Source organism: Ictalurus punctatus, chromosome 15 (genome assembly GCF_001660625.3).
Source record: "Ictalurus punctatus breed USDA103 chromosome 15, Coco_2.0, whole genome shotgun sequence".
NCBI lineage: Eukaryota > Metazoa > Chordata > Actinopteri > Siluriformes > Ictaluridae > Ictalurus > Ictalurus punctatus.
The window spans coordinates 21506651-21578739 of NC_030430.2; the positions used below are offsets into that span (position 1 = coordinate 21506651).

General features: G+C 39.5%; 3 protein-coding genes across 5 annotated transcripts; 2 read left to right on the forward strand and 1 right to left on the reverse strand.

Annotated features, from left to right (window-relative positions):
• Positions 1 to 380: 380 nt before the first annotated feature.
• On the forward strand, positions 381 to 4565 carry LOC108276474 (uncharacterized). 2 transcript variants are annotated; one of them, XM_017488175.3, is made up of 7 exons: positions 383 to 1453; positions 1543 to 1845; positions 1994 to 2320; positions 2488 to 2580; positions 2923 to 3024; positions 3215 to 3252; positions 3588 to 4565. In XM_017488175.3, exons 1-7 carry the CDS (start codon positions 1414 to 1416, stop codon positions 3651 to 3653), a joined length of 969 nt encoding a protein of 322 aa, XP_017343664.2. In that variant the 5' UTR covers positions 383 to 1413; the 3' UTR covers positions 3654 to 4565. The 2 variants fall into 2 exon arrangements, with proteins under 2 accessions (XP_017343665.2, XP_017343664.2); XM_017488176.3 differs by lacking the exon at positions 3215 to 3252 and having other exon boundaries at positions 381 to 1453.
• A 5573-nt stretch (positions 4566 to 10138) lies between these two features.
• On the forward strand, positions 10139 to 13838 carry LOC108276475 (uncharacterized). Its single transcript, XM_017488177.3, has 7 exons — positions 10139 to 10302; positions 10415 to 10717; positions 10864 to 11193; positions 11365 to 11424; positions 11712 to 11823; positions 12002 to 12039; positions 12772 to 13838. Exons 1-6 carry the CDS (start codon positions 10263 to 10265, stop codon positions 12033 to 12035), a joined length of 879 nt encoding a protein of 292 aa, XP_017343666.1. The 5' UTR covers positions 10139 to 10262; the 3' UTR covers positions 12036 to 12039; positions 12772 to 13838.
• A 10661-nt stretch (positions 13839 to 24499) lies between these two features.
• LOC108275563 (hormonally up-regulated neu tumor-associated kinase homolog A) lies at positions 24500 to 37075 on the reverse strand. 2 transcript variants are annotated; one of them, XM_017486460.3, is made up of 10 exons: positions 36466 to 37075; positions 32894 to 33186; positions 31992 to 32047; positions 31422 to 31560; positions 30761 to 30888; positions 28216 to 28351; positions 27483 to 27660; positions 26551 to 26634; positions 25469 to 25676; positions 24500 to 25329 (listed from the first exon to the last, which is right to left on the reverse strand). In XM_017486460.3, exons 1-10 carry the CDS (start codon positions 36688 to 36690, stop codon positions 24569 to 24571), a joined length of 2208 nt encoding a protein of 735 aa, XP_017341949.1. In that variant the 5' UTR covers positions 36691 to 37075; the 3' UTR covers positions 24500 to 24568. The 2 variants fall into 2 exon arrangements, with proteins under 2 accessions (XP_017341949.1, XP_017341948.1); XM_017486459.3 differs by having other exon boundaries at positions 25469 to 25679.
• Positions 37076 to 72089: the final 35014 nt, after the last annotated feature.

A 72089-nucleotide genomic window follows, 5' to 3' on the forward strand; every position in this document is an offset into this window, starting at 1 on the left:
TGGGAATTAGCATAATAGAGAGACTAGTCAGGGTAGGCGTGAGTAAACAAATACGTTTTAAGCCTATGTGTTTTTGCCTGCATGCGTTTTTGCCTGCATCATGTTGAGCAGGCCAGAGATATGTTGCATGATGTAAGATGGGAAGAAATGCTCACGCTGAATTTACAGATATCATTCAGGCTCTGAATAACATGACTGTTGAATAAGTAACTTAGCTCTCATACCCATATTAGGAGACGTATTCTTGTTCAAACCGCTTGCTGCTCGCTGCCTGTGCAAACTGCAAAATTGAGCTCGGGTTGTGTGGACTGTTACGCAGGGGGTGAGGGGAGAGAAATAGAGAACTGGATAAAGGAATGGTCAGAGGTGTGGAGATGAGTAATGAGAAGATTGTGTGTGCTGCGATTACGTGTGAGGATGAGGTTGAGCTGTGAATATTATTAATTATTAATTATGAATTACTAATAATATTTCGAATCATTTTCACGAGCACTAAACTTTACAAGCAGTGTGTAATTTAGAGTTGTGCCTCTATAGATTAACTGTAATGTGATTTTACACTAAATCCTTTTTACAAGTGAGAGAAAAATGAACACCAGATTTTACTCCCACCAACAGTGACGTCCTACTGAGTGATATAATCACAGACAGCATTCCAGAGTTTAAAGGAAATCAGGGAAATAACACTAACCTTGTGGTTCTTTCCTTCCTCTAATTTCCATATCATTCTTTATTAAATAAAAAATAAAATACAATTTAATATAATAATAATAATAATAATAATAATAATAATAATAATAATAATAAAACCAGGCAGATCTTAGTGTTTAAGAGTGTCACTGCAGTGAGTGCTCATAAACCTCTGGACATTAACTTACATAACAAACAAAGGTATCTACAAAGACCTGAGCTGCCCTACCAGGGAAGTGCTAGCTCAGCGGTTAAGACGGTGGAATTCTGATGGGAAGGTTGAGAGTTCAAATCCCAGCACTGCCAAACTGCCACACTGCCACTGTTGGGCGCTTGAGCAAAGCGCTTAGCCCTCAACTGCTCAGCTGTATAAGTGAGATAATTGTAAGTCACTCTGGATAACGGCGTCTGCCAAATGCTGCAATGTAATGTAATGTAACTGAAAAAACAACCAAAAAAAGGGGCAAAAAGTGAACATATACATCAACTTAACAAAGTAAACAGTATGTCTGAAAGAACTCTGGGAGGTGCTCATGCAGATCTGCATCACTGACGGATACAGCACTGTGAGAAAAGAGGAAATGACAGACTTGATAAAGCTGAAAGACAGCAGACTGCAAATAGAAATGAGAATCAGTAGGACTTTCCTCCTTGAGACAGACAGAGCACATTTCAATAGACGTAAAGGAGTAGAAGTGACGTGACGCTGAATTTCATTCCACGATGAAGATCCTCCTCATCTTCATCCTCTGCCTTCTCTCAGGTCAGATATTCTCCTAACTTATTCTCCTTTAGTAACTGCATGTGATGAGTGAACTATATAAATGAGTGAGATTTTCTGTTGATTGACAGGTCCAGTAGACTGCTCCGATGTGACTGGTTACTCAGGAGGAAGTGTCCTTATGATATCTAACATCAACTGGTACACAAGCAATAGTAAATATATTTGTAAGGTGAAAGGAAACGACTGCATCGATATAATACGTGCTGAGACCAAACGCCACCAAACACAAGAAGGAAGATTTAAATTGTATTCAAACACAGATAACTTATTCCTGGTACTGATCAGAAAGCTGAAGCCACAGGATGCTGGAACATACAGATTTGGATTGGAGAATCAGAGCAACGCCACTGTGAACCTAAAAGTTGTTAATGGTGATTAAATATTTAACCTTGTTGTGCTAGTAATAGCTATGAAATATTTTTTAGCATGTACACAAAGTCAAAACAATAATAAGGTATTACACATCTATAAAGCTGATCAACTGTCATTTATTTATTGTCCTGTTTGTATAACTGACAGATTCTTGTTGTGCTGGGACAAAATTAAAGACCGCTTTTGTTGGGCAGAATATCACCACCACATGTAGCTATCCAGGGGAGTATGAGAGTAACATCAAGTATGTCCTCAAACTGGATGACGACATGAATATTGAACGAGTTCTCGATACTGAGACAAAACTTCAGAACGGAAGATTCTCCATTTCTGATGACAAAAGTGCTAAAGTTCTCAGAATGAACCTCAGCGATGTGAGAGAAGCTGATGGAGTATTTTATATTTTTGGAGTGTGGAAAGATGGGTCAGTCAGATATTACTCCTACTTTACAGAGATTCAGCTGCATGTAACAGGTGAAACTTTTATTTTTGTCATTTTGAAAATAAATGTCTAGACAATTAATTCTCACTAGAACTACACCTGTGTGTACAGACAGTATTAGACTTTTATCTCAGTCATGGACCTTTTTAAAAGTTAATGTGTCCAAGATTTGTGCAATTTTATATTTTATACACAATAGGATTGAGCACGAGCATTCAACCAACAACAACAACAGGCACCGACATGACGACCTCAGCAGCACTGACAGAAACTGCATCTGCAGTGTGTTTCAGTAAGAACTCACTCTCTATACATAACTCATTCTTTCATTCTGTGTTCATGTATAAAGTGTTACAGGCAGAGGAGTTCGGTAGCAGGATGTTGCAGGTTCTACTGTCCTTTTCTGCAACTTTACATCATTAGACCAGCACAGAGACATACAAAAAGGACCAGGAACAGACCAGCAGCTCTACTGCACACACACACACACACACACACACACACACACACACACACACACACACACACACACACACACACACACACTACAGAATATGTGTTTATGGTCATGTATGAAGATGGTGTGTTTGTTCTGTTCCTGGTTGGTCTGTATTGTCTCTGTTTCTGTCTCCAGGTTCCTCTGCCATCATCATCGGTGTGTGTGTCTGTGTGGCTCTGCTGCTGATTGGAGGATTTGCACTGATGATCTACAAACTGAGACACAAGAGAACACAAGGTACATTTCACACACACACACACACACACACACACACGCACACACACACACACACGCACACACACAGACACGCACGCACGCAGACACACACACACAGACACGCACGCACGCAGACGCACACACACACACACACACACACACACACACTCAGAGTGATTGAGATTGGTATGTCTTTTGTGTACAATTACAGATTATACACCTTCATCCAAGAGTAAAGACAATAAACCAGTGAGTAATTGTGTCCATGTCCGTGTGTGTGTGTGTGTGTGTGTGTGTGTGTGTGAGAGAGAGAGAGAGAGAGAGAGAGAGAGAGAGAGAGAGAGAGAGAGAGAGAGAGAGAGAGAGAGAGTCTGCTCACGTTACTGTGTAGCATTATTTATTACTTGTTTATATATATAAGAATATGATATAATTCTATAATGTAATCTACTGAAAGAGAATTATAGTGAATGTAATTAGGGAAATCTCATTCATATCAAACACATGATCATGTTAAACTGAACACTGAATGCAATACTGTGAGAGGATTAGAGTGACAATTATCTTTATCTTTCTGCTTTCAGGTTACTTCTGATCATAACACCGATTCAGCTCATTTGTACGAAAATTTCAGAATGAGCTCAATATGAATCTGCACCAGGACACAAACCAATCAGACTGTTGAGCTGTTATTCTTACTGTTCTGAGCTGCCTCGTAGTGCCTCAACTCCCAATGCTGTAGTGTCTCTCTTCACCTCTTTATAGGACTGAAACCTAAAAAACAATGCTGATCCTAAATCCATGCCAGTTTGATCAGGTGCAGTTTCTGGAGGACTGCTAGCCAGTTTCTCTCTCTCTCTCTCTCTCTCTCTCTCTCTCTCTCTCTCTGTCTCTCTGTCTCTCTGTCTTTCTCTCTCTCTCTGTCTTTCTCTCTCTTTTTCTCTCTCTCTCTATCGCTCTCTCTCTCTCTCTCTCTGTCTCTCTGTCTCTCTGTCTTTCTCTCTCTCTCTCTGTCTTTCTCTCTCTTTTTCTCCCTCTCTCTATCGCTCTCTCGTTCTCTGTCTTTCTCTCTCTTTCTCTCTCCCTTGCTCTCTTTCTCTCTCTCTATCGCTCTGTCTCTCTCTCTCTATCGCTCCCTTTGTTTCTTGTAGTTTTTACATTTGTTTAGTTAAAGATAAAGTGATGATTGTGAGCAATTATAATATTATAATAATATTATTATTATTATTATTATTATTATTATTATTATTGTTGTTGTTATTATTATTATTGTTGTAATGATTACTTAATTAATTGTTTCTTAAGTAGTTATCCATTTTATATCATGACATTACTGTGCTTTATTCTGATCTGTTATAGGAGTTACTTTATTACAGTTTAAATATGAACCCATTTAGTGCTGAGATCTCGTTCAACACATCGTACGCTCTGTTTCGATTACGCTGTTGAGGCTTAAGAAGGAGAGCTATATTCCAAATAACTGTCTATATCTAATTGTGTATTTCTGTTATATGTCAGTGAAATTCTCTATATCAATAAAAACACACTTCCTGTCCTTTAAACACAGCATTCATTTTTCTCAGCACTGTAAGTGGAGCCTGTCCCTTCTTATTTGATCTAAATACCTTGTTTTATCTAAAGAGAACATTTCTTCAAATGAAAACTATTTTTATACTGTATAGAAGAGCTTTGGGGTCAGGGACTGATTTGTGAAAAACAGTTGTTTCTTGGCCTTAATTAAAAAATGCTGATTTATCTTATATATTTATTTTTACCAGTAAAGGGGTTGAAACTGAAACACTAACATCCTCTCGTGCTGAAAAGGAAAACAAGGTGTGTAAATGTCTATAGGAGTTCCAGTTTACATGAACATGATATGAGCAGTTTACATGAACATGATTTGAGCAGAGCATAAGGACAGCTAAACACATACAATGATAACTTAGTTGTACCTCCACTTAGCTTACGACTCCAAACTAGCCTAGTCTCCTGTTAGATAGGCAAAAAGTTTGATATTTTATCAGTCTGTTAGTGCTAACAGTGATAACACCCGATAACACTAATAGTGATAACACCCAAGGCAAGTTTTATGATAAATACAATGTCCAATCTTTTGTCCAATTTTCACATTTTTTAAGCCCACATTTTAATTAGCCCTCAGATGCAAGAAATTTTTTTTGCATGAAAACAGTTTATTTGGAAGTACTGTATACATTTATAAAGGTTTTTTGATGGAAAAGAATCTGATCCTTGATTCCCCAGTTTTGTGACCGTGTTCAGCAGTTGTAGCATAGCCCCTTTCTTTATTCATTTTTCTATGTTTTTATGATTGTTTTCAATAAAGAAATGAAGTCTTCGAACCACGTGTCTACTGTGATTTCTCTATGGAAGTAAAGGGTCACAGCAGTATCTCTGAGTAATATGAAGACATAATAGCAAAATAAATCTGTCAAAATCTAGGTTCACCTCTGCCTAAGAATTATGTTAAAATATATATGGATCAGCCATGATCATCTCAAACCTTATGCTATTTATTACAGTAGACGTAGACATCTGTATGTGCTGAAATTTCACAGTTTCTTATGGAGTGGGATGAATAAATACAAGAGATCGATGTATTTCTTTGCCAGAAACAAATAAGTTTATGCCAACAACCTCGGATAACTTCTGAATGAGCCAGGACATTAATGTGTTTAATACTGTATGAAGCAACACAACCCAGCTAAAGTAGGTGGGCTTTAGCTGAACATGGTGGCTGACTATGAATATTCATTCCTATATGAAATGACTGACCTGAACCTTGATAAAATGTAGAAGCTGTTTTGCTTTTATCATCATTTTTGTAATAAAAATGAAAAACTAGAAGAAAAGAACAAGTTAATAGTTTCAGTTTTGGATGACTGGCAGCAACTTTAAAGTTAGAAACTATGCTGACCATAGGCTTTTAGTAAATTTTGCAATAAAATATCATTATCCATAGTCATGGGAATTCTGCTTCCTTTCAGTATATCAGATCTGTTGGGTCAGCTCTTTCACCTCCCAGAGAGTTCAGTAGCAATTTAAGCTTTTTTCCCCCCTTCAAAACCCATAGCAGTAACATGACCTTTGTCATTCCTTGTATTTGGTCTCTTTTGAACCTTCAAATGATTGAACAATTATTTGATCTGGATGATCAAAATGCTGCAGCTTCACCAGAAGTAAGATGCTTGAAGAATCAGGAGACCAAGAGCCAGGGTATAGTCAAAGAGATGGTTTATTATGTGTAGAAAGACAGCCTGGGCACATTGTTTCATAGTCTAAACATAAGTTGGATGCAGTTGGCTTTTATACTCATATGTACGTGGAAACAACATACCCAAGGCTAATGAGGAAAACATAAGAGAAAAACATGACAGAAAAACACAAGACAAAAGATCAAACAAAAACATAATCAAGGACAGAACCCCACAAACATCATGAGACTATGAGTAACCAAAAAAAAAAAATCAGATTGAACAGATCTTAAATGAGTGAATCATTGAAAATAAAAAAAATATTTCACACATCATAAAATTGAAAGGGTTAATGTCTTTAGAATTCATGGTGGTCAAGCTAACGGTGTCCCTCCATCCAGCCATCCATTTTCTGTACCGCTTATCCTACACAGGGTCACGGAGGAGCCTGGGGCCTATCCCAGGTATCTTGGGGCACAACGCAGGGGACACCCATTCACACACTACAGACAATTTAGAAATACCAATCAGCCTACATGGCATGTCTTTGGCCTGGGGGAGGAAACCGAAGTACACAGAGGAAACCCCAGAAGCATTTTTTAAAGTATCTACCTCTTAATTTAACTAGCATGCAATTTATTCTTACTACAGCAGATAGTTCATGTGTAGTGTGTCTCTTTTGTTGTGAGCACTTCACTTTGCATTTTTATTTTCAGATAAAAGTGTTACGTAATGGACTCGAACAGGAAGCAAGTGCAGGTTCAAGTCCAAACACAAAGTCGATAAACATGAGCAGAGATACGTGGTCCGAAGCATGAAGCGAGATTCAAGGCATGAAACCAAAACAGGTGTAAGAATCCGGCTAGATCCTCACGGGTTTCTCAGGAAAGTTAATATAACTCAGCCGGACACAACGTGAAAGTGCTGTTCTTCTTTTATTACACTGAAGGATACCATAGGCTTACGCATGGTTACAGGTCGGTCATTAGAAGAGGATTAACCGAGTAAAACATCCCAAAAATGGTACCTTAACATGAGACTGTGTGTCAGTACTCGATGTGGAGGTCACAGAGAGAGAGAGAGAGAGAGAGAAAGAGACAGAGGGCAGGGTGGCGACCACGCCCCTTGACCCCACATGACATCATCATAGCCGATCATTACACAGGACACGAGAGCAAGACCGCTTAGCATGAAGGTGGCAAACACATACATGTGGTCTATCATTTAACTAGAACCGGGGCAGGCAACATGAAACTAGAACAGGACATGGAAATGCTACCGTTTAGCACAATTACTCATTTACACATTTAACTAGAACCGAGGCATGAAACATGAAACTAGAACAGGGTATGGAAACACTACCGAGTGGCACATTTACACATTTACACATTTAATACTGCGCGAAGTGTGCAGCAACGCGAGGGGTTTAAATAACAAATGCAATTTACCTTAAACTCCAACAGCTGGTAACAATTAATATACACCCTCGAACAACAACCAATGACTAAACAAGGAGGAGGCAAAACAGAAACAAACGCACGTGTCCATTGTAAACAAAGTCTCCATGGTTCCTCGCTCTGGTTCGTGCACGCATGCGCCCTCTGGCTCTCCGTGCACGTCGCCACCGCACCGCCATCTGCTGGCGAGATCGTGATAAAAAGCACTTTATAGTGGTGTTTAGGGTTTTTTTTTATAGACGTATATTTCACTCTTCTTTATATATGTTTTACTGAAATATTGATTACATCTGCTGCATGAAATAATAGCCTAAAACCTGTGAGTGGATGAATTCCCCTGACGTCATTATAAGTTACATTTATGTAGTTTCCTTTCATATATACCAGTTGTTCACTTTTTTTAGGATTACAGATTTGCAATAATTTCTGCAATATATTATATAATATTACAGATTGGGTGGAAGAGTTTGCTATACAAAAATTAGAAAACAAACATAAATATAAATATTAAAAAAAAACAAAAATATTCTCACCATGGGGTCTTTTGCTGGAAAAGTATTCTGAAACATTCAAGATACAATATATGTCTATGCTTGTTCACTTCTCTTTATTTCTTTCTCAAGACCATCTTTTCTGTGTCACTCATTACTAGTTATTTATTTATTTGCCAATCTGCCTCTTTCTCTCTCTCTCTCTCTTTGTGAAGTTTTGCCTTTCTCCTTTCAGGAACAAAATCCAGGATTCAGAATCCTGTAGCACCTTTGTACGCCTGCACTTAGAGACATTCATTGATTTGAGAGCTTGATAGATACAACTTTATTGTCATTGCACAGTACAGGCGCTCAGCAACGAAATGCAGTGTAGCATCTACCAGAAGTGCAAATAGCAACATTGTGCAGATTTAACAAAGTGCAGGTTTGAGCATGTTATAAACCATTAAAATAAAGTATCTTTGGGATCAGAAAATAGACACAGAGTCAAAGGTCATTAGTGTATTATTATAAAGATAAAAACATTTCTTGGTTTGATTGATGCACAAACCCACATTGCACTCCTTCTTGGTGATGCATAGCATCTTGAGGTTAGTTTTCCACTACATTGGATCTGCATTACTGCTCTGGTCACTTTCACTGCCTCTTCTCCGGCTGTTCATAACTACCCTGAACTTCCTCATAATCTTGACCAATGAACTCACTTTCACTACATTTTTACATTTACAGATTTTGGCAGACACCCTTTTCCAGAGTGATTTACAAACATTCCCATCAATAAACACATCCTCAATGGTTCACTAGGTCAGGCACTGAGAGTATCATCAGTTTAAAACTCTGTTATGGAGGTTACTACATTATGGAACTCACACAAGACAATGACACTGTTATAAGGGCTGGTACAGAAGAGACTGTAGGAAAAGGAAAAGCAATAAGTAGAGGATTAATTTATTTTATTACCTTAAACAGGTTCAAATATTTAGGGCTGAGATGGGCAAAGGTGGTCAATGTATTACCTCAGCAGTTTGACTATTTTCTTTCTTGCTTGCTTTTCTTTCTTTAAGCAACAGGGACAACACTCTTTAATAATCAGTATTTATTATTAAATATGACCGAAACTCAGTGGTTCACTAAAGCGCTGAATATGCTTTCTGCACTTCTTCCTCTAAATCTGCTGACATTTTTATAGTAGACAAAGGCAGCTGGTAGGCCAGGACACTTCAGTTAGGCATAATGTTTGCTTGAAATTTTTCAACATATAAATTAAAGCTGCAAAAAGAAGCCAAATATGCTAAACCTTGCCATTTTTTCCCCAAACAGCTACAATTTGAAAATTCTGTTGAGATTTTTCCAATCAAAACACATTCCTACAGTGTTTTACAAACTTATGTAAAGAAAAATGTTTTGCTGTGGGTAGTGTTGCCGTCTCACAGCTCCATGGTTCCTGGTTCAATCCTGAGTGTGTGTTACTCTTTGTGTGGAGCCTCTGTGCATGTTCCAGTGGATTTCCTTGGGATTTTCTTCCCAAAAACATGCCGACAGTTGAATTACCTATGCTAAATTGCTCCTAGGTGTGAATGAGTCTGTGAAAGTGTGTGTATGGTGCTCTGAGATGGACTGGTATACCATTCAGGGTATTCCTGCCTCACACACAGTGTTCAGAGGATAAGCTCAGGATCCACCACAACCCTAACCGGCAGAGCCTACTGAAACTCAATTGTTTACTGAAAATGAATGAATTTTCAAATGAAATTCTCTTGCCCTGTCTCTTTCAGAAAGTAAAGAAACTCTCTAACCGTTCCAAACATACTGTTATGTAATTATCAAATAGATTCAAATATAAATCGATTTTTAATGACATGAACAGTATGTCAGTAAGTAACTTTGGATCAGTTTCATTCAGAGCTGAATCGCTGATGAATACAGCATCGTGACCAAACAGGAAATTACTTAACAAGACAGAATTATAAAAGCACAAAAGATATTGGCTCACAAAGTAGAAGCGAGGATCAGGAGAACGTTCCTCAGAAGGACAGACAGAGTGAATTTTAACTGAAACAAATGAGTAGAAGTGAAGTGAAGCTGACTTTCGTTCCAGGATGAAGATCCTCCTCCTTGTCACGCTCTACCTTTTCTCAGGTCAGATATTCTTCTTAAATAATTGCATGTGAAGTTATTTATCCACGATTGTGAGAATATTGAAAGCTCAGTGATGTTACAGACATGAGGGAGATTTTCTTTTGATTGACAGGTCCAGTAGACTGCACTGATGTGACTGGCTTCTCAGGAGGAAGCGTCATTATAATCTCTGATCTACAATGGAATTCAAACCATACTAAATATATTTGTAAAATGTCACAAACTGATTGCGTTGATATCATACGTTTCCACAGCCAAAGTATCCATGTTCAGTACAAAAGATTCTTGCTGTATAGAAACACAGGAGGTTCTTTCTTAGTGCTGATCAGAAAGCTGAAGCCACAGGATGCTGGAACGTACAGAATTGGAGTGGAAGATCAGAGCAACTCCACCGTGAACCTTAAAGTTCGTAATGGTACGGAAATATTTACCGTCATTCACATATTAAATCTGATACCTTTTTGCCCATCAAAGGCATTGTTAAAGCAGTAATATGGTATTAGAGATCTGTTGAGCTTATAAATTGTAATTTATTTGTTTTCTTGTTTGTATAATTAACAGATGCATCTTATGGGGCGCCAAAAATAATGAATGCTAATCTTGGGCAGAATATAACTATCACCTGTAACTATCCAGGGGAGTATGCAAAAAACAACAAGTATGTCATCACACTGGATGATGAGGCTTATGTCAAAGCCATTATTGACACTCAAACAATAGATGAGAACGGCAGATTCTCCATTTCTGATGACAGAAGTGCTAAAGTTCTCAGTGTGAGCCTCAGCGATGTGAAAGAAGCTGATGGAATATTTTATTTATTTGGAGTGTGGAATGGAGGAGGGTCAATCAGGTATTACTCCTACTTTGCAGAGATTCAGCTGCATGTAACAGGTGAAACTTTATATTTTTTTGTCATATTTAAACTCAATGTTGAAGAAGAACTGAAGAATTCTCACTCGCACAGACAGCATGAGCCTTGCCCCATCCATACAGTTTTTATGTTATACATTATAACAAGTAATATATTGTGGATTTTTGTTGTTTTTGTATTTTAAACAACAGGATCCTATACAACAGCATCACCAGCACCGCGAGAAAACCCATCTGGTGCAGTATATTCCAGTAAGAACTCACTAATTATACATAACTCTCTCTTTCATGCTGTATTCATGTTAAATGTGTACTGGATCAGTGTATTACAGTCAGAGGATCAGTGTGTTACAGTCAGGAAGGTTCTTGGTTTGTGCTAAGTTTGGTACCAGGATGCTGCAGGTTTGAAGATGGCATCATTTCACCAGCACAGAGACATTCAAAAACAGCAGGAACTACAGAATATGTGTTTATGGTTGTGTATGAAGATGATGTGTTTGGTCTGTTCCTGTTCTGCATTGTTTATGTTCTGTTTCCAGGTTCCTCTGCCATCATCGGTGTTTGTGTCTTTGTGGCTCTGCTGCTGATTGGAGGATTTGCACTGATGATCATCTACAAACTGAGACACAGGAGAACACATGGCAATACAAGGTAGTGTTAGTATAATCTTCTCTCTATATATAGTATACAATATATATATATATATATATATATATATATATATATATATATATATATATATATTTATATATATATATATATATATATATATATATACATATATATATATAAATATTTTAAATGGTGCCTCTTTTGTGTACGATTACAGTTTCAGCTCGTTTGTCCAAGAGGAAACAGAATAAACAAGTGAGTAATTGTGTCTCGTGTCAACATGTGCGAATGTTGGAATTTGTTATAAGTGCATTGCTGGTTTTTAGAGGATGAATACATAAGGAGTAAAAACTAGGAGACATTCTTTAATATGGAAATATTCAACAATGGCATGGTGCAATATTGCATGACATGAAGTGGAGTTACTGTTACCACCCTGAAGGTGATTATTTTCTGATAATATCATTAACATTAACGGTTCCCTGGTGGACAAGTGGCTAGTATGCGGCACTCTCATCGCCACGACCCAGGTTCGATTCCAGGTCAGGGAATAACCCCAGCCACTGGAGGGTTGGACGAGTCAGTGCACTCTCAGTGCCGGTCCCAAGCCCAGAAAATGGGGAGGTTTGCGTCGGGAAGGGCGTCAATCAACATGCTGACAGGTGATCCGTTTTGCCAACCCTGAAAAAATGGGAGCAGCCGAAAGAGGAAAAAAAACCTAGTAATGTTAATAAAATCCTAGAAATGGTAAATAAAATCTCACAGAAATCTTACAGCCAATCACATCGTTTTTTCATTTGTCTGAATCCTAAATGTATTCTTAGCCCTCATCCATGGTGAGGAAGTTCAATCTGTTCTGATCCTATGACTTCCCATTTGAGCTGTTGAACTCTGTTGTCTTTAATGATCTGAGCCGCCTCATAGTGGCCTGCTCTAACACCTGTAACTGTAACTTCTGTGGTGTGTCTGTGTTCACATTCTTTACAGGACTGTGACCTGCAAAACCGTACTGATCACAATCAGTGACAGTTTGGTAACATCTGCAGCTTCTGGAGGACTGATAACCATTCTTTATATAAGTGTTGTTTCTAATTTTATTTTTTTATCTGCTTTGCTAAATTGCTGTTATGAAATGGAAAGTTTGAGAAAGGTGCTATATAAATGAAACTTCTTGTTCTTCTTCTTCTGGCTAGGGTGTCTATGGAAGCCCATAGAACCGTCCGGTAAATGTTGTGAAATTTGGTACACTGATTGGGGAGGGTCTAAGAAACATCCTGCCCAAATTTGGGCCAAGTGCTTCCAATGTTCTAGCACTAACATCGGGTCAAATTTGGGCCTAATTTGGATGTTTATGGTCATCATTTTTTTTACTTGTGCGTGCAACATTTTAAAGTCCTGGATTCCCTGGGTCCAAATGAACGCATTTTCAGGACCATGACCTGAGGTTATGCAACAAGTTTATTACAGTCTAAATATGAACCTGCCTCTAACCTCCTCTGACCAAGATGATAATGGGGAATCTATTTAGTGCTGTAATCACATTTGACACATTGAACTTTTTCTGTTTCAATTATGTTGTTTATGGGGGTTTTTTTAAAAAGAAAAAAAAAGAAGAAAAGTACAGCAATATTCTAAACAATGAATAAATGATAATAAAAAATGTATATGTGATGATGACATGTGTGATGAAATTCTCTTTCACGTTCCTGTACTTTTTCTGTTTCAATTATGCTGTTTATCTCCACACACGGCAGAGGGAGGACTGTCTTCCTAAAACTATAAGTTCAATTTACTTGTATTAATCTTGCGTTAGGACAATCCTCAAATCACTGACATGAACATTATAAAAGATGTTCTAAGTGTATTGCTATGAAATCTAAAGAAATGTCAAAAGACAACCAAGCATGAACAAAACATGAGGGTTAAATAGAGAGCTGTCCTCAGACTGGAACATCCACTGTTTTCTACACACAAAGAAAAATAGGTTTATGTCCTGTTCTCAGGCCCGGATTGGCAGCCTGTGTGTTGTGACTGACTTGGCCTGCTTTTTCTTTCTTTCCTTCTTTCTTCTTGTGATGCCACCAACTGACTTCCTGCACTTCCTGTAAATTTAGTTTGGTCCATATAGTCAAACTTGATTGATTAATAAATCATGAGCCCACCAGACTTGCAATACTGTTGCTTATCATTCGCCTCATCTCTGTAAGCAGCATGAAACAGAAAGCAATGAAGATGCACTGAAGAATGGGTGAGCAGTGACTAGGTGGAGCTGAGTGAAAGGTCGCAAAAAAGCAAGTACGTAGCTAATGTTATCTAATTAGGCAGTATTGACCGCAATATCACTGTCTAGCAAATAAAACCACAACTACACTGCAAAAAAGCCATCTTAGCCATGAAAATACATTGAATATAGTTGAATGTATCTAATAATTATTATTATTATTATTATTATTATTATTATTATTATTATTATTATTATTATTATTATATAGATTACAATAGACCAAATATAAAATAATTAAACTTATTGGAACCCTTTTTCTTTCTTTCTTTCTTTCTTTCTTTTATTTATTTATTTATTTATTTTTAACAATAAAAAAAAAACATTTTTTAAATTCTACTGGCAGATAATTGTGCTTCAGTCTAGAAATAAAGACTTAAAATGTGCTCAATAATCTGCCAATATAACAAGACTATTTCAAGACAAAAATTAGGAAAAATTATCCACAAGGTTTAATAATTAATTTGGTTTGCTGTAATATGAGAGAAAATGCAAGATAATAATATATTCAAGATATTTTCACTTGCTGTCATCCTTTTTAGGCCATGTAGCTGCATAACTGACATTATTAAACTGTACAGCTAAACATTTTTTGTTGTTGTTGTTCTAATTCGTTCTAAAATCATTGAATATTTTTGAAGATTGTCACTAACAGGCCCGGACTAGCCATGGGGAGCACCGAGTGAATTCCCAGTGGCCTGAGGTTTTGTTTTTGTTATGTTACGGACTCGAAAAGGAAGCAAGTGGAGGTTCAAGTATTTATTCACAACCAAAGTCACCGTACATGAAACAAGGTCTAAACGTGAAATGAGAAACGAGGTCTAAACATTAAACTAGAACCGAGGCTTGAAACATGAAACTAGAACAGGACATGCTAACACTGCCGCTGAGCATCTAGGTAGCTAGCACATACATGGAGTCTGTACGTTTATTTCTCGAACTAAGGTCAAACACAAAACGAGGTCTAAACATTACCCTGGAATCGTGGCATGAGACGAGAACAGGACATGGAAACTTAACCGTGTCGACATCAATACACTCCGTTACTGCTTTACCCATTAGCACAATTAATACTGCGCGAAGTGCGCAGCAACACGTGGGGTTTAAATAGCAAATGTAATTTACCTTGAACGCTGACAGCTGGTAACAATTAATACACACCCTCGAAAAACAACCAATGACTAAACAAGGAGGAGACAGAACAGAAACAAATGCACGTGTTCATTGTAAACAAAGTCTCCATAGTTCATACGCAAACCACAAGCATGTGCTCACTCTGGTTCGTGCACGTGCGCGCCCTCTGGCTCTCCGTGCACATCGCCGCCGCAACGCCATCTGCAGGCGAGATCGTTACAGTTTTTTAAATTAACTAATGAATTTATTTATTTAATCGCTATTATTTTATATTATTGCTTGTCCGATGTACTCAAATGATCCTTTCCTAATTCTTCATTTCGATAATAAATCGATATTAAATCATGAATCTGTTAGTCTTGACTTGCAACGCTCCTCAGTTCCAGTGAAAGGTTTCGAACAGGTGTAAATGCACAGAGCGAGGATGGAGATGAAGTGGCCAGGTTCAATGCATAAAAAATACCCAAAGACCAAGATCTCGCCACTCAGACTCAGCGATGAGAAATTTACATATCGTTATGTTAAACTATTTACAAAATATACAATTAAATACAAAACGATGTACATTTCTGATTCTGACCTGTCATCTCCACAAACCTAATGCAGTAGACATAGGTGCAGTATGCATGTACTGAAATTTCACAACTTCTTATGTCGGAAAAGATGAGTTTTTATTTATTTATTTATTTTTTTATTGCTGGAAAATGTGACCAAGGATGAGGAACTATGCTGGCCATTGGCTTTTGATTGCAAGTTAAATGCTGTTAATATTCATAGTGACGGAGGTTACCGTTACTGTTTATTACAGTAAATGAAATATGTCAGTTCTTTCACTTCCCAAACGGTTCAGTAAAACTGGCATTAGGAGAGTGAAAAAGTGTGTTGCAGGCAGAAAAGAGCAGTGTTATGTTTATTTAGGGGGTTTTGTCCATGATTTCCAGCACAGAAGCTTCTCAGCAGAAATATTTCAGCTTAAATGAACATTCAAGCACACCCAAGCTCAGAAGGATGCTGTTCAGAAATAATGATTATTTAAAATACATGTATATTTCTTTGTTAATATGTACAGATTTGAACTGAAAGTAAACTTGTATTACAGCAACCTGAACAGCACAGCAGCCAGAGAGTCTCACCGTGGAGTAGCCGGAGAGCCTCACCGAGGAGCAGCCGGAGAACCACACTGAAAAGCAGCCAGAGAGACTTACCGAGGAGCAGCCGGAGAACCACACTGAAGAGCAGCCAGAGAGTCTCACCGTGGAGTAGCCGGAGAGCCTCACCGAGGAGTAGCCGGAGAGTCTCACCATGGAGTAGCCGGAGAGCCTCACCGAGGAACAGCAGGAGTGCCTCACCCAGGAGCAGCCGGAGAGCCTCACCGAGGAACAGCCGGAGAGTCTCACCGAGGAGTAGCCGGAGAGTCTCACTGTGGAGTAGCCAGAGAGCCTCACTGAGGAGCAGCCAGAGAGCCTTACCGAGGAGCAGCTGAAGAGCCTCAATTTCATTTTGTACCGGAACCTGGAAGTTAGCATCCCATTGGTTCCCTCGACAAAAACCCAATAGGATTTTCCCATAGGCTTTTGGATTATTGCAAAGAAATGAGCTCTGTTATCAACAAAGTTTACAATACTAACACGTTCTGACAGTAGAAGGAGCTCTAAGACCATACTTGTGTGCAGAAATTTCTACAGAATATGTAGATAATTCTGGTGCACATGTTTCATGTGTTTTTTGTGTGTAGAAAGTTATATGAAAATGCTGTCTATATATGCAGCCATAACTTTATGAAATATTTCATGAAGTACTTTTTTTTTTAGGAAGGCTTGGAACACTTGGGGCATTGACTAATCCATAGGGCATGATAAGGTATGCATAGTGTCCAAACCCAGTGAAGAAGGTAGACTTCCACTCATCCTCTTGGATCCTGATAAGACTATAAGCACAATTTTCAGGGAACATACCTTCATGAACCTGTTCTAATGCTAATGCTACCCATGGAGACGAATCATAATACTTCAGTGAGAGTGCACTGAGGTACCAAAATATGAGACCCCTCTCTTTCTTCTCCATAAATAGAAGCCTCTTGTGTTTGGATGAGCTGATATACCCCCAAATCCTTCTTGATATAATCTTTCATGGGTCTGGTCTTGTCAATTGAAAGGGATTAAATTCCACTATGTCGTAGACAGGTACTGGACATATATAGTGGGATAATTCAGATATTTGTGTTATGTTAAAAAACCTCTGCTAGATCTATATATGAAGCAGAAATCTTAATCTTTTCTTCTGTTCCTGGCAATTCTATCTGCGTTGTATAAAATGGCAGAGAGATTATAGCTATCATAACACTGCGGGCCCTATGAAATGAGTTTGCCAATCTCCCCAGGAGATTGTGGGATTGTGAGTGGATAACCAGGGAATGCCTTATACCACAGGGTTATTAGAAAACTCGGTAAGAAGAAATGTGTTGGTTTTACAGTGGAAAAGCCCTGGGTGCATATTTATGGGTACATTTGTACTGTAGCTTTCATTTTATGACCTCCAAGAGATTCTTTATGGGGACTAAAGAAATCTTCAGTTTAGCTACATTCTCATTTTTAGGCAGAATCAATGAAGGCTGGAAAATAGTGGGACTATGAGCAACATGACACATTTATAAAGTACTTTTATGAGTTTAAAGAGAGAGAATAATCGTGGTGCTCATCTGGATCGTGGGACTGTTCTGGGGTATTGACATTCAGATTGACCTTTTCCTCTGCAGTAGAAACAATGACCCTCTCTCCTTTGACTGGACTTCGTAGTTCACCTTACCTTACATGCATCATTTCACTCTCCATTGTTAGGTAATTGGTGTTAGGTAGGGAGACAGCACTGGTTCACGGTCATCAGGCATGAAGGATTATGTCTGTGAATTGGTTAAGAAAGAGCTAATTGACTTTACATGCCAGTTCCATTTGGAGGGTTTCTGTTAGAAACCAGAGGTCGGGAACCTTTTCAGCTGACAGAGCCATAAAAGCCAAAAAAAGTTATGATTTTTTCTTTAAGTAAACTGAACACTACTTATCATTGCTCATATGAATGTACTGCTTATCATTAGCTATATGATTGTTTTTATTTCTTTTAGCCATTTCACCTTTGTTAAAAAACTGAAAACAGACTGGCTATGTAGTTTTCAACCGATTTATGACTTAGTGACTTATTTATGACTTATTTGTTTGTGCATACATGACAAACAGGCATCGATTATGAATTATTTATTATTTTAAAATATGTAGAGTTTTAATTGAATTAACACACTAGCTTTTATTATTCATTTTAATTTCTTTTTTTCCTCCCGCCATTGAGACATAGGCAATCACTGAAAGAGCCATATATGGCTCGCAAGCCAAAGGTACCCGACCCCTGTGTTAGCCCATGATGGAAAGCCCATTATTTAATTGCAATGGCCCAGTCTAGTAGTCTTTAAGTAAGCGCCGACAGAACGAGCAATATCTTATCAGTGTCTCTGGAGTATAGAAAGGCAGAAAGCGAGCATTATGCCAGGAATCCGATTCATTTAATAGGGATCAATCATACATTTCAGGTGCTTGTGAGTGCTTACTTCTGGGTCAATTTGCCCTCTGTGATTAGTAACAATTTTTGGTTTTGCAGTGATGTTGTGTCTGCAGACCAAATCCAAATTAAACACAGCATAGTTTAAACACGGCAAAACAGTCATGGCAGATGAAGGATGGTCATATCTCAACACATAATTATGTATGTACATATCAGTATGTACAGTGTGTAGTGTGTAGCCCAGTAAGAAATTCTCTTAGACACGTATTTATATGTGTGCTAGTGTGGAATTTTGGGTACGAAAGGACGGTTGCACAAATGAACACCATTTTCAGGTTTTAGGTTTAGATTGTTTAGTGTGTGGTTGATCAGGAGCATCAAGTGGGTCCTCAGTGCCACCATGCTGTGCTACACGGGAGGGCTTGTTCAATAATACATCAGCCTTATTAGAAACCAGAGACTGCATGTTGGTTCAGTTATTTCCTGGGAAATGCGAGTCAAGGCGAAGTAATGACAGTCTTCTGCTATGTGCATCTTACGTTACAACCAGAGTAGGTGATTTCCCATTTACACTGAATTAACTTCTAAGACATGTTACCTGATTTGAGTAGAATGACTTAAAGTAGCTGAGAGGTGTTAAATGGTTTATATTGTTGTTGTTGGGTTGTTGTTTTTTTTTGTCCTTCGAATAGATTTTAGCTCCAAGAAGAGATCTCTTGGTGTCACTCCTACTTGACTTCATATTCTGAGCCTCATCTTTTATTTAAGACAGAATTTATGGCCTCTGCAGCATCAGCAACCTGTATACTATGTACAGCAGTATATAAAATTATTTATTATATTATACGGCAGGTTTTCAGTATTACCAGTACTTTGAAGGGCACCATGTGCACACACATTCACACACTCATTCACACATAGGCAATGCAGAGTGACCAAGCCACGTACCAGCATGTGCTTGGAAGGTGGGACGAAAGCAGAGAGGAAACACAGTGGAACTCCATTGACTCAAGCTGAAGATCTGGAGCTCTGCTGCTCTCTGCACAATCATGCCAGACATGTCTCCCAATAATCCCTGTGACTCAAAGGACCATATGAATGGCTTGATAACCAGGAAGTAGAACAATTCAGAAATGTAGCAAGTCAATTAAATAAGCTTTCAGTGGGGGCATTTCTTTGGTAGTCTGCATTCCAGGAATGAAATTTTATAATATTTCCTCTGGTTCTAGTTAATAAGAAATGTTTTACTTGTATAAGAATCAGTGTCAGAATCTACATTGCGCTAAATGACGCCCATGAAATGATTAATATGTAATCTTATGTGTTTGTTAAATTCCTTGAACGCCCTGAGGCAGGTACAGACATGCTCTGGTCACTATGTCAGAAAGTCAACAGATCTGAGAAAGACGGGTCAGAAACTAATGAATGAATATTTGAATCCTAGAACATGTCGGTGTGTCCAGACTAACATGTAATTATATCATTTTTGCTATTAGCTTTACTGTAGTTACCAAATAAATTATTAATTTGCTTAAATATGAGCCACGGATTAATAAAATAATGTGGTGTTAATTACTTTAATAGGCATTATTATTTACAACAAGCACTGCAAGTTCACAATAATCCCATATATAATTGCTGTGCCATCACCATTATTAATAGAAGATAATGATTGGATTCTGTTTTCCTAGATTTCATTGCAAAGTTGCTCTATGTCCAAGCAATAGTGACTCAGAAATTGAGGCTCTATTATATGGAAAAGTACGATTGTAGGCAGAACCCGGGGAACACACTGCAATGCCAATTTTCCAAGAGACCTGTGCCATTGGCCTATGATTCCATGATTGTGTGTAAGTTTCAGCATTAGGACATTTATTTAAATCATGGTACTCTATTAGCATCTCTCTGTGTTGCTCTGATGTTGCTTCATCTCTTGTCTTTTCTTTTGGCATGCGTTCTGTGTTTAATTCAATATAGAGGCCTATGGGATACCTTCATATTATTGGGTAGCACCTTATCAGTGTCTCAGGTTTATGGCATGTGATTAACATTTGCTCAAAAGAAGCAACATGTTTCCTTAGAGCATGATCCAACCTAAGAGTTGATGCATATAGTTGTTAGCAAATGGCCTATAGGTTTTAGAATCAGCAATAATTGCGAGGTGAAATATTAGACAGGTTAGCCAGTTCTACATGTGATCAGGTGTCTACAGTGAGGGTGAGAGAGAGAGAAAAAAGCATTTTAGAATGTTAACATACATGGTATACAATCTAAAAGTGTAAGCTGTCATGTAATGGATATAGAGACGGATGCAAATGCAGTAAACAAGGCTTGATGACGCACTGGCGGCAAAACACAGAAACAATACTTCGCACTTAACAAAGAAGCACGAGGGGTTTAAATACATAACAAAATCAAATTGGGAAACGAGAACAGCTGAGACATTTAGGAAATAGCCAATAACACAACAGGGGTGGAGAGAGGACAGAAACCAGAACAAAACACACATGTCAAAAGTAAACAAAGTAAACAAAAGTAAGCAATGTCAATGCTTCGGCACTTCAGCGAGTGGAAATCCGTGTCATAAGCATTATATTCTGCATGTTAGAGCTTCCCATTTATACTAACCATCAGTACATCGCGTAACCTACAAGAGAACACCCTTAGTGTTTTATACTCTGTCTATACTGTACTAAAAAGACAAAGTTATCAAGACAATTTAAGCAAAATTATGAATTCTATCAAGAAAGCCAGATGAATAATTAACATTACATGCCAAAATGATGTTGGGCTACCATCACTTTACTTGGCTTAGCCTACAGTTGTCATCCTTAATTATTTCATTATTACATTATCTAAACCAATTGGAGCTCCATTTGGTAGGGACTCCTGGTATGGCATTATACATTACATCAGAGATTTTGGGGGGGGTTCTGGACTGAGATTTGACATTTTAATGTACTTCAGGGACCCCCTCAAAACTCAGGGGCCAAGAAATTTCTTGCCTTGCCTGCACTGTGATGACACCACTGTACCAGTCTATTTGTTGTACCCTGATTTTAATTTTGTTTGCTGTCTATTAACTGTACAACCTTACAGAAGATACCACTAGTGTTTAAAGAGGGATTTGGGAGTACATTTTTCATGGGTGCCTAAATTGTGGAAACAGTAGTGTATATTTACCACAGCAATGGGCACAAACACTTTTGTATTCTTCTTTCATACTGCCCCGTGTTTACGGATCTTTCACTACACTTGCAATGGCGGTATTTTACAATCTGTATCTGCAAAATAGCTCCTGCCCAGTTAAATTCCTGTATACAACCAGTGCTTTCTGCTGTCAGCCAAAATCAGGCCTTTAGTCCCAGATATTAATATTAGTTTTTATGTATATTTATATGTTGACCTTGTTGAACATGTAAAAGAATAAAAGCAGATGCAGACATCTCAGTTTGGCTCAGCCTGTCACCAGCATTACACTACACACACACACACACACACACACACACACACACACACACACACACACACACACTCATGTGCCAGGTCCACTCAGCACAGTATCCAGTGGCACAACACACTTTCAATTATTCATAAACTTCTCATAGGCTGAAAAGAGCAAAAGATTCCTTTACCCGTCTATTATTTCCAGTGGAGTGCTATGAGCTCATGTGCAACACCCATCACAAAGCACACACACTCATGCAAACACACACCCACACATGCTGAACCCATGGTATGTGATTTCTTACTGTGCAAAGAATATCACTAAATCTTCTGTGGCATACTGTTTTAATCAGAACTATATGTTAATATAAATAGATAATAGAAATATATGATAATTTGACAGGAATCCTGTTCTGGAAACAGAAAGCTGGTGCTATATGAAAACAGTCAACAATAATTACAAAGAAATGTCCGTATATACATGCACATACATACACAGTAGGTGGTACTGGCATGAAATTTGTTGCATAGCCTCAGGTCACGATCCTGAGATTGCTTACCAAGTTTTGAATCCGTGCTCAAAGACGTTGCTGAGATACAGCCTCACTTCCTGTTTGGCAGCTTTGCTATCAGATTTGTTGGCCCAATACAGGAAAACCATTCAGAGTATTCAAAATTCTTTTGAAAACTTTTATGGGGCTCACTCGGAAGATGATGTGTACCAAATTTGGTGATGATGGGAATAAATTTGTAGGAGCAGTAGCACTTCGGACCCTGTCCAGGGTGTACCCTGCCTTGTGCCCGATGCTCCCTGGGATAGGCTCCAGGTTTCCCCATGACCCTGAAAAGGAGAAAGCAGTATAGAAGATGGATGGACGGATGGATGGAGTAGCTCTTTGGAATAATCAAGATACAGTATGTTGTTTATTGTTATCAGCATCTTATGAGGTCTTCTCATAACATTCCCAAAAATTAAAAAGAAAGAGATTTGGCTTTCAGAACAGAGTGTTCAGTGAATACCCATGCACTCAATGGCATACTTAATTTGAAATCTTGTTTATTATCCAAGGTCTTGGAATAGCATATAGAACGTCATCCTTTGGCACGACGGATTGATTTCATTCAGCGATGCTCATTCATAAACAGCAACATGATACAGGCTTAAGAGCACAATGGGCATCAATCAGACCCTGATCAGACAATAAAGCTCAAATAGAGTTACATTGGCTTAAGGGCAAATGACTGCAAGAGAGAGAAAGAGAAGAGGGGGCATGAGAGGTTCTAATTGCTTGCCTTTATAATCTTAGCGTGGCAAATGAGCTTATGTCCTAATTGGATGTTCGTAGTACATTCTATTTTTCACTTTGGCATCTGTGCGTTTCATGATGCAGCAGTGTCTTAGACCGCCAATCATCAGCTTACTTTTGATGCAGTTTTTCATTGACAAAAATCGTGGAAATTTACTGATCCCAAGCCGCACCTATGCTTCGTTAACAAGCTTTTGAAAAAATTGGAGTAATCCCCATAACACTGACAATAATCTAGCAACATTTAAAGTGAACAAAGCTAGCTAACTAACTTCATCTGTTTTTACAGGTGTATTTTCCTATGCATAGCTTATTGTTTAGAAAAAATAATTCATACTACAGTACCTACTCAAAAGCAGCTGCCTTTGGTTATGGATATTTTGTCTATATTGAGCTGGTGGTAGTGTCCACTCACAGACAAATGCAAAGCGAACAGGTGTATTTGTTTTTGCAAATGGATACTGGTGTAGATTTTATGGGTCCACCAGACACATATTTTGACTGTATCCAGAGCTTGACATTCAAACTATGTCCTTGGGAAACATTGATGTGCCTGCTAAAGTGCAAAAATTTTAATGAGGTTATAGCAGATAATTGCTATGCAGTAAAGAAATGGGGACAAATATGGCAGGGCTTGAGACTGGTAAATTGTACCACATTTGAAATGTATGACCCTGATATTTCCAAAAGTATTAAAAACTCACATGTGGAGTAATTTACAGTAATTTGGTTGTGGGAAATGTTGCACAACCCAGTTTTAATTTATCCATGATATAAAAGATCTATCTGCTTAGAGCTCTTGATAACTCATCAGGTTGTCTGTGAAACCAACAAGAGTTTAACAGATAGCTGAAGAGCTGAAAGAGGCACAAGCAAAGGCATCTCACATGACTGAAAGAATCAGTGTACAAATGTACAAAAGATATACATTTAACTTGTATGGTTTTGTTCTTGATTCAAGCTTGTATACACATTATATATATATATATTTCACTTGAGTTGGAATTAGCTCTTATTGTAATGATTATGTTACATTGTCTTCATCATCCCCTCTCTCTACACCCTTTCAACTAAAATCCAATCTGAGAAATTCGGTTTTCTTTTCCTTGCTCTGGAAGTTAGAAGGGAGCAAGGGTAGGCTTAGATCTGTGTCTCTGCGCTGAGTCCGTAACTGCACAAAATGCTGAGTTTTTGCTGTGTTTTCTGGGATGCCTATCGTCCTTCCTCCCCCTGGGCCGGTGTTCCTCTTTTCCTTTGCGTGCCTCAGACTCTTGATAACCAGAGCCTGCTGCCTCTGGGACAAAAACACTGGTGGTTTTGAACCATTTACCAGAAAAGGGGAGGAGTCTGTGGATGGCCCAGTGTGATGTTTAAGTCCCGCCCACACCGCTTTTCTCGGTGAGATGTCTTTGAGAGTTCTGTGACGTAACCGTGGTAATGGGGCAGTTTGCAAAGCAGATTCCATTGTGCTCAGGTGACGGGCAGTGTGGGTCTTTTCCTCAATGGCCAGTAGGAGGTCTTTAAAACGCTGGCCTGCTTTACTGTCTAGATGCATTATGGGTGATACCACTTTTTCAGAATAGAACATCTGTATCTTTTCCAATTTGTTGTCATGCCTGAGTGCATTTTCTTCTCTTGAATAGTTCTCAGAGTGTGTTGGTCTCAGGTCATGATCTTTGTGTGGTACTTTGTTGGAGTCTTTTTTACTTTCCAAAATGACTGGAGCATCACAAGAAGTACAGTTACAAAGCTTTGAGCTGCTTTCTTCCCTGCAGGGGCATTTGGGGGCCGACGCATGAACCAGTTCCCTCTCACCGAGCCCTGGGACTGAAACCACACAAACACAACAGAACGGGATAACAGCAAATATGCATAAATGTATCGTTGAAACTATTTTAAAAAGGCATTTATGTTGGTTCCACACAGTGCTCAAAGGATACACATATTTAGATATTAGCAATACTACCTTCAGGAAACAGGCTCTCTCTTGTCTCCATGTTGATTCCCGTGTCATTGTTGGTAAAGACATCTGCAGGCTGATTGGTAGGGGTAGACACTCTTTGGTCGCAGCTTGACTGTTTCTGTCTGATCACCTCCTCTCCATCTTGTGATGGGATCCTCTGTGTCTTACTTGACTGCCTCTGGTTCCTGTCATTGCTAGTCTCACTCTGAGTCTTCTGACAACAAATAAATACATGTCAATAGGAATGTGTTGAGATGAACTAGGAATTTCTAAGCGACATACACTATATGGTATCCGAAGTGTCCTTGGGCAAGACACTGAACCCCAAGTTGCTCCCGATGGCAAGTTAGCGCCTTGATTGGCAGCTCTGCTACCATTGGTGTGTGAGTGTGTGTGTGTGAATGGGTGAATGAAACACAGTGTAAAGCGCTTTGGATAAAAGCACTATATAAGTGCAGACCATTTACCATTTCTATGGCCAGATGGTTTGTGGACAACTGACCATTACACCCATATGTGCTTTTGAACCCTCCACTCCAGATTTATTCCTCCTTTGTTGTTGTATTAACTTCCATTCTTCTGAGAAGGCTTTCCACTAGAGATTGGAATATAGCTGTGGGGATTTGCCCATTCAGCCACAAGAGCATTATTGAAGTCAGGCACTGATGTAGGGTCAGAAGGCCTGGCACATGGTTGCCGTTCTAATTCATCCCAAAGGTTTTCAGTGGAGTTGAGTTCAGGGCTCTGTTCAAGACACTCAAGTTCTTCCATATCAACCTTGGCAAACCATATCTTCATGGTTCTCGTTTTGTACACATGGGCATTGTCATACTGGAAAGGTTTGAGTCTCTTACCTCCAGTGAAGGGAAATTGTAATGCTACAGAATACAAAATACAATTGTACACTTCCAACTTTGTGGCAACATATGGGTGTCGTGATAAGACCCCCCACAAACTTTTGGCCATATAGTGTACTGTATATCTTAAGATTAAAGCTTTCTAGCAGCACTAAGCAAGGAACACTACCTAAAAAAGTGCCACTGGAATGCTCCTGATTGTTGGACAAGTTAGGTTGATTAGGTTACCTGTTGCTGACTCTTCTCTGATGTGTTGCTCTTCTCATTCCACCCAGGCTTATTCCGAAGATTCCACTCGCTGGATTCCAACTTCTGAGAAAACTTTGTCATGTCACAATCTGTATTTGCATTTATGGGTAATATTTTCAAGCAAATAATTTGGTGGTATAACACCAAATTTTGCTAATTTGTTTGGGTGTAAGCAAATTTATTTTCTTGTTCTCCCTTAGTTACTTTTTCCATGGTCAGAAATGAATGCTGCTAGCCTGGTTTGACCTCAATGGAGCAGCACAACAAGGGTGTGACATTTGAAATCTGTAAAAAAGTAGTTTTGAACCTAGTTTGGTCCAAAATTGTGTTCACAATTTCTCTCCTCAAATCTGCAAAAGTATCAGTGTGGGTTTCCATTCCAACAAAAAAAGGAGACATGCCTAATAGTTTTTAAGACCAAGATCAACTAATTGAACAAGAAGAATCAGAAATAACACGCCTGTTTGGATGGAATTAAAGTCAGCAGCCATACAAGCTCCTTATGACTAAGCTTGAGGACCACTGTGTTAAAGGTTATGGGATGTATTCAGAGGTGAGTTTTGCGTGCACAGTGTAAAATTTACATTGGAATTGTGTACATCGGTACCGTAGACGTAACTACAGACTTAAGACTTTTCAGGACATCGGTGGACTCAGCTTCTTAGTCTGAGAAGGGCAAAATTTTTAACTACACTTAATTAAAGTGAGCTCTAAGCATATTAGATGAATGCTTAGTCAGTTTATCCTTCAAATCACAAGCATGCTTTCTTTACAGAGCTTTTCATATTAACTAAAACATTGGCATTATTATATTAATTCCAGAAATCAAAAATAGAGCCATGGTTTTATTCAATTATTCATAGGTTCTTTATGTGTTGTAGTGTGTTTTATTTTGGGTTTCAGTGTTTTACCTTCATGTTCTTGGATTCTTTCTGGTGCCTGCTCAGTTTTTTAAGCAGGAGTTGGTAGGTAGCTAAGATGGTGGAGGGTTTGTTGTTGATGACTGTGTGTATGATGTCTGAGAGGCCATAGCCAAGAGCTTCAGTCATGTAGTTTAACACAGCTGAGTTGAGCTCTTCTGGATGCAGTCTGAGGAAAGTAACATATTCAAACTAGATTTAGTGTATTTCTACTGCATATTTTAAAAATTGTTAAAGGAAAATTCCACCCAGCAGATATGTTTATATTGACAAATTGACAAATATATTACAAAGCTAGCAATCTATGAAAAAATTAGCATGACGGTGGTATTAGCATGAAAGTTTTTAAGGTTTTGGAAGATGATCTTTTTTCGAGCAGTGTGTACAGATGAGGAGGTGAGAGAAATGGACAGATTAAAGGACTAAAGCGCCACTGTAGCTCTCTCTTTAGGTGTTCATAAACCATGAACTAAATCCCACCCTCAGCACTTTCAGCAGGCAGTCGAACTGCATTGTGGGTAATGTAGGAAATTTTTACAAAAGTGAATATAGACCAAGTTTAAGCTAAGAAATTCATTTTTAAAAATCTTGGACACCATTGAAGATCACATGCTAATTAAAAAGATTAATATTCATGTTCAGGGTGGATTTATCCTTTAAACTTTTAGGTACATTGTTTGTTCACTGCACCGTGTCTAAAATGGGTTATTCCAAGGCACTCTACCTGTTCTTATAGACCACAGTGTGTAGGGGTCTTTTGGTGTAGCCCTCATTAAGCCAGCCCTCCTCAAGTGCTGCTTTCACACTCGGCCTCTTCAGCGGGTCTGGCTCCAGGAGAGACAAAACAAACTGCACCGCCCCTAAGTGCACAAAGAGAAAAGCTGACACATGATATGACTTAAAACAAAATTTTAATCGGACAACATCAGCAACCATAATTAGCATTCTTACACTGATAGATATAGTTTTATAAGATCCCTCGCATGCACATTCACCTTTCTGAGTTCTCCTGGTTTTAGCTCTCTTACATCATTGGAGATCAAGTTTAAATGGCAGTCTCCTCTTTCTTACCACCTTCACGACCCAGAGGTTACCGACGATTGGCAGGTCGGCTTAGCACTGCATGGCCTGCGTGTGCGCTTCGGTAATGCTACCCAAAAAAGTTGTCTTTGTGCGTGGCCTGCTTGCTCAGGTGGAGGTGTTCTTAGTGTCGTCAGACAGCGACGATCACATTTAAACATTCGCTTAGGAGCCTCTTTTAACCTCTGGGTTTAAACATTCATTTAGGGGCCCCACTCAGCCTCTGGGGCTTTAAAGACACACATACACAGTTTTCCTAGCTTTAAATGCAGCAAATATTCTACAATTTATGGCTTAAGGAAAATATCATCCATTTTTAATGTATCACGTTCATTTAGGCTTTACTGGAGTGCACAGGAGTATAAAAGAGAGCACAAAGGTATGTTAAATGTTCATTAGTTGCTGTTGATCTACGGTGCTATCAGTTACATATTGTGTATTTTGCTAGCGTGTTGGACCGAGTGTTCCCCATGGGTGGCCACATAAACAGTGCGGTGCTTAAGGGTGTGTCTGAGTGACTTGGATTGTTAAATCTCCACTGTTGCCTTGTCCATATTTAATGTGCTGGATCAGATTATCCGATAATCAGTGTGAGGAGAAGAACAGTTTGTAACGCGTGACTATCCACACCTCCTATCTAGGTCACCCCCTCCTTCCACGTCTCTTATTGTCTCTTTCTTACATTGTCTCACCTGTCTATGTGTAGCTAAATATGATATATGTGTTTGCTCGATCTCCTTACCTCAGTTGTATTCAATCACTGGTGTGTAAAATTTGCTTCTTTAGTTTGTACTGGAGCTACAGGGCTAATATTTCTAGCAAGTAATTGGGAAGTCATAGCCACCAGTTTAGAATAGTGCAAACTGTTTGCCTAAATCATGCCCTTGCCTAAAAACTATATTGTAGTGACCAGACCATGGCATACTAATACTAAAAGTAGACTTGTAAGCTGCCAGAAGCCAAGAAAACTGACACACGCATACAGCCCATACAAGAAAACTCTAGCAAAACACTTGATATCCCAGTGCAGTTGAAATTTAAGGTAACACTAAACAAGAAGTATTGAAAACGCCCAGCAATAGATCAATATAAAGTCCCGTATGCAAAACAGCCACGCCTCCGCCACTATAATACCGCTATGATAATGTTTGGTTCAGCTATACCATTTGTACAGTAAGGATGTGATTTAAATATGTTTTGTTGACAACTGTTCAGTCTTTTTGAACAAGTAGCTATGGTGAATCAGTTTTGGTAAACAAGTTCATTCAATTGCTTCTGACGGGCTTCACTGCAACTGCACTCTGCAGCTACACCCACTGGATCTGAGAGTCTCTATTGCATCAGTAAACAGCCTTAATACAGCATAGAATGAGCCAAAATATATTTTATGTAGCTTTACGGCTTATCTGTCATGGCATTTGCGATTGTATATATGCTGAACCTTAAATCAGTATATCTTTCAGTCACTTTCACTTGTGTTCAGCGGGTCAGTTGAGGGGCTTCAGTGAGTCCCATCCAACATAACTTGGTTGATGGAGCTGGAGATTTTTTTCTCATTTCGCTGGTTTTGTTGCTCTTGACAAAACAATTATTTAGATTAACGAAACATGGCCGCCATGACTCTTTTCTTGATGTTCTTTGATCCATTTTTATAGATAACAGCATCTCTATCCCTCCATCCATCCATCCATCCATTTTCCATACAGCTATTCCTACACAGGGTTGTGGGGAGCCTGGAGCCTATCCAAGGGAACTCGGGGCATAAGACAGGGGATACCCTGGACCGGGTGCCAAACCATGACAGGGAACACTCGCACCCACATACTCACACACACTACGGACAATTTAGAGATGCCAGTCAGCCTACAATGCATGTCTTTGGACTGGGAAAGGAAATCGGAGTACCTGGAAGAAACCCCCGAAGCACGGGGAGAACATGAAAACTCTGTGCACACAGGGCGGAGGCAGGATTTGAAACCCCAACCCCAGAGTTGCAAGGCAAACCTGAAAAACCACTTAAGCCACCTTGCCCCCAAACCCCCCCCCCCAACTTACAGCATCTCATGAAGATCTCATAAGATGGTTACAATATCCAGCAAATGTATCAAATCTCAAATTATTTTCAGTTATAACGAACAGTATGAAATGTTCCTAAAATAAACCTGCGTGACTGTAAATGTGTGTGTTACCTTTACTAATGTCAGATGGGATTGTGTTGATTTCTCCATTAATCATTTTTTGATGAAGTTGCTTTATGTTGAATGGCTCTACGGTGAAGGGAAGAGTACCGGTCATCATGGCAAACATACTCACACCCCTACACACACACACACACACACACACACACACACACACACACACACACAATGAGGCAATATTAGTGATAATGCTTAATGCATAATGCAATAGAGTCAATGTCAGAGGTGGAGATGACAACACTGAACACTGCATGTAAAAAAAAAAAAAACAAACACCCATGTTATTATTGTAATGAAATATTTTGCATGGTATCAGGGTATTCACATAGATTTCAGATTCATACCAGAATTTCCCAGACTGGAAATAACTGAAACGCTCTACTATTACATTTTTGAATAATTAAGTAAAACTTTATATTAACCTTTGATAAGTGATGAAATAAAAAAAATCTGAGTTTTTGAACTTCCGATACATTTTCATAGTATGGAAAAGCCTGAACTGACTAAGAATCATAGCAGATCTCTCTTTTTGATTTAAGAAATGTACACCTGTTATAGCATGCTGATTGTATTTGCCAACAGCTGTATTTTACTCATGCTACATTTTATATTGTTCTTTTCCCCCACTATACGCATATAGAACGGTACTCACACAGACCATACGTCCACTTTAGGGCCATACTTCCTGTGGGCAAGAAGCTCTGGGGCAGCGTATGCAGGACTTCCACACTGAGTGTTCAGCAGCTCCGGGGAGAGAGAATCTAACTTCAGAGTGTTACTAAGACCAAAGTCTGTACACACACACACACACACACACAAAGAGAGAGAGAGAGAGAGAGAGAGAGAGAGAGAGAGAGAGAGAGAGAGAGAGAGAGAGAGAGAGAGAGAGAGAGAGAGAGAGAGATCTTTCCATTCTTGCTAATTCATTTACTAAGCAAAGACAAGAGAGAGTATTTTTTATATTGCAGTTGCTGCATCACAGGTAATATATATGTTTATTGTGTTTATATTAGGGCTAATATGAGCATAGATTCGTTTTGCTTTTAACCACGCTGCCTGATTAATTATCTCAATGGATCTCACTTGAGCAATTGCATGAGTGTGGGTTTGCATTAGTCTTTAACCTATAATGATCAGTTCCAAATATTAACAATCCACTTATAATATATCAGATGCATAAAAGTCTGCTAATCCACCAAGCTAATACACAATAAACACTCACCAACTATCTTAATATTGTTGTGTTCGTCCAGGAGAAAGTTCTCAATCTTCAGATCCCTGCAAACAGAGAGGAAGCAAGTCAAACAAATCTACCTTTCTATTTAATTTCAAACAATGCTCAGCTAAAGTGTCCTTCGCAACAATCTATGTACACGTTTCACACGACTAGCTTTAATAAATACTTAAAATATAACCAATAAAATACTTCAGAAATCTTTTTTTTTTTATTATTAGCGTGAATCCATTTAGCATCTCATAATCGAAACCTGCTTTTCCACAAACCATCCATTATATGTTATTTTATTCATGTCCTGCAACAACCTCACTCAACTCTGTTTCCTGAACACGTTCACCTCTATAAAATATTTGGAACAATTTGGAATATAATCCTCAACGGGAAGTTGCATCGGCCAAATTTCTTGATGATCATGAGAAGATAAAAAGCAAGTTCCATCTGTCTTTTTTTTTTATTTGCAGTGATGCTGACTGATGAAAGCACAAACCTGTTAACTAAACTGTAGACTGGAAGTAAATTTTTAATAATAATTTTTTTAAAAATGCTTCAAATAAATTATTAGAAAGTCTTTAATGTTCTTATGTCATCACCATGGATGCCAGTTAACCATATTTTTGCATTTGCTAACAAACAAACAATTACTTAATGATATATGTATATATGTATATATATATATATATATATATATATATATATATATATATATATATATATATATATATATACACATACATACATACATACATACATACATACATATGTACAGTATATATGCACATATATGATTAAGTAATTGTTTGTATGTTAGTTTATTATGGGCAACTCCCAGAGCCAACCTACCCTATTGAACAAATAAACAAAACTTAGTTTGGTTTCACTTCCATTACCTGTGCACTATACCGTGCATATGTAGATGATCAACAGCGGACAGGATCTGCCGTGTGTACCGGCGGACCTCCCTCTCCTCCAGGCGTTTGCGTTCACAGATTCTGTCCATCAGGTCTCCTCCGGCGCACAGCTCCATGGCCATGTAGTAGCAGTTCTCAGTCTCCAGGGTCTCCAGCAGAAGAACGATGTTGGGGTGACGGATCATCTGGTGGATCCTCGGCTCACGTTTCATATTTTTCAACACGTACGCATCCTGCCGTGCCTTCTTCTTATCGATTACTTTAATGGCCACCTGATTAAACGGGAATATAGCAACAATCAGATGAACAAATTGTACATATAATCTCTTCTGATTGGAAGACGCAAACATGAGTGTGTGTATATGAAGATCTAGGTGTTATCTGTTTAGGAGACTGATAACTCCTATTAATTTATTTCTACATTTATTTACAACTCTTTTTATTAGTTGATCTTTGCCTATAGTGTAAAACACTTTGAGCTGTATTTTTGAGTTTAAAGTTTATATAACTTTTAGCTTCTTTAACAGATCTATGGCTGGATTGGATTCTGCCACACTTGTAAAAAGCTTTGGAGAAAAGCACCTGCCAAAGAAATGCATGTAAATGTAAATCAAAGTGTGAAAGTAGAGTTCACATAGACATTGGCGGCAAGCACAAACACAGACTCATAATTGAAGAAACAGATCTTGTCCAGGGCAAACCACCCCTCCACAACCTCAATAGATTCAGTCCAAATGTTTAAATGTTAAATTGTGATGAATCTACCATCTTGTTATCCATCTGTGTCACTGTTTGTGTGATACTAATGAAGGGCATTGAGCAGCGATGGAGAAAGAGGCCCACATGGAAGGACTGAGTTGATCCATGCTATTTAATCAGACTCTTGGTCATTGCTATAGTAACTTCAGAAGCTCAACAAAGTGGTCAGGACGGACTCAGTGACCCGAACTAGAGGTGGTCACACAGACATACACATACATGCATACACACACGGATAAAGTTGACCGGATTCAGTGACCCTTGAAAGAGTTGATCACCAAGGTGAGGAAACATAGCGTTCTCATTTGCGTTTCACACACACACCCACACACACCCACACACACATGCACACACACACACACACACACACACACACATGATTGGTGCTGTTCAACAGTACCATTAAAATTATATTTCTGATTTTGAAATGCAATTCATATATTCTGTATGGAATGCCAACCTCGAATAGATTTCAGTTTAGTAAACTGTCTGAATTTTCCACTTGACTAGGTTGCAAACTAATGAGCATAAATCACAGAGCTTCTCTAAGCTAATTTATCCCCCTTTATCGTATAAACTACTGCAACCATACTACTACCATTCCGTAAAATACACCGTTAATTTACAGTCCGAATCCTGTTTAGTTATTGTTTTATGTTTTTCTTTTCCTTTTAAATGTATATCCTGCAATTTTGACAGAAGGTGGTTGAAGCTAGCTATTTGGAAACACAAAATTCAAACGAAAACAATTTAAGGTTAAGCGACACCACCAAAACACATGCACAGACACTTGCACTGTGCATGCGCCTAGACTTGAACACCTGAATGCTCTTAATCTTTTGGTAAATCACCCTGTAGCTCTCGCCTGGTTTCCCACTGAAGCGAAGCAGGGTTGAGACTGGCCAGTACCTGGATGGGTGACCTCCTGGGGAAAACTAAGACATTCAGGAAGCTGGCCCCCCATTAGGGAGGCCAGAAGGAGGGGCTCACCCTGTGGTTTTGTGTGAGGCCTAATGCCCCTGTATAGTGACGGGGACACTATACTGTAAAAACAGCATCGTCTTTCAGATGAGACGTTAAATCAAGGTCCTGACGCTCTGTGGTCATTACAAATACCAGGACACTTATCATAAAGAGTAGGGGTGTAACTCCAGTGTCCTGGTGAAATTCCCCCATTGGCCCTTATCTATCATGACCCTCAAATAATCCCCATCTCTGAATTGGCTACATCACTCTCTCCTCTCCACCAACAGCTGGTGTGTGGTGGGTGTTCAGGCGCACTATGGCTGCCATCACTTCATCCAGGTGGATGCTACACACCCTGAGTGCCTAGAAAAGCACTATATAAATCCAAGGAATTATTATCAACCATCCATTTATGTACCTGTAGATGTGGGAAAATAATACTATATAAGTTTCGTCATCCATAATTAGTTTCGACAATCAGATAACAGGCAAAGAAAGAACCATTTCACCAAGAAATCCACATATTATAAATATGCAAAAAAAATAAATAAATTCAAGCAGTCATTCGTACTCTCGCCCATCTTCTTCATCTGATAGTAAAGCTGCATTTGCATACCAGAACACGATTGGATCTTATATTTATGACACAATAATACTTAAAAAATGTAAAAAGAATAACATCGTGTCTTTAACACAAACTACAGTAATGTGACTTCCAGAGAACCACTTCTAGACATTTTGAGCTTAATTGTGTGGCGTTTTAAACAAATGCATAATAGGTGCGTATGTATTTTGTTGAATTATAATTGGCCATTAAAATTGAATTTGACTCCAAATTAAATTCACAGAAAGCCATCAGTGTGGTGTATTTCTGAAAAGTCAACTCCATACAATATTTGTTGCAATATAGTATAAAAAAAAAATCTGGATTCATCACTAAGAGCTGCTTTTATTATATCTCCTTACCCGAACAAATGCACCAAATTATCTATCACGTAATATTAATACAATATTCACTGTCTGTCCTATTTTCCACTTCACTTTCCTTATATGGCTTGTGTTTCCTGTTCTTGTTTCCTGCTCATCACGGCAGGTAATTAGTCACGCCTGTCCTTCAGTTCCACTTGATATCCTGTCTCTTTATATCGTCTTGTTTTCACTGAGCATTTCCACATTTTTTTTTTTTCGAGTATATAAATGTTCTCATCACTACAGATTATTCATTTGATCGAATCATTGGGTCAAAGGTGAAAAGGGCTTTTGAAAGAGCAAAAAAGTACAAATGTAAAATATATTAATTTCAGGGCTTTTAATTGGACATTAGAATGTTTTGTATAGATTGGTATTCATTTGATTTAATATCAATACATTTTACATGAGACTAACGGGAATTCTGATCATTACTGTGGAAAAGAAAGCATATTTTATTTATCTCTACCTTTAGTTGTTGTAGTAATAACTCCTACTTCGTCTTGTGTTTATCTCTAAGAAGTCAAAGTGAAGAATGTACATTTTTTTATTTCGTTTTTGTTTTTGTTTTTTTTTAATTTAGCAATCCTCATACTTTTTATACCATAGTGTCAAAAAAGTATACTATTGATTTTAATATCAAACAGTGCTGTTATATTGTATAACAGTGCAAGTACTTTTCATCTTTGACCATATATGAGGCTTGATGGGAGACTATCACACACACCGTAAACTGAGAGACAGCATAAAAAATGGATGACAGTCCTTCAACATAGCATTGACTGGCACGTTCTAGCATGTGATGCTATTTCATTGATTGACAGCAGTGTGTGTGTGTGTGTGTCTGTCTGTCTCACCTTCTCTCCCGTGCTGATATGCATTCCCTCCATCACCTTAGCAAAAGAGCCCTTGTTGATCATTTTGCCCACCAGGTAGCTGCCCACACGTTTAGTATGTGGGAAGTTTCTCACCAAGTCTCTGGGCACTTTCCTCAAACCCGCTGGGACTGCCCGCTCCACCTGCTCCAGCTCCCCAGAGTCACATGTCACACCGTCTAGAGATGACTTGACGGGAGTGGGCATGGTGCCACCTGCTCCTGTCTGTTCCCGGCTACTGAGATGATGAAGTGAGTTGGAGAAAGGAGGAGAGGAACAACAGGCATGTGTGATGGACGGGCAGAAACCTGGCGTGATCTGGACTTCCTCTGAGTTCTTGCATTCCTCTTTTGATGTTAGTTATCCATTCCTTTGTGAATTCACTCATAAATGATCATGTGATGTCTTCTGCATGAAGCACTGTCTTCTCGGTACGCTTTAATGTTGAGTATCACTACTTCTGGTTTGCTCCAGGTCTCATTATCTCTCTCTCTCTCTCTCTCTCTCTCTCTCTCTCTCTCTCTCTCTGTCCTTCGTCTCACAGCGCTTTACTTGTGTCCCTCCAGGTTCCTCTGTCAGTCTGGTTGCTTCATGCACTCCTAATGTGTGTGTGTGTGTGTGTGTGTGTGTGTGTGTGTGTGTGTGTGTGTGTGTGTGTGTGTGTGTGTGTGTGGTGGATAATTAACTGTATCTGGTCTCAGGTGCAGTCAGCCAGTGAAGAGAGGACATACAATACCATAATAACCACTGATAGCACACACACACACACACACACACACACACACACACACACACACACACACACACACACACACACACACAGAGATACCCTTAAACCAACACACAATGTTCACACACATTGTCAGAGGCAGCTGGCACAATCCTTTACATTCTGATAAAAATGATCTTCACCTCTTTTTCAACTTTCACCTTCCAGCACTTGTCTTGTTTTTCAGTTGCTGCTGCTTCCTCTCTCTCTCTCTCTCTCTCTCTCTCTCTCAGTAGGGGCTACACTGACTTTGAAGTTGAGCTCACCAGATTTGACACGCTGAACCCTAAAGTGTTTTGATCTGAGACGTTTTAAGTGCACATGAGGCACAGCTCAATAACTTCTGCTCGCTGCTGCAGCCAACAACAGCAACAGTTCTCGGTTCTCGAATGCTCTTCAGTGAAGCATAACCACTTAGAATGACAAAAAGCAAACACAGTTGCACTCTGCCGGTCAAGATAAAAATATAAAGCACCCCTAAGCTCAGAAAATGTTCTTTTTCGATGACTGATACTGGGAATATACTATGTTGTTTGGGTGAAATTTCTTACCACAGTGCTACAATTATATATATATATATATATATATATATATATATATATATATATATATATATATATATATATATATATATTTCCAATTAGAAACAGAAAATATTTGATCAGTATTTTCAGTATTACATGATCTCATAAAATAGGCGCTGTTCAATATGCCAATTAAACACTAACAACCTAATTAGCTTGAAAAAATTCAGGATATTATATATCTTATTAAATCTACAGGGTGTCCCAAAAGTCTCCATACCGTATGGGAGTATCTTTGCCAGCTCCACGTCGGCGTCGGTTGTGCCTTCGTCAGTGGATGTTCGTGGACGTCCACTTCTCGGTTGTTCTGCAACACTTCCAGTCTTTTTGAAATTGTTAATCAGTTTGCAAAACTAATATAATAATATCATATAAAGTGTGAAACATTTTGGAAGACGTTTTGCTAAAAAGAATTAATTTCCCCCATGTACGGAGACTTTTGTGACACCCTGTAGTATAATATAATCTATTGTACTACATACTGGTATGGGAAGAATTATGAGTCTAACCTAAAGGGACTCTAAATGGACCCAACCCTCTTCTAGATGATGCCTAGATAGATTTAGGTAGATTTTAATTATTGCAGTATCTAGCCATACAGAAAAAGGCAAACAGTACTAAATATATTGAAAATGTACTGCATGAGCATACTGTAAATAGGAGCTGAGCATATGGTGGATTTTTTTTTCAATCACTGCACAATTTACTATTCTACTGAGATTACTTTTAATAGTTTAAAAATACAAGTCCAGGAGGACTTCAAGATTATGTGAAAAAATATTAAATGAAAATATGCATATAAATGTCCAACATCCATCCTGGACATACTTACAGAAGCTTATTGGAAAATGAAAGACGTGGGGCTTTGGCTTAAACTGTCTGCCAGTGTTATTGTGAAACTAAACTAAACTGCTTTTGTCTCGTTTGGTCTGAGTCCTTGGAAAATCTATACTTTTGTTGAGTTTGGCCGTTGATTTCAAGGCCAACGAGTTTAAAAAGCTCACTAGAAACCAATTTAGTTAATAGCCCATTCAATGTTTGCTGCTTAATTATGAAGATTTTAGAGATGGTTAAATGATTCAAAGAATTTAAAGCTATCATATATCACTTGTTTGATTTTTATATAGACCATGTTAGGAAAAATGGATAATTCTTTGTGCTCTGGTCCAGTGCTGCTGTATTTGCCGTGAGGTTGTTTAGAGAGAAGATGAAGCAAGTTGGCTGTTTTATTTATCCATCCATCCATCCATCTTCTACCACTTACTCCTTTTCAGGGTCACGGGGAACCTGGAGTCTATCCCAGGGGGCATCGGGCACAGGTGGGGTACACCCTGGACAGGGTGCCAGTCCATCGCAGGGCACAATCACATACACACCCATTCATACACTACAGACACTTTAGACACGCCAATCAGCCTGCCATGCATGTCTTTGGACTGGGGGAGGAAACCAGAGTACCCAGAGGAAACCCCCACAGCACAGGGAGAACATGCAAACTCCACACACACGTCCCTGGCGGGACCCGAACCCCGGACCCTGGAGGTGTGAGGCGAACGTGCTAACCACTGCAACCTGTTTTATTTCTTTCTTTCTTTCTTTATTTATTTATTTATTTGACATTGTAAATATTAACACACAAAATATAGCAAATTTGAAACACTTCCTTGTTCCTTTTAGTTCCACATCTCCTCTTAGGGACACGCGACACGTCTTTTTTACGGTACAAGAATTTCCACAGAGGTCGGACGTAAAGCTTTTCATTTTAAAGCACCTTGTGACTGGAATAAACTTCCACCCTTGTTTAAACCTATTACCACTTTGTGTTGTTTTAAGTCCTCGTTATTCCAATATCTTAATACACCATGTTCATGCTATTGATGTGAGCAAGTGTAGCTACTTTGCCTGGTCTATGTGCTGCTTAAGTCTGATCTCCTCCTGTTATGATTGCACCTTTACTATCCATATGTGGTTAACTGTACCCCGTTGTATGGTGAACTGATCTTTTTTTCTTGCTCTCTACTTGCATGCATTGCTCTGTTGTGTATAGGATAAATGTACGGACTTGTTTATGTCTTACTTTTCATTGTAAGGTCATTGTAATCGTCCTAACTTTTTGTTCCGTTTGTTATTTTGGGTGGGGGGTTGAAGAAGCCGAGCGAGCTAATTGTATATTCATATTTGTTTTGTGTTAGTTTTGTCTTGTCTGTGTACATGTATTTTTTGTATTTGTGTCTTTTGGTCCCCCTTGAAAACGAGATGCTGCATCTCAAGAGGCTATTCGACAACAAACTGAAATAAATAGCTAAATGTATCATTTGATGGTGGAGCCATGCTGGTACAGCTCCAAGGTCCAGGGTTTGATCTTGAGCTCTGGTTACTGTGCGCTGTCTCATGTTCTCTCCGTGTCCATGTGGACTTCCTATGGTTACTTGGGTTTCCTCCCATTTCCCGAAAACATACCGATAAGTGGACTGGTAACACCTTTCAGGACAGTGGTGGCTTAGCGGTTAACGCTCTGGGTTATTGATCAGAAGGTTGGGGGTTCAAGACATGGTGCTGCCAAGCTGCCACTGTTGGGCCCTTTAGCAAGGCCCTTAACCATCTCTGCTCTCATGGCTAACCCTGTTTTCTGACCCCAACTTCCTGGCATGCCGGGGTATGCAAAGGAAAGAATTTCACTGTGATGTGACCAATAAAGTCTCATTATCCTTATATAGGTATTAAAAACACGACACTGCTGAACTGAGTGTAAAAATATAGCATTCTTGTTGAAAAAAAAATCACTATTCATTTTAATTACCTTTTATTTATATAGCGCTGGGGGCACGGTGGCTTAGTGTTCAGCTCGTTTGCTTCACACTTTCAGAGTCGGGGGTTCAAATATCATCTCCACCCTGTGTGTGCGGAGTTTGCGTATTCACTGGGTGCTTCATGGTTTCCTCCAGGTACTCCGGTTTCCTTGAACCTGTCCAAAGGCATGCGTTGTAGGCTAAATGGCATTTACAGTTTGTCCGTAGTGTGTGAATGAGTGCCTGTGATCGTGCTCTGCGATGGGTTGGCACCCCATCTAAGGGTGTCGACCACCTTGTCCCCATAGTTCCCTGGGATAGTCTAGAGGCTCCCCCATGACCCTGTGTAGGATAAGTAGTATGGAAAATGGATGGATGGGATGGATGAATAGTGCTTGATCAATACACATTGTCACAAAGCAGCTTTACAGAAATCGCAGTGGCAAGGAAAAACTCCCTGAGACAACCTTAAGAGGAATCAGACTCAAAAGGAGACTTCTTCTGGTGTTGCAAGGATGTTGAGTATGCACAGATTGTGAAAGAGTCCTGGGATGAGCACAGGACAGTTGTTATGATTACATCAGCAGTTCTGGTGAGATTATTTACTGCAACAAGGTTGTTTTGGGCTATAAACTGTTTTTGGGAAGCACAAGTCTTTAGGACATCCATGTGGGATCAGTCCCAACACCAGACATCAAGATGAATTGGGCAAGTCTGGAGGGTGAGAGGAGATACAGCTGTAGGTGTGTCAGAATCTGGCACTGGCATCACACACACACACACACACACACATACACACACCTCCCTTGTGTTGCTGGTGGCCACTCATCTGATGCAGTTGATGCATACTTCCGAGATTTGAGAAGAAGTCAGAAAGGGCATGTTCAAAACAGTTAAGGAATGCAGGGTATGAGATCAAGATGCAAGGAATAGTTTATATGTGCATAGCACTCTAAGGGGTGTGCTAGGGGTCACATTACTCTTTCTTCATTATTTATTCACTAGATTCAGCTACTGCGGAATAGTAGACATAAATACACAAAGATGATCATTTTATTGTTCTTCTTTTTAAACCATACAGGTTTTTATTAATGCTCTCTCAAACAGTACGTACATTTAATATGTTAACAGAGGAGACATTTATTTAGCATTTTGGGAAGGAGTCTGTAGTGTCAGTGCTTTATAACAGTCAGAGGCAAAGCTGTAACTTTAAGTTTTCCTGAATGGTAAAGTTTAGGAGGAGAGCTTTGCAGTTTGTGGTTTCTCTATATCATGGCAAGCTGCATTTTTAAAAAATCTTATCAAATTCAAGAGAGAGAGAGAAATAAAGGAACGATTGCTGCTAGCTGTCAATGGATAAAGACGCATGGTGGTTTAGTGGTTAGCACGTTTGCTTCACACCTCCAGGGTCCGGGGTTCGATTCCCGCCGTTGCCCTGTGTGTGTGGAGTTTGCATGTTCTCCCCGTGCTGCGGGGGTTTCCTCCGGGTACTCCGGTTTCCTCCCCCAGTCCAAAGACATGCATGGTAGGCTGATTGGCATGTCTGAAGTGTCTGTAGTGTATGAATGGGTGTGTGAGTGTGTATGTGATTGTGCCCTGCGATGGACTGGCACCCTGTCCAGGGTGTACCCCGCCTTGTCCCTGATGCTCTCTGGGATAGGCTCCAGGTTTCCCCGTGACCCAGTAAGGATAAGCGGTATAGAAAATGGATGGATAAAACATACCACGTATCATACTTTAATAACTAAAAAATTGTACGCATTGGCAAATTGCTGTGGTATGAGAGAATAAAACACTTTGGGATGGGCTGTTTATTGGAAAAATTCAACTTCGCATCCATCACACCACCCTGTTGATTATCTTCCTATGACAATACACCCCCAAGGGATTTTTTTTCCCCTTACTCAACATCAAGAAGCAACATCATAATGCTCTAGCATTCTGGTGTTTTTATATGAACAGATTCAGTGTAAATGGACGGGAAAAACTGTGTTTATGTGAGGGGAAACTCATCTCACTGTCCTCTGCACTGCCTCAACTTCACCCAACTTTTATATCTATGGCTCAAATGAGGGAATGAGGGAAAGCCAGCATTCACATGCGTGCACACACACACACACACACACACACACACCAAAAACGTCTTGCGTTCATCCCCAAAAATGTGTTCCAGCCCGGAGGCTTTGGCATAACACCATGCGGTCAAATTAATAGTCCCGAAAAACCCCTGGTCCTCTTCCTGCTCTGTAAGAAATGAATCCCCAGCAATCCATTAAGGCATATTTTAACACCAAATAACTTCATAAAACCTTGGAGGACCTCCTGCATGTGCACACACACACACACACACACACACACACTTCTATGAAAATCGTTACAAAGGACTCTGTACACTGTACAACTTTTTTTGTGTTTTTTTTTATTTTATTTTAAAAATAAATAAATTATTATTGTGCTGCGTTAAAAAGATTATATTAGTTTCTCTAGACTTTGGTCAAGATTTGATCATGTGTATGGTCAGAAAATCTGTTTCTTCTCTTTCAGTGCATTTTTGTGTGCTAATGTGTCTAGGTGAATAGGAAATGATTTGATGCCATGCACCAGTCAGCATCATGTTCCAGGTTTCTGCACGTGTGCCAATGAAGAATAATGAGTCTTCTGTCAAATAAATGGTGTAACACATGGGAGCCACAGGCAGCGGGATGGAGGTGCAAAGGCTTTTTATTAGGGCTTATCCAACATGTCAGAGGTCAAGGCTGGGGTCAAAGTGCAGGCAGGCATCTAGGGCAAATCCATATTCATCCTCCATGGCGCAAACACAACTTCGGACAACTTAAAATATTAAAAGCACCTAGGACCGCTTTCTAGCGTATGATTAAGTTTGTCTGATGTAAATCAGAGTGACATTAATAATTTTGTTTCATCCAGTTGGGATTTAATACTGCACAAATGGAAAAGAAAACCTCGGTAGTGTCAGGACTTGAAATGTACTTGCAAAAGATGTTTAGTCGGGTCAGATCAGGATTAACTTGTGTTCTCGCTACAAATGAATATTATTTAAGGACTAAAACACTGCTATAGGGGATTAATCCATGACAGGGTGGTGTGATATGGTCTGATGCAAAGCAGAGTTACTGTTACCATCCCAAAGCTGATTATTGGGCTATACAACGGATATGAGAAGTCTACACACCCCTGTTAAATTGACAGGTTTTTGTGATGTAAAAAATGAAACCATTATGAATCATGTCAGAACTTTTCCCACCCTTAATGTGAAATTATAACATAAAACTGAGTGAAAAACAATCAGAAAAAATTTTAGGGGAAAATAGGAAAAATAAAAAAGTTACAATGACCTGGTTGTACTGGGGATGTGGCTGTGTTCAGAATGAACCAATCGCATTCAATCCCATGTCCAAAAGTAATTATCAGTCAGAAATGATTCTGATTAATCCCAAATGAAGATCAGCTGTTTCTGTAGGATTTTCTTCACATCTTGGTTTCATCTGACTGCTTAAGGTATCTCACTTATCAAAAGGTATCGATCAGGAGAGGGGTATAGAAGAATTTCCAAAACATTAGATGTACCGTGGAACACCATCACCAACAAGTGAGGAAAATGGGGCACAAAAGTGACATCACCAAGAACAGGACGACCCTCCACATTTTACAAAAGGACAAGACAAAATCTTACCAGGGAGGCTGCCTGGAAACCAACAGCAACATAAAAGTAGCTGCAGGAATATCTGACAATTACTGATTACTCTCTGCATGTGACAACAATCTCGTATTCTTCACATGTCTGGGCTATGAGGTAAGGTGGCTAGAAGGAAGCCCTTTCTCACAAAAAACATCCAAGCCTGACTAAATCACCCCAAATCATGTGGCAAAATGTGTTATGGTCTCATGAGACCAATTCCAAAAGTTATGTATCTTTCACTTCATTTAAAGTTGTGGAACATCCATGAGACAAGTTAGTTCCTGTTATCACTGACTACATTTACACAACATTGTGTAAGGTAATATTAACTGACAATATTCTGATCAAGGTGTTTACATGAGTCGCTTTTAGAATATTCCTTTCGTGTTCCCATTTTACATGTTATAGATCATAGATCGATTAACATGTCATTACGTCCCCACGCCACTCCGTGCGACGTTCCCTCCAGAATTTCACGCATCGACATACAGTTCGTCTGCGTTATGGTACCGTATACAGTTTTTGGTGTTTCATTTTGAATTTTATGAAAGCTTCAAGTGCGGTTAATTATTTGTCGTGCTGTACGTGCAAATAGACGACTGCGTGAAGCCCTGGGCTGCGTCCCAAACCGTGTACTTACCTACATGTATTTCTCCTACTATGTAGTAGGTAAGTACACGGTTTGGGACGCAGCCGTGCTCTCTTGTTTGCCGTCAGACGGTTGAGCGCTGCCGTGTGTGAACGTGTCCTGTCTCAAAATGCGGTGAAAACTCCCACACGACGTTAATAACGTGATGAAGGTGTGTACATGTCTGTAACGCACGTCGATAATGCGACTAAAACAGGAGTACTCCACACGTCTTAATTCCATTTGTGTTTACTTCGAGTGCGACTTTAGACGGATTAAGGTCATCAATAATCACTGTTTACACGCTAGTGTCTTAATCAGAGTATCGTCTTAATCGGGTTAATATCGGATTATTGTTGTCCATGTAAACGTACCGACTTGCAATATAACAGCTTTAAACAATTGTCGTCTCTTGTTTTACTCAGCCTCTCTTTTTAACTGTCTATTGAAGTTGATAAAACAAAAAACCGAGAAACTGTGAAAACGTACTGACTGTTACAAAGCACTGACACTGGAGACTGCTTCCGTAAAAGTTAAATAAAGATCGTACAATCAGTAGCACTATATCGATGATTATACTTTTTTTGTTAAATAAGAACACGTTCTATTAATCCATTTATTATGCAGAGTGTCCACAGTACAAGTTCTTTGAAAGTTGTTACTAGATAATATTAGAATGATTGCATTAATATAAAGCTGAGATTTGAAGTACTGTCAGAACTGCTGTTATGGGATTTTTTTTTTTTTCTTTCCCGCTCAAACAAACAATCTCCAGTTTCATTTCTATTGAACATTTCTACTGAACATTCCTGCTGTTATGGGATATTTCTGACGCTGAATATGATGGACACAAAGGTAAAACTGTTCTGACCTGTTGGATGTTGGTGGTCTCCAGCCTGGGGCGCAATAAAACCCGACATGCTACACAGCAGACTCACACTGCCCTCTAGAGGTGAGCATAAGTCAGTGCAACTTCAGAGGTTGTGAGATTTGGTCATCCTGTCTAAATGTATGTCAGAGAGGGTAAGTGTGAATGTGGTGTACCTTGATTTAAATCTCCTTTCCAACATAGTAGCTCTCTGGGCCATCTCCAGATTTTTTTTTTTTTTTTTGTGCACTCACACAACCCTTAGCCCTGCATGTCTTCAAGTAGCCGCACACACACAAACACACACACACAGGTGCACTAACACATACACACAAAACTTCTCACTATGAAGCCATCTGGAAGCCACACAGTTTCACAGCTTCCATCACACGGCTGTCCAGAGGTTTACTGAGATCTGGCTGCCTTGTACATCTGTAGAGGGAACCAAGTTTCAACCTTAATTACAAACAAACGTGTTGAGTGGGGCTAATGCAGACATTCCACACACACACACGCACCCACGCACGCGCTCACACACACACACACACACACACACACACTGCAAGGTGATGACAGCAGTGAAGTGAAGCAGTTGTTTCCTGAGCACTGTGGCCAGATGTGTCACACACACAGCCTCTCTCTCTCTCTCTCTCTCTCTCTCTCTCTCTCTCTCTCTCTCTCTCTCTCTCTGTCTCTCTGTCTCTCTCTCTCTCTCGGGTGTACTGCAGTGCATAGTAATACTCCCTCCACATGGTTCTCAAATGGTCCTATAAAGCGACAGCAGTTAGCCTGATCTACTTTGATATCTTCCTAATGTTGTAATGTTAGTCTTTTGTAAAAACGTGCAAACCATGTAACTAAAAGTTAGCTGTTATTGATTTTAAAATGCAAATCGTTGATGTTATAGGTATAGCAATTCTCTCTTAAAAGACACAAACTGACAACAGACTTTGACAAAAGTTGTTTTATGTTTCTTATTATATAACCCATAGTTACATTGACCTGTCCTAGTAATCCCAAATATTTTCCTATTTACTTTATATGTTTTCTATAAGACTGTAACATTTGTACATGGATGGTATTCGAGATTTTTTTATTTATTTATTTTTTTTAAAACAGTCTCCAAAACGCGTCTCATGAAAATTTTTCTCAAAATCATGAAGACACAGGTCAAGACTTTGACCATGACATGGCTGTTGGTATCAGATGGGCTAGTCTGAGTATTTCAGAAACTGCTGATCATGACAATCGCCATCATTTTACACACAATACTGAGAAAGCACAAAAAAGCTTCCAGTGAGCCAGAGTTCTGGGGGCGGAAACAACCCAGAGGTCAGAGGAAAATGGACAGACTGGTTCAAGCTGTCAGGAAGGCTACAGTAACTCAAATAAGCACTCTTCACATCCTTGGTGAGCAGAAAAGCATCTCAGAATGCACAACACACTAAACCTTGGAACTGCAGAAGACTCCGTCGGGTTCCACTCCTATCAGCTAGTTTGGGAGTGGGCACAGACTCACTGACAGATGAACATTGCTTTACCTTTTCCAATCTTCACCTGTACAGAACCTGTGATTGGTTGATAGGATAATTACCTGAAGGAGCAGGTGTACAGGTGTTTCTAATAAAGTGAAAATTAATTATGTACTAAATGACACATTAATTCAGAGCCATTCAAGTTATTTATCCAAAATATGACTCATTTACCTCTAGTTCTCTTCTAGTGTTTGACTAGTCGTACATTATCATGATCATTGTCGAGCGGGCTTTTTCTGTGGCCAGACCCAAACTTTGGAATAGTCTCCCCTTTCATGTGAGGGCTGCTTCATCATGATCTATTTTTAAATCTACCCATAAATCATATTTTTATTCTTTAGCCTTTGGAAATGTCTGAATGATGATGCTATTGTTTTTATTGTTTTAGCTTTTTCTCTTGTACAGCACTTTGGATCAGCTTATGTTGCGTTTAAATGTGCTTTATAATTAAATGCTGATTTGATTGATTGATTGATTGATTGATTGATTGATTAGACAGCTTATAAATGTGTTTTGTTGTTGTTGTTGTTGCTGTCATATATATAAAAAATATTACGAAAATCACAATAGTATTTAAAAAGTGAAATTCATCCTGACAACCCTAATGGAAAAACATTACGCCTAGAATTTCTCTGATGGGTGAAAATGATATTTTTTTAAAAGCAGGAAGTGGTTATGCTGAGGGACGAAAAAGATTATGACCATAGAAATGAGGGGAAAAAAGCAAGTCTCTACATTCAGCGTGTAAGTGTTACAGTTGGCACATGATTAGAAACCTTGTTAGACCTGCACGTTGATTTCATTTTATTTTCCCGTGTTTTCTTCTTGCTTTATTTCCCTTTTGACCGCTATGTAATGTTTAATCAATTATTAATCATTAATCATTTAATCGCATAATCATTTGAAAATTTTTTTCTCTAAAGCACTGTATAATAATTATTATATACATTATTATTAATATTATTCTTATTTTTAAGATTGCACTATTATTTTCAGAAATAAATTGATTATTATTAGTAGTATTATTATTATTAATAATAATAGTAATAACAATAATAATAATAGTATGCATGAAGATAGTAAAAATGGAAACTTGACTTATCTTAAATATGGAATGTTAATTATGTAAAAATGCATAGGGATATGTATTTAAAATGATTTCTATGTACGTATGTATATGCATATGTGTATATACCTCAATAAAAATTGATTTATAACTGCAGCCTCAATTATTATGAAAAAAATATCCTGATGTCTGAGATTTCATCTTCTTTAATCATGTCTATAGTCTAATTGGTTACAAATAAATTTTTGATGTTTTTAACAAAAGAAAATCCACCATCAGCAACAGACAGTATTCTTTCCTCTGTCACGAAAGGGTTCACTAACACGTCGAAAATGTTCATATCGAATGTTCTTGAGAAGCTCCCACTTGTAATTACATCTTGAAGTAAACATTCCTGTGCAACTTTTAGACTGTAAACATAAATTGACCATAATTCCGGTAAGAGCCTGGCATGACCTGCTGTCAGACTGGCACACTGCTGCTCTAGAATAACGTTAAGAGAGACAGACAGGGCAATATTTTTGGATATGTGTAACGGAGTCAAGCATGTGGTGTAACGTGTGTTGTGATGGATAGACGTGTGTGTGAGATGCAGAATTGACACGTATTAATTACTGCGTGCTAATGAAAGGTTGTGCGACCAATCCAAACTACCAAACTGCCACACACACCTCACAGCTCATAAATTACACACCTTCCAAAGGATCTGGCCTTGGTGTGTGTGTGTGTGTGTGTGTGTGTGTGTGTGTGTGTGTGTGTGTGCGCGTGAGCAGGGAGCACAGAGTTCAGCGCCCAAATCAACATATTTTGGAGACAGTAAAGGATGGAAATATGTAATAGATGTCTGTATAAAAGGTTGTTCATTTTGATAATGTTGATAATAATGTGCCATTTTACATGTAGCTAAAAAGCCATAAGTTTAAATGCATGTGTGTGTGTGTGTGTGTGTGTGTGCGAGGGTGAGAGAAAAAGAGAAAAGGGAAGGGGGCAGAGGTGTTGACAGGCAGGAAGTGAACCACATCAGACATTTTTTAGGAGCATAAGCCTCGGCTCTTTACCGGTCACACCCCTTCTGCTATCTTTAATGTTTGTTACTTTTATTGTCTTTATTATCCCCTAAAAACCCATTAGAAGTGCACACACACACACACACACACACACACACACACACACACACACACACACACACACACACACACACACACACACACACACACACATGGTTTCACTCACTGTGCATGGCATATGGGGGAAACTCCCAGAATTCCCTGGCATCCCCAGCATTCCCCTTGTCGTGGCATCAGGAACCATCAAAGCCGGGCCGGCAGTAAAGCGTACATGTGGTGACCAGAGGGTGGCACTAAAGGTGGCGGGTAATTGACATTTGATGCTGATGTGAGAGCGGTTTTCCTGTGAGCTTTACAGTGATTTAGGTACAGATTTTGGGATAAAGGAAAAGCATTTCTAGTGGAAAATAGCAGTGTGTCGTTAGATTAGCGCAGAGAGGCTCAGAAGGGCCTCAGACGGGTGGTCTGTTCAACAGCACTAGTGAAGGAAAGGGTACGGCAACTAACATGATTGAAGAGTGACACCCGCTTTTAATTCTTAACCGTTCATATTAGTTCTTATCTGTAAACAAGACAATTTGAACTTCTGTTTCGTTCCTTACCGGCGCTTCAACACTTTAACACTCTTTTCTAGACTTTGAATAGCATCTATTTCGAACTTGAAGCAGAGTATAAACACATATTTTTCTCCCCAATCATCTTCAAGCATGTTGTTTTTGTCTATTTGAACGAAACATGCAGTATTATCACCGCAGTGATCAGACACGAGATGAAGAAAAAAATCATCTGAATGTCGGGGAAACATATTTCATGGAACAGAGCTGGCTCGTGTTCATAAAACTTGCAGCTAGTCCGCAGTCTGGCAGTTGATGGCCCCTAGTGTAGGACTTTAGTTGGTAGGGCCATAGGTAGAACTCAATTCCAGTCTTGAGACATTGTTTGTATTGACCTTTTGGAGTTTTCTCAAACCTATTGACATTGTTCTCACTAATTATGGTCTTGGTCATCCATCCATAGATTTTCTGTACCGCTTATCCTATAGACGGTCGTGGGGAGTCTGGAGCCTATCCCAGGAGCCTCCGGGCACAAGGCGGGGCTGAATGTCAACTTAAAGTTTAATAATAAACTTAACATAAAACACAACAGAAACACAAACATAAAGCGCACATCTCTCTCTCTCTGGCACCTCCAACTGGTCCTTATCTCTCTCTCCCGCTGATTAGATACCTCGGCGCCAGGCGTACATCCTCACAGCCTGGCCCCTCCTCCTCATCACACTCCTCCACGGCCCGATTCAGACCTGACGTACACCCCATACTCCCCTTTAGGAAGGAGAGGTGATGCATTCCGGCCACGCCTACTTCGTCGTGCAGCCCCGCATCCTGTCAGCAAGAAGGGAGACAAGGGGAGGAACGGGGAAGAGAGAAGAAGCAAGTGAGAGAGAGAGAGAGAGAGCAAGAGGGATGAAAAGGGGAGAGTAAAAGAAAAAAAACAGGTCCTCCAGTCCCCAGACACGCTGTCATTTGGTCCTCGGCACACTAGAAAGCGATCCTCCACGACTCCGGGTGATAACACTGGACTTCCTGCCAGACGGCTGAAGCTCCTCCCCTTTTCAGGCAGACGGTAGCTGCACCTCCATGTCTCCAGTGGACAGCAGCGAGTCCTCTGTCCCCGGGTGGACAGCAAGCACTCCTCCCCTTTCAGGTGGACAGCAGTGGATCCTCCATTCTCCATTCCTCCATCCTCACCGGCAACTGCTCCAGCACCACCGTCCTCTGCGCCGCAATCCTCCCACATCTGCCAGAGCTCTCCGACAGCGCGTCCCTCCTCCTTCCCGGGTTTTCGGCACCAGTGTAACAAACGTCAAGGATGGGCAAGCAGGAGGCGGGAACCGGTTGAACGTCAATGTAAAGTTTAATAATAAACGTCACATAAAACACAACAGAAGCACAAACATAAAGCACATGTGCATCTCTCTCTCTCCCTCTGGCGTCTCCAGCTGCTCCTTATCTCTCTCCCACTGAGAGAGATTAGACACCTCGGCACCAAGTGTGCATCCTCACGGCATGACCCCGTCCTCCTCCTCGTCACAAATAGTTTCCGGTCTCAATCTTAACTCAATATTGCTATCATTTGGACTTAATCTTGACCTTGCCTTGACGCCCCCAACTCGATCTCAGCTAGTCCTGGACTTGGACTTGCCTTATTGGTATTAGTTGGTAAAGGAAAGGCCAGTGCACTTTCGAGATGATATTCCAGCTACACCATTTATAACAATTTAATAAAAACAGAAAATAAAACAGTCGTTCGGTTTGAAAATGCCGATCCATTTCTTTAATCGAAAAGTTCATTGGTAGATTTTTCAGCTGCGTATTTTTGAGAAGCAAATCAAAATAAGTATCCTTTGCATCTCTCTAGGAACTCTCTTTAAAAGAACAGACAGAGAGAGAGAGAGAGAGAGAGAGAGAGAGAGAGAAATAAAAGCGCAGTGGTCACAGAGTCTCGTACTTCACCGTGGTTTTGATGAACTGGAGCATTTCAGAGCCTCTCTATTCTTGCGAGTGTTCTTTTAATTTATTTAATGGCTGTTCTGTCCTTGATTAGCAGCAAGCTGAGTATAAAGCATTCTTCAGCCTAATGACTTTCCCTAACAACATTATCAAGAAAGAGAGAGAGAGAGAAAAAAAAAGCGCTCTCTCCATGGACACAATTACTGTAAATACACAATTATATGATTCTGTTTTTTTTCTTTCTCCGCTTTATGAACACGCATACTTCTTTCAACCACAGTGCCAGTGATTTCCTGCTCACATGGCTGTCTGTGCACCCAAAGTCAACAGCAGAAACATCACAGGGCAGAATGGATGTGTTTTATGGAGAGGGTGTTATATTAAGTTTAATGGCACTGCGCGGTGGCCTAATGGGTGCCGTTGGCTTCCCTCCTGAAGCCGAACGGAGGGGTGGGTTTGGAAGTACGCCTCTTTGGAGGGTGGGTGAGTGAGAAAGAGACAGAGAGGAAGACATCGATGAAGAGAGACAGACTGTGAGAGTGGAAGGGCAGATAAGGGGAAATGAATGGGTCGATAAGGGTATAAATGTGCTAGTAGTGCTAAATCTCCCAATTGTCTTTCAAAGATTAAAAAGACACCAATATCAGATGTGGCATGCATATCAGAATATTTCCCATTAGCAAATTTCTTAAGAGGGATTGTTTTTTTGGATATTTGTAGAACCAAGCACGACCAAAGGTTAAAAAAAAAAAAAACAACAACGCAATGCTGGGGCTGAATCCGTTCTAGCACAGACTGTACGTTCATGCAGCCCATCTGTTTCAGTCATTTCAGGTGATTACCAAAACAAGGACAGATGACAGAACTGTAGGTTTAGCGTCTTTTGGTTTGAATGTAAAGGCTACAGTTTTTTGTTTAGCATGTTTGTTATTTGGAGGAAACACGCCATTAAACCTGAGAGACTTGAAGCACTTTATAAAGAAATTAGAAATTAGAAATCTCGATTGCAGCTGTATGTGTGTGTGCGCACGCATGTGTGTGTGTGTGTGTGTGTGTGTGTATTAGTTTGCCTCGCATTAATCTTAAACTGTAAACACTAGGATTTAAATTCATGACATTCTGATCTATAGCTCAAACCACTTCCCTCGGTTAGCTGTTACTGATGAATTAGCACACACTAAAAGAATCATTTCAGCACTTAACTCAACCGAATTTAACAGCAAATACGTTCAAAATGAAAGAGGGTTTGTCTAAGTCAAAGGACTAAAGTAGTCAGTATATTAAAGGGTACGGCGTTACTGTAGATATCGCACACTTTCTGGCAGTTTAATGCAAAACAAACCAGCGCTGCTCCATTGTCCCGATTGTTTACAGTACAATCCCGCACAAATAACAAACAAAATATTTGGCTGTAAAAGAAACGCTGTCAATTTACAGCAACGTTTTGGAGACCTCGTTCTCAAAGCATTGCTCAGCCCTAATAGTTTGTCAAACGATCGATTAGATTTGATTCCTTCTGTCTGATATAATGACGGCGAGTCAGCATGTTTATTCTTTAAACCTCAAACCGTCTGTGTATATCAGTAAACTAATAACACATTGGTTTATTCATTACTGTTTGACAATAATATCAAGATGCTAAGATCGATTCCAGCTTTTTTGCAGTGTGTGAAGAAGGAATCTGACAACCGTGCCATGAAATTTAGAGAAAAAAAAAAAAAAGAGAAAAGAAAGAAATGTCTGACTGGCAGGAGAACGTAGCCACGTCACGCCTCTGTGGTTATCAAATTTGTTAGAAAGTTAAACCGCACTGGAACGTGTTTGCGGAGAGACGGTTCAGGATCTGTAGCTTCTCTTTTCCATTTCTACCAGCAGTTTATTAATGAGTGCATTTATCCATCTCATAACCCCTAACCCCCGGTTTCCTCACCCTGGACCTTGGGGCCGGTGTGTGTGAATGGCCGATAATGGGCTGTAATATATTGCATCGTAGCTTGCTCTTAATTGAGAGGCCGGTTTAAAGGCACATTAAGGCTTGGTAATAAAATATTCCCCTTTACCATGCCAAGCACGTCCCTTTAAAGGCCTCTCTCACCCTCACTCCTATGTTTATGGAGAATTTATTCATTACTGAAAACAAGAAGGGGGGGGGGGGGGGGGGGGGGGTGGAGAAAACGCTCTGAAATGCTATGCTGAATGCTTAACTTCTGTACTTCATCTCTCTCTCTCTCTCTCTCTCTCTCTCTCTCTCTCTCTCACTCACTCACTAACTCACACTCTGTCTCACTCTGACCTTCTTTTTCCCCTCCCTTTAACTAACCTGCATAATCATGTCAGAAGTGCTCCGAAATGAAGTGCTAAGTGTTGGGTTTTATTGAAAGGAAACAGACTGGAACAGCGCGTGTGTTTTGCTGGGCCTGTTAAGGCTGCGCTCGCTGATCCTCAGGCCAAATTCTTTCTTATGAATTACTACCTGCTTTCTGATGACTCCTCACTGCACACCGATGCCCGCTGAGAGAGCGAGAGAGAGAGAGAGAGAGAGAGAGAGAACAAAAGAGAAAGAAAGTATGCACGCTTTCTACACGCCACTCCGCCAGAGAGTCGAGAGCGCGCGCGTGTGTGTTTGTGTGTGTTTGTGTGTGCATCGTGGAGAAGGTTTATTAAAATCACTAATGCATCTCAGTGCGAACAAAAAAAAAAATAATCTGCTCTCAATTTTGCGATATTTCTTGCTGCTTTAATTTGGATATTAAATCCGTTTGCCAGGCTCGACGGCAACGATGCGAGACATCCCAACCCCCCTATCCTCCACTTCAGAGAACAATAATGTGGAAATGCTGATGTGTTTAGTTAGATCTTTGGTCTTCCTCCATAACAAGACACCATGACGCATGAAACGTCCCGAAAACAGCCTTGTCGCCGCTCTTTCTCTCGGTTTAGGTGTGTTGGTTAAAGATGGCGTCTCTTGTGCCACGTCAGACGTCCATGTGTCCCGTTCTGGGCTTGGGCTTGCAGGAGGAGGCTGGGAGGGTAACGTGGACATCTGTCCTTAAAGTGATAGGTCAGATGGTTTCGACAGGCTAAAAATGGTGGCTATAAGCTGGCATTAGCATTGTAGCGCCAGTGCAACGTGAAAGCGGTGAATTTCAAACATTTCTTAGCTAATCGATAACCACGCATGTGTGTGTGTGTGTGTGTGTGTGTGTGTGTCTCATTTTTGCCAGACATTAAATGCACATTGACTAGAAAAAACATACTATCTCAGTGCCATATTGGGGAAAAATTCAGCTTGTTTGATTGGACGTCTGCGTGATCATTATTTACCGTTAAATAGAGACAGGGTCCATTATTTTCCACACTGTGTTCAAGTTGGTGTGTGTGTGTGTGTGTGTGTGTGTGTGTGTGTGTGTGTGTGTGTGCTCTTTCAGGTTTTGTGTGATGTTGATAATGGCACACCTCGTTTGCCAATTAAAAGATATGTGTTTAACTGGGTTCTTTTTCAGTGGCCTGCCTCCAGCTCCTGCAAAAAAATTCCTGTGTTTGTGAATGTTTTGCATGCACGCATGGGTGTGTGTGTGTGTGTGTGTGTGTGCGTGTGTGTGTGTGTGTATGGGACTGGGATTTGCACCCCACTAATGATGTGAGAGTTTAATATAGGCCGCTGTTTTTTTAGCATCACATGCAGCAGCTTAATGTCTTCTCCACCATAGCAGGCCGTAATATGGTTCTGTTTACGAGCAGGAAGTCGAGGATATTAAAAACGTCTCTTTCAAACGGTGCTCCCAAACAAAGCTGAAGCTAGGAGCTACATATGAAGCGTTTGTGCTTTTTATGAAGCAAAACGGATCTTAGCGAATTGGAACTGAAACGAAAGACTAGGCAACCGTTTTTTGTTTTCCCGTCTTGTAAAAATTCTGCTAGTACGGAGCTGGAAATATTACGGCGATGTGACATGTGATCGTAAGATTTTCATATGTGAAGGTGTGTTTCAACATTGTATGCCCATGTGTGAATTCGAGCTAACACGTGGCCTTATGTGAACAATATGAAATTATGTGAATATAAATGAATTTGTGAGAAAATCCCATGTGAAAGTAAACGGATCGTTTGAAAAATTAGCACGGGAAAATAAAGGAGTCATATGTAAAAATCTCAAGTGAACATAAATGAATGAATCAGGTGTAAAGAATAAAAAAAGGGGGGTGGGAATTAAGCGTGTGATCAAATCATGTATGAAAATATATGAGCCATGTGTAAAAAAAAAAAAAAAGAAAAAAAAAAAGAATGTGAAAGTGCATGTGAAAGTACATGTGAAAGTAAGCGAATGTGAAAGTACATGTGAAAGTAAACGAATGTGAAAGTACATGTGAATCTAAGTGAAAGTGCCTGTGAAAGTAAACAAATGTGAAAGTACATGTGAAAGTAAACAAGTGTGAAAGTGTATGTGAAAGTAAACGAATGTGAAAGTATATGTGAAAGTAAACGAATGTGAAAGTACACTGAAAGAAAATGAATGTGAAAGTACATGTGAAAGTATATGAATGTGAAAGTACATGTGAATCTAAGTGAAAGTGCCTGTGAAAGTAAACAAATGTGAAAGTGCATGTGAAAGTAAACAAGTGTGAAAGTGTATGTGAAAGTAAACGAATATGAAAGTACATGTGAATCTAAGTGAAAGTGCATGTGAAAGTAAACGAATGTGAAATTATATGTGAAAGTAAACGAATGTGAAAGTACACATGGAAGAAAATGAATGTGAAAGTACATGTGAAAGTAAACGAATGTGAAAGTACATGTGAAAGTAAACGAATGTGAAAGTATATGTGAAAGTAAACGAATGTGAAAGTACACATGAAAGAAAATGAATGTGAAAGTACATGTGAAAGTATACGAATGTGAAAGTACATGTGAAAGTAAACGAATGTGAAAGTACACGTTGAAAGTAAACGAATGTGAAAGTACATGTGAAAGTAAAAGAATCATGTAAATATCAAATGTGAAAATAAATTAATCATGTAAAAGTGATGTGACGATGAAGTAATCGTGTTGAAAAACGAATCATGTATTAATCACGTGAAAATCACATGAAAAATGAATTGCGTGTAATAATCACGTCATATTCACGTGATAAACGAATCATGCGCAAGAAACCAGGTGTGAATCAAGTGAACGAATCATGTATAGATCACGTGAGAATGAATGAATCACATGGGAATATTAAATGAATCACATGTTGAAATCACATGAGAAAATAAAAGAATGTGTGGAATATATAAATAAATGAATATGAATAAATGTAAATAACAATCATTTTTGAATGTAACATTAAAACAATGAATCATTTTTTTGATTCACATGATAAATGCATTGCGTGTAAATATCGCATTGGAAAATAAATAAATGATGTGAGAAAATCACATGAAAATATTTTTAAAATGCCCTCTATGTGAAAAATGTGTGAAAAAAAATAACATGTCAAGTGTCTAAAAACCACATGCAAATGTTCATGTGTGAATCATGTGATTAGTCTCAGGTGAAGTTCATGTGAAATTTTTTCGTGTCCCAAAAAAGTTGTGGTATTAATGAAAGGGTGTGTAACGTTTGTTTTATGTTTCACAACAGAAAGCGCTCACTACAGCATGTAGTGCATGTTTGATGAATAAAGTTTGTTTAGGACGCAGCTGAGCTAACCTGTGTTAGGTTGAGTTAGCTTGCATGATCCATCATTAGCTTGAGCATGGGTTTTGTCAGTAACGAGGGGGCGTGGCTTAGCTCCGCCAATCACCTGCTGTGTTTTGGGGCCTCCTGTTGATTTACAATGTGCAGGCTATGAGGTGGCTCTTTTAGCAGGCTATAACTTGCTCCAGACACTCTCTCTCTCTCTCTCTCTCTCTCTCTCTCTCTCTCTCTCTCTCTCGCTCTCTCTCTCTCTCTCTCTCTCTCTCTCTTTTCAGCTCCACCTGGTTACTTTGTAGTTTCTCACTGCAGAAACAGGAATGGATGAAGTTCAGTATGGCTTCATGCTGTAGCAGACACCTGGACGCTGAACACCGACATGAACATGTGTGTTTAAACCCCCTCACATCAACCTGCTTTCATTAATGTGTTGCCTTTCAAAGAAAAAGGTCTGTTTATGGATCTTTTTTTAAGATCGTCCAGTCCAAAAAAGTATGAAAAAGAAATAGCTTTGCTTTCCAGGTCCTGGAAATGTTGTAATGCAAGGACATATTTTGTGAGAGCACTGTGCTAGTGTTAACATGTTAATCTGTTATTTTTCACTCCAGATGTATTCGGGTGGGCATCACAGCTGCCAAGCTCAGAGAATTTGAAGATTATCACCAGCCAAAAGCTCTCTTTAGAGGAAATTCGCCACAAAAAGCAGGTTGAGGTTGAGCTTGAGGTATCGAGACCAAATCCAAATCTCACCAAAAACAATTTCCAAAATGGCTAATGGTTCAGTTCATTACACAATTTTCAGTAATGTTAATTACAGGCTACTTTAAGGGGACGTTACCTTATTATAAACCTATTTGTTTTTCATATTCATTTATTTCTTTATTTTTCATATTTATTTATTAACATTAGAATTTTGTTCTTGGTGATCTGTGTACGTCACACCACCTCAAGTGTATTACTTTTTTTCCCCCCTGAATCCTGAAACACTCTTCACTACAGACATGAACACATTTCTGCCATTACTGTTAATAACAGTAGATACAGAAACTTATACCATGGTCTGAATACTCAATTCTGATTGGCTGGAAGGTGCGCGTTCAAACCGTATAGTGCACAGGTCGTTCCGGTCCGTTTAATCACTGTTCTAAATTAATGCGCTGCCAATAAACACCTGTAACCATAGTAACGTACAGTTACAGCTGCATACAGTAATTAAACTCACAGCTTCGTTATTAGTAGAGACGCGGCACAGACGCAGGTAATTCTCTCTCTCTCGCTCTCTCTCTCTAATAACTATTTATTATAATTCATTCAAGCAAATGTAATCTTATGGCACTACTTTATCTCTGTGTATGGTTTAGAGCGGGCTAAATTCTAGTATATAAATCAACAAACATAAATTAACCGTTATTTTTTTATCTTTTTAGTCGAATTGTGCGCTGCAAACTTCAATGACAGAGTTAACTTGCCAATGTTGGCAAGTGACCTTGGTATAAGCCACGGCCAGGTGTGCGTTACACCATTTTAATGAGTCGGGTGCTTCTTTTCCTCCACGTCGTGCATTAAAATCGTGTAACGCACACCTAGCCGTGGATTATCTCTTACATAATCAACAATAGCGTTGTGTGACACTGTTACCGGTCCGAAGTTGATTATTTTCCAATGACAGCATGTGCTGATGTGTTTTACTGCTCTTACACCACGCCAAATTTGCGAAAACGTACAATTTTATCTATTAAAGAAAAACGCACCGTACTTTTAAGCCATTTAGAGTTATGTTTAATGCTGTGGAGCGTTTGCAAAACATGTCAGTTCCTGTTATGTTACATTATAGCGGGTATCAACAGTCATTCCCTTGACAGCCTCTCTTTCTATTCCTCTCTGCGACATAAAAACAGCAGTTTGTCATGTTACAGAGAGACTATTAGACGTAAACACATCTGTCCTGAAAGCCTTCCGGTATCAAAATTTAGTTACAGCTTTACTTCTGACTGTTACAAAGCGCTGGAACTGGAGACTCCTTCCAAAATGCTGAATAAACGTCTCCTCGCGGAACTCACTTTAACATCTCAGTGATTACATGTGGTGAGTGATTGTTTACAGCTGTCAGGGCTTAGAGACATCCCGAGACAAATGAGTTATGTCATGTACTAGTATGAAGCGCATTTGACTTCATGTACAAAGCATCTGTTGTTACACAGATGAGGACGGGTTCCCTTCTGAGTCTGGTTCCTCTCAAGGTTTCTTCCTCGTATCATCTTAGGGAGTTTTTCCTCACCACCGGCTCACTCGATAGGGATAAATTCACACACTTAAAATCTGTATCCCGTGTTTATATATTTCTGCAAAGCTGCTTTGAGACAGTGTCCATTGTTAAAAGCGCCATACAAATAAAATTGAATTGTATTGAATTTGAGAGGTTTTTATTGAGAGTATTGAGAGGATTCACTTTGCATTGCACATAGAGATTTTCTATAAGCTGGACACAAAGCAAGTTCTCCATTCACACTTTTCCTGACCACAGTTTAATGTGGGGTCTGGACTGAAGTCCAGAGTCTCAGTCACCCCTAGAGTACATAAGCCAACATCAGAGCCTCCCCACTGACCCTCGTCCTGCTTGAAGTGCAACCTCCGTGTCTTCTTCTGCGTCCCTCTGTCCTCCTCATGCATCGCTTGTTTTATTTCATGCAGCTGAATTTAATTTGGGATTTCCTCTAGGGGGAGAAGACAGAGAGAGCGAGACAGAAAGAGACGGTTATCTAAATAAACCCCAGGGGTCGGGGAGACTTAACTCTGCAGGTGCAGAGGCCAGAGAGCATAGACCCCACACACACACACACACACACACACACACACACACACACACACACAAACACAAACCTATCGTGTGGTTCTTTTATAATCTCACTGATTTCTTATGTATCAAATAAACAAAAATTTCTCTCAGAAATGTACACACGCATACACACACACGCACTCACACACACATGCAATCATAACCACACTACACACTACTCCTCCCTCTTTCTCTGTGAAGTTCAGACCATCATGCATGAGTGGTCAGAACAAGGCCGGGTCGAGTTGAAGGGGACCGGCACTGGAAATCCCGACGGAGAGCAAATTAGAATCGACTGCCTCAAGAGCTGCTTAAACGTCTTATGTTTTATTGCTTTGCCTTTTTTTTTTTCATAGAGCTGTTGACAAAAAAAGAAAGGGAAGTAAGGCAGGGCCGTGCTGAAGGCCAGAAGTAATTCCACACAGGCGTTTTACGATGGAAACTTCAGCAAAATGTAATTTCAAAGCTTATTCTGTTCAGAAAAATATGTAGATTTATATTTATTTGTTCCATATTGGGTTCATTTTGTTCAACATTAAAGCAGGCCTTTGCTTTGTTGCTCTTTTTTTTTCTTTTTTTTTTATCCCTGGCCACCTCTTTTATCCCTGTCTTCATTGTTGGATTTATATGACATGTGTACTGTATATAATATCATGTTAGGCTTCTACTCAAAGATACAGTACATGCAGTCTTTATTAAAGGACTTTGTCTCGATTTAGCTGTTCCTGACGTTTATGTCCTGTCTGCCATGCTATAGTGGCATTAAATACCTTAATAAATAAATGTATACATTTATGCCACAAACCATGACTGCCCAATTTACCACCCCGAACTGAACTGTTTTCATACAGCAGAATGTCCCATTGTGTTGCATTTTGTGTTACAGTTTGTGTTACATCCAGGAAAAGAAAGTGTTACAGAGTGCCGACAGAGTAGAGACTCATCTCAATACACAACAGAAAACTTCACCATACCAGTGATTGCACACATTTTTAAAAAATTCCATTACAAGTCACTGTGTAAGTTAGCAATTTAGAAAAAGTAAGGTATTAGGTAAACGTAGAGTACATTTATATAAATCTTGCAGCCACAATTACTGCAGCAGCTCTGATAGGAAATGAAACAACACGTTCAGACCAATCAGAATCGAGAATTCAGCCGCACTGCGGTATAATGGATGTTACCGCTTAAGTCAGTTACGTGCGCTAGAAATATGCGGCGATAAAAAACATAAATAAAAAAATTAATTAGAAAATAAAAATAAATTAGAAATACACCCTCCCCTGTAAGGGTGTATAAACACGACAGGTTTATTGTCTGAACTCAAGGTTTGATGTCTCGAATGAACTCAAATGTCGAGTGGTTCAGTATCTCAGACTTGTTTATGTGTTTTTTTATGCTGTATGACACATTTATCTATTAAAAAAAAAAAAACAACAACAACCTGCAGCTAAAGGCAATCAAGGCGTCTCCTCAACACTGACAGTATATTGATGTCACTCCAGGAAGCATCAGACTCAGAAATGTCAATCCATCCATCCATCCAACTCGGGCACAAGTCGAGGGACATGCTGGACAGGCTGCCAACCCATCACAGGGCACAAACGCACACACTTTCATATGGTACAGACAATTTGGGAATGCCAGCCAGGCTCAAACACATGTCTTTGGACTGGGGGAGGAAACCGGAGTACCCGGAGGAAACCCCCGAAGCACAGGGAGAACATGCAAACTCCACACACACGGAAGAAACAGAATTCCAACCCCAGGCCCCGGAGATGTGAGGCAAATGTGCTAGCCACTAAACCACCGTGCCCCCACTCGGAAATGTGTTATATATTATCAGAAGATCATTCCAAATTGATTTGTATACAGTATGCACTTAATCTGCACTTAATCTGCTATTATCTTTACTTATTCCCGATGTTGTTTTTGTAAAATGATCATTCATTCCTCTCCAGCAACCACTCTGTCCTGCTCAGGTAATTATCATGGTGCTGTGAAAAAACTTTTAATTGATAAAAAATGACCGTTAAGAAGTGAAAAAAAAAAAAACTTAAATTAACAATCATTAACGACAAATTCCTTTTCCTTATTGTAATTATTCATAGAACGACAAATTCCTTTACCTTAATGTAATTATTCATAGAACGGCAAGAACTGCAATTAAAAAAAGAAATGACTGCAAGATAATCACGATTATCCATTTTACTGACAGATTAATTACCTTAATATTTCATCATTTATCTATATCAATTGATGGCTTAATAAATTACTGCAAAATAATAGTAAGTGTCCATTTTATCAGAAGGGAAGAGTTTATCTATAGTAATTTTCCACAAAGTAAATTAAAGTCTTTTACTCCTCTTACTCTCTCTCTCAAAAAAATAAAATAATAATAATAATAATAATAATAATAATAATAATAATAATAATTATAATAATAAAGGAGAACAAATATGTAATGTCAGAAACAAACTCATTGTAATTGGCCATGTAATGTGGCTTGACATTTATAGCATGTACAAAAATGTCAACAATTACGCCAACAAAAAAAAAAAAAATGATAGAGAGAGAGAGAGAGAGAGAGAGAGAGAGAGAGAGAGAGAGATGCTTGATGGATATTAATATGTAATAATCATACTTCTTACCCTAAAAGCTTAAACCAGACACACATCATGGCTCTGAGATTCCTATAGTATGGACATATTAATCATGTACACGTTTATATGCACACTGGCGCTATAGGACCGCGGTGGGGTACAGTGTGGTCTTAACACGTTATCTTTCCGACAAATGTGTCATCCTGAACCCGAGGCTTTGAATCTGTGAACATGTTCGGGACAATTTCTACTCAGATAAGTGGGCATTAAAAACCAAAGGCTTCGGTGTATGACAGCATTCACAGCTGCAGTAAAACGGACCGGGCGATGATGCAATAGCGGGACATCACGGTACCATTTTATGACCTGGTTTCATGACCTGTGTCTGGGTTGACTTGATTGTTTGTTTTTTTTTAACATGAAAATGTTTAACATGAAAAACGTGATGTCAGGGATGTTTTCATTTTAATTTAAGTTCTAGGTTGATTTTGGATTTGAAATATTTTCACTTGGTTATTTATTTATTTAGAGTATAAAGGCACGTATTATTGGCAGGGAACCTATTATTTATCCCTATGTGTGCTGTGTTTTTAAAAAAAATTTTATACTTAAAAAATTCAGTTGGAGATATGTGTTTAAAATGATATGGATATTTGTAAAAAATATATATATATATATATATATATATATATATATATATATATATATACACACACACACACATATATATATATATATATATGTGTGTGTGTGTGTGTGTGTGTGTGTGTGTGTGTGTGTGTGTTTGTGTAATACTGTGTATTAACCAGTTATGACCGCATACAGAGTTCCAAGTTTCTGCTTTTTTTTTTATTTATTTTTTTTTTACAGCATTCTCACTGACTTGTTATCATGTTATATCTAGAATTTCAAGAGAAAATATGACAATTAATCCACCACAGTCATGCTACATCGGTAATAAGGGATTAACATTAACATTGAGGTTTTGGACAATGTCTTCTCGGATTACATTAGGGTTAAGAGTTAATAAGGGCAATTTACTCTTCTTTAAATATATATATTTTTTAATTAATATTTGGCATCAACCTGCGTTTCCGAGATTTTAGAGCTGCCCATCGCTGTGATTTTCTGCTCCAGACGTAAATCATTCTGTACAGAACCTGTGGCCAAACAAATCACCAAACATATTTATGAAATAAATAGTGACGAATTTGAAAGAGTTAGGTATTACACGTGATATTTTGTGATATTTTTTAATTGCTCTTACCAGGATATTGCCAAAAATGCCATCTTGTATATTGCTCTGGAACTGTGTAACAGTGTGATTGGGAGCTGTGTGTATGCTGACATTCCTTCGGTTGTCTGATGATGGCGCCATGAGTCTCTCTTGCTTTCTGACAGAATATGGATGAAGAATGAGAGGTGGGTGGGTGGGGAGGGAGGGGATTTTGGATGTTAAACTGATCATTTCCTCTCGCTGAAGCAACAGCTCAGCTCAAACATGACTCACTGAACAAACACATCTCGCACTCGCTCAACACTCTGCCCACCAAACCAGCATCAGATGGGGAGACACATATGGATCTGACCCAAAGCATCTGGAGTTAAACAACAACAGACCCATCAACAAAAACAGACTGAATCAACACCGCCGAGCTAATGGGCAAAGCTCCTCCTTAGCTAAAACCCCAAATGGCAACATACCCGTATCCACCAACACAACACACACACACACACACACACACACACACACACACACTCACAACCAACCTGTCATGTAGCTCATTTGTTCTATCAATCACCCCGAATGCAGTCTTTCTTATGTCTGCATGCTTACTGATTACCCATATTACCTTTCAACGCAGATTTATTTTGTCCCTGCAGGGCCACCGTAGGCTTCCTGTAGCTGGTTAGGGCTCAACCGCAGGCTGATACGACTGTGAACAGTGCAAAGCACCGCAGCATTTCTCCGAAACTACAGCTTGGGCCCGGCTCTTCACCACACAACCATACGAGTGGAGCAACAGCATGTTTTTTAACACAGAGTCTCTGCTTTTCCAACAGCATGATTTATGAAATAATCAGGCGAATAAATATCCCCCTTCCTGCTGTGTGTCTGTCCACAGGTTCTGTACCGAATGAGTTACGCCTGGAGCTGAAATCACAGCGACGGGCAGCCCGGAAATTTATAGTGTTCGAGAACACACAGGCTTATGTCTATCAAACGAAAAAAGATAAGCTTAACGCACTGTAAAGTGCATGGTTTTAGTATTACTCTTAACCCTTAACCTTAATCTGAATCAGGATCTGAAGAGATGCTGGCCAAAATAAATAAATAAATAAATAAATAAATAAATAAATGTTCCAAGAAAAAAAAAAAAAAACGATTGATGAAAAAAACCCGATCCTGAACTGCGATGCGAATTTGTGGGTCTAGAACGCAAGTTGGCAAGCGTTCCATAGTAACACAAAACCAGTGAAGGACACAACAAGACGCTGATTAATCCTGACACTTCCAAACAGACAATTTGAAACATAAAACCAAAATTTGAAGCTTGGGCACTTTTTTTGAACCCATAAAGCTAACATACATATTTCAAAGCTGCGTTTTCAGATTCCCGAACTGCCGGAGTGTGTGTACGGATGAAATTTGAACATTTTTCTAATGTCATATCATATTTCATCTCGCTCCATGTCCAAACTAAAGTATCCCGAGCAGGCGGCTAGCCGCTGGCCTCGGTGGTGTAGACGTGACGGCTATTTTCCCCTTGTAAGAGCGTCAGCTCAAGCGTACTAAGATTTGGCTGAAACAACGATGGCCATGGAAAAAGCTCGCTGTACGTTTTTAACACCAGATATAGATTAGTTTAGACAAGTAACAAGCGAACAGCTCTCTGTTTAATGATAGTGGGGTTGGGTTTTTTTGTTTTTTTAACTTAAACCCTGTCATCAATTTGTTGATGCATTTGGCCAGCAAGTGTGTAAATTGCAAACAGACTTTAAAAAAAAAAAAAAAAAAATTGAGAATGTCTGGAATGTTGTGAAAACTTGTGTGAAACCTGAATAGGAACCTATATAGAGAGAATAAATAAATGTTCTTGAACGTACCAGTCAATGTATGTGTTATATCTATGTTATTACACAATTACAATATGTAATAGCTATTTAATTACGTTTTTTGCAAACGGCCGTTGAGTTCATGAATCTGATTGCTCAGAAGGTGTTGATAAATGTTCTGTAAGAGTAGTCTGTAGCTTCAGCTACAAACCACAGGCTCATAATAATGTACTCGTATATTATCATTTCTATAGGAACAACTCGTTCTTAGGGACTTGGATCTTGGACACTGCACATAAAGCTTTTTTTTTTAATGTATTTTTATTTAACGTTATGGTTTTTCGATATTACCTTTCATGTAGTGTGTTATAGAGCTGTTTGTGAATGTAAAAACGTCTGCAATGCTTCAAAAATCAAAGTGCACGACAAACAGGGTTATTGACTCACAAATAAGGAACCGATTCTAAAGCAGACTTTACTTCCTGTACTAACCTGCGTAGGTTTGAAATATAAACCCGCGTCTGGTGTTCATCGGCCGCTCGCGAACAGACGGAGCTGAAACTGGTTATGGTAGTGGGCGTTTCCTTTTCGACACACGCTGACCAATCAGAGCAGAGTATGCTCTCTGAAAGGAGGAGTTTCAAATGAATCCTTTGGAGCGGATCATTGAACGAGTCGTTTGTGACACGGGGGTAATACTGCGATTTCAATTATGAGCACATTAATGTGTTTTTTGGATGCACTTGGATGCACGTAAATCTATTGTTTGAGACTTTAAAAACAAAATTAGGCACGTTTTGCAAGCACTAATTGTAAAAGGTCATTAGATATTACAGATGAAAACATCAAGAGAACAACCAAAAATGAAAGAACACATACACACACACACACACACACACACACACACACACACACACACACACACACACACACACACACACACAGTGTGAGATTTTCTTCTATACATCCAGCTGTGTGTTTGGGTGAACATCCTAGTCTGGGACTGTAAAAACAATGATCACCTCAGACGGTCAGAGTGTGGCAAGGATGAAAGAGTTTCTCGCTCTGTCTCTCCTTCTCTCTCTCTCACTCATTCACTCTCTCTCCCTCTCTTGCTCTCTCTCTCTCACTGTCTCACTCTCCCTCTCTCCATCTCTCCCTTTCTCTCTCTCTCTCTCCCTCTCTCACTCTCTCTCCCTCTCCCTCTCTCCCTCTCTCTCTCACACTCTCTCTCACTCTCTCTCTCCCTCTCTTCCTCTCTCCCTCTCTCTCCATCTCTCTCTCTTTCCCTCTCTCTCTCACACTCTTTCTCTCCCTCCCTCGCTCTATCTCACTCTTTCTCTCTCTCTCCCTCTGTCTATATCTCTCTCTCACTCTCTCTCGTTCTCTCATTCTCTCTCGTTCTCTCTCTCTCTCTCTCTCTCTCTCTCTCTCTCTCTCTCTCTCTCTCTCTCTCTCTCTCTCTCTCTCTCTCTCTCACACACACACACACACACACACACACATGTATATCATGTAGATAAACCTGAGAAGTGGGACTTAACAAACTGCAACTACTTCATTACTTGTACTTAATACTTTTTTTCAAATACTTGTTCTTTATTTTTTTTTTTTCTTTCAGGATTGTTTTTTATTCACTCACTACATTTGAAAGGAAAAATCTCCAAAATGTACATATTTTTGGAATCATAAAAAAAAAAAAAAAAAAAAAAATTTAAAAAAATCTATAACAGTCCTAAAGTCTAATGATGGTAGATTTTTTTATTTTTTTTTACCTCAAAATTCTTCCTCAAAACTAAAAAATTAAATTGCATGCACGTGACCTAATACCTGCCGCTGTTTGTTGTTTACTGACAGTATTCGCATGAATGTTAGCAGAGTAGAGAGCTTTATTGCCATTCTAACCATATACAGTAGAACAAAATAGCATTCTCTATAATTCCTTGGTGCAATGTGTTACAGGAAGTGATCTAGTTTGTACTGTCTGAGTTGATGCTAGCTAACGTCTGAGAGATTAATGATATAGCTGTTATTAGCGTTACAGTCGGCCCTCCACATCCTTGGGTTCGCAGGTTTGATTATTCATGAGTGTGCCATCAATAATTAAATGGGAATTTTGCAAAGTGAGTTTTGTAAAGTTTACTAAGTTGTAAATGCATAAAAGAGATTTATAATCAGTCTATTTATCATTTAATATCGTAAATATTAAATGCGGCTGGGGCGGCTGTGGGTCAGGTTGTAGAGCGGGTCGTCCACTAATCGTAGGGTTGGCGTTCGATTTCCGGCCCACGTGACTCCACATACCGAAGTGTCCTTGGGCAAGACACTGAACCCCAAAGTTGCTCCCTATGGAAAGTTAGCATGGCAGCTCTACTACCATCGGTGTGTGAGTGTGTGTGTGTGTGTGTGAATGAGTGAATGAGGCACAGTGTAAAGCGCTTTGGATAAAAGCACTATATAAGTGCAGACCATTTAAATATAAACAGAAATTTATTATAAGACGTTATATTCATGTAAAAAGTTTCAGTGCGCTAAAGGCCCGTGGACTGCGCACTCTGCCACGCTGTATGTCTCAGTACTAGGCAGCCTCACTCACCTGTTTTATCTCTCAGTGTGCGGTGCACCTCGTGTTTCTCTCAACATCTTAAATAATCGACGGTAATCATGGGTCCAAAGCGTAGTGCTTCTGAAAGCGCTCCCAAGAGTCATAAGAAAGTGAACACCTTTCAAGAACAGATCAAATTATAAGATCTGCTTCATACAGCGAAGTCAGCTGCTGCGGTCATCCACCATTACGCCATCTGTTCTAGTACAGCGTACAGAATTGTTTTACTTTTTTGTGTGTCGAATATGGAGAATAGAGATATTCACAGGGGTCCTGCACCCCTAAAGCCCCGCTAATGTACAAGACCGACTGTACTTCCTTGGTGAATATTGTCAGGATGGAAGGTTAATGTGATTCGAGGCCTTTGCCTTTGTGACACCTTAGTGTACGTTCACTTTCATACATGAAGTATTTAGACATTCGATCTTTTTATATTATGAATCAAGAATTTGATGGTGTAGTTGAAGTTTTATTGTTTGTTTCTGCTTTTAGTCAAGTAAGTAATTTGTGTACTTCTGGTGAAACACAGATGACACCACCACTAATGAAGCAACACAGATTAATCATACTTGCAACACACACACACACACACACACACACACACACACACACACAACTGTGATAAAAGGTAAAGGATTGTTGTTTGCATTGTATTTAGTTGCAGTGGTGGAAATCACAATGCATGTTTGACTGGTCACTGGAATGGAACTGGTTTAACCGAAACCTCCAAAGCAAACGAATATATTCTGTGAATGAAAAGTTGGAAAGAGAAATGGAATAAAACCCACTATGGCTCTAATAAACATTCACAATAGTATTGTACACATTTGAATAATCGTCCTAATTTTTGAGTAGTTCATAAAATAAATCTGTGCTGAGGGGGTCTGTGAAACCCCAAAAGTCTGCAAAAAAAAAGTTTGAGAACCCATGAGCTAAAGAAATGACACTCTATCCAAGAGATTAGTAAACTTTTCCTCACTTGATCTCACACACACACGGCAATAACGGCACTTCTGACACTTCCAGCTCAGCATGCTTGTCTTTGTGTTGTTCTCAAACTCATTAAAAGTGGGAATGCTAGGTTTGGCTCACGAGAAGAAAAGACTTTGTGTTCGACCACATGTCGAGAACAATGTGTTTGAACTGCTGCATTGTGGGTGATTAATCGATGGCATCAGTGAGCGGAGCAATTTTTATAGGACTGACCATGCGGAATCGTACACGGGATGTGTGTGTGTGTGTGTGTGTGTGTGTGTGTGTGTGTGTGTGTGTGTGTCTGTCTCTTGTGTGTGTGTGTGGGGGGGGGGGGGGGGGTGCGGGGAGGTAATATGTGAGTAACAATGCCACATCATAAATAAACCCAACACTTAAAATGTCCATGCAGTAAACTGCTGTCTCATACTGATGACCTCATCATGACAGAAGCTCCTCCTACACACCCCGGGCCCAGCTGCTAATCCAGCTGTTTCCCAGCAGTAAAGGATAAAATCATGAATGCAGACATTAGAATTAGTCTTACACAATTAAGCAACACAATGGAAAGCACGCACGCACACACACACACGCACGCACACACACAGCTTGAATGTCTCAGCATGAACGTATAAGTTTAGATTGAGGGTTAGCGCTCTTTTGCAGCTCTTTACATGTCTTTTACAGCTTTATTCTGAAACGTGGTACGGAATTTACTTCCCTTTTAAACAATTCCTGTAAATTTCAAATGAGCCCAGTATCGTAGCGCAGAGAACATTATACATTTGTAAACAAAAAAAAAAAAACAGCATCTTTTTGATCTCTTAGAAGTTAGGGGGCACAGTGGCTTAGTGGTTAGTACGTTCGCCTCACACCTCCAGGGTTGGGGATTGAACCGTGTATTGAACCGTGTTTCCACGGTTCCCCCAGTCCAAAGACATGCATGGTAGGCTGATTGGCGTGTCTAAAGTGTCCGTAGTGTATGAATGGGTGTGTGAGTGTGTATGTGATTGTGCCCTGTGATGGATTGGCACCCTGTCCAGGGTGTACCCCGCCTTGTGCCCGATGCTCCCTGGGATAGTCTCCAGATTCCCCGTGACCCTGAAAAGGATAAGCGGTATAGAGGATGGATGGATGGATGGATGGATAAACCCTCTTAGAATAGATCCTACAGAATATTCTGTAGAATGAACAGCACGAACACCTCAAGACTAGATGCAATCGTAGAAAAAGTTTAATCTTGGATTATCAGTAATATTGCATGTCAGAATCACTTTATTGTAATGTAAGTTCAAGTTGCTTCAGTGGATAATCTCAACTGATAATGTAAAATGCGGCAATCATAATAACTGAGCATATACTACACTTATCCCAGGACCCTTATTCACAATCTATTCATTATCAGAGTTCCCTTCAGTGCGGACTTCAAGGTTGTCAAACGCTGCATATTTTTGGACACGTGTTTTGTTATGGTTTATGTCTCGTCTCCACCCCTGTCTGGTTATTAGTTGTCTCCCTCACATGTTATTAGCAGCTGTTTATGTTTTACCTTTAATTACGTTGTATATTTAAACCCCCGTGTGTCTTTGTTCAGGGCAAAGTGCTGTTTCTGTGTTTTACCGCCGGTACTCAACCGAGCCGTTTGTTCCGAGCTGTTTGACCTTTTTTCTAGTTTTGTGATTTTTGATCCGGTTCTCATTCTCGTTTGTGTTTCCCGTCTACGCCCTGTCCGTGCCCGTCTGCCGATCGCCTGAACCCCCTCGCCTGTTTTGTGCCTGTGATTTTGCCCTACGATTTGGATGTTGTCTGCCTGCCCCTCTTCAAATAAAGCTTGAACTGCACTTGCATTCGTCTCAATCCTGATCACATGACACTCATACTGAACATCTTTTCTGAACAATAACAGGGGCGCACAGTGGCTTAGTGGTTAGCACGTTCGCCTCACACCTCCAGGGCTGGGGGTTCGATTGCTGCGCTGTCTGTGCGGAGTTTGCATGTTCTCCCCGTGTTGCGGGGGTTTCCTCCGGGTGCTCAGAAGGAAACCCCCCCAACACATGCATGGTAGGCTGATCGGCATGTCCAAAGTGTCCGTAGTGTGTGAATGTGTATGTGATTGTGCCCTGCGATGGACTTGCACCCTGTCCAGGACCCGATGCTCCCTGGGATAGGCCCCAGATTCCCCGTGACCCTGAAAAGGATAAGAGGTATACAAGATGGATGGATGGATGTAATAACAGCTATTCAGATATATTCATCCAAAGCACCAGGATTTAAGCATAATTCGTTATTTTTTTAATTAAAAATAATAATAAAATTTCCAATTACATAAAATATTTTGCTT

Bases quoted from the DNA above. Each gene is read 5' to 3' on its own strand.
- LOC108276474 (XM_017488175.3), top strand. From the start codon at position 1,414: ATGAAGATCCTCCTCATCTTCATCCTCTGCCTTCTCTCAG. The intron at 1,846-1,993 runs GTGATTAAATAT...TATAACTGACAG, and splicing joins GAACCTAAAAGTTGTTAATG to ATTCTTGTTGTGCTGGGACA. The intron at 3,253-3,587 runs GTGAGTAATTGT...TTCTGCTTTCAG, and splicing joins AGAGTAAAGACAATAAACCA to GTTACTTCTGATCATAACAC.
- LOC108276475 (XM_017488177.3), top strand. From the start codon at position 10,263: ATGAAGATCCTCCTCCTTGTCACGCTCTACCTTTTCTCAG. The intron at 10,718-10,863 runs GTACGGAAATAT...TATAATTAACAG, and splicing joins GAACCTTAAAGTTCGTAATG to ATGCATCTTATGGGGCGCCA. The intron at 11,425-11,711 runs GTAAGAACTCAC...TTCTGTTTCCAG, and splicing joins ATCTGGTGCAGTATATTCCA to GTTCCTCTGCCATCATCGGT.
- LOC108275563 (XM_017486459.3), bottom strand. From the start codon at position 36,690: ATGCCCACTCCCGTCAAGTCATCTCTAGACGGTGTGACATGTGACTCT. The intron at 31,561-31,991 runs GTGAGTGTTTAT...GTGTGTGTACAG, and splicing joins CAACAATATTAAGATAGTTG to ACTTTGGTCTTAGTAACACT. The intron at 30,889-31,421 runs GTGAGTACCGTT...GTGTGTGTGTAG, and splicing joins AAAGTGGACGTATGGTCTGT to GGGTGTGAGTATGTTTGCCA.